The sequence below is a fragment of the Arvicanthis niloticus genome, chromosome 30 (assembly GCF_011762505.2).
Source record: "Arvicanthis niloticus isolate mArvNil1 chromosome 30, mArvNil1.pat.X, whole genome shotgun sequence".
In the NCBI taxonomy this organism is placed as follows: Eukaryota; Metazoa; Chordata; class Mammalia; order Rodentia; family Muridae; genus Arvicanthis; species Arvicanthis niloticus.
Window position 1 is genome coordinate 2,528,283 of NC_133438.1, and position 72,089 is coordinate 2,600,371.

General features: G+C 38.9%; 1 protein-coding gene and 1 pseudogene across 1 annotated transcript; one reads left to right on the forward strand and one right to left on the reverse strand.

The window, feature by feature from the left end:
* The first annotated feature begins 16,137 nt into the window (after positions 1 to 16,137).
* LOC143440559 (vomeronasal type-1 receptor 3-like) lies at positions 16,138 to 17,018 on the forward strand (annotated as a pseudogene).
* Positions 17,019 to 22,668: 5,650 nt separating this feature from the next.
* LOC143440560 (NACHT, LRR and PYD domains-containing protein 4C-like) lies at positions 22,669 to 56,793 on the reverse strand. Its single transcript, XM_076927389.1, has 10 exons — positions 54,907 to 56,793; positions 40,179 to 41,751; positions 37,357 to 37,512; positions 36,757 to 36,921; positions 33,464 to 33,631; positions 29,717 to 29,887; positions 28,347 to 28,517; positions 26,776 to 26,935; positions 26,013 to 26,023; positions 22,669 to 22,954 (listed from the first exon to the last, which is right to left on the reverse strand). Exons 1-10 carry the CDS (start codon positions 55,181 to 55,183, stop codon positions 22,801 to 22,803), a joined length of 3,006 nt encoding a protein of 1,001 aa, XP_076783504.1. The 5' UTR covers positions 55,184 to 56,793; the 3' UTR covers positions 22,669 to 22,800.
* Between the last annotated feature and the right edge of the window lie 15,296 nt (positions 56,794 to 72,089).

Genomic DNA, 72,089 nt, shown 5'->3' on the forward strand with positions numbered 1-72,089 from the left:
TGCTGTGAGATTCTAAAAGTTGCATCCTCTCTGACATGGTAATAGTCTCCTCAGTTAGCCATTTGTCCCGAATAATTTTGGGACTCAACAATCATGACATGTTGAAATTGTCTAGGATGCTGGGTATTAGGTAAAGGCTTTCCATGGGCAAGGTCATGCAACTTGCTTATACTTTATTACTACTGAAGATCTGTTTCTTCTGCATACACTTTGTGCCCCATGGACTGAAAAGACAGTTCTCATTCTGATTACTAATTGCTTCTTTGAGTTTCTTGAGTAGTTTTTCCTCCGTTTTTATATTGTTGTTTGCAGGAAAAAATCGTGAAGGGGGGGTGTCCAGTGGCGGGGACAAAGCCACGAGGGCCAGCGGCGGGGTACTGCAGCACTTCCAACACCATCAGCAGAGGGTCCCACATTCACACAGCCGCCGGCGGGTGTGCCAGCAGCTGCATCAGCAAGGTTCCAGAGTCCCAAAGGCTGACAATCTGGTGGCAGGTTCAGGAAGGCCCAGGTGACACATGGAGTCTGGTTTTCCAAAGCTTTTATTGTTCATGGAGTGGTGAGTTGGTGTAGATGGTGTGTGCTCCTCCCAAAAAGTCAGGGGGCCTGGCTTTTTATAGGGAGGGGGAAAAGGGGAGGAAATAACTTAATTAGCTATGCCCTCTGGCCTTTAGATTACTTATTAATATTTTAATCTCTGGAGATGGAGACCTGCTAATCACACCCTCTACCTGTGTGCTACATGACTGAAGGGCGCACGTTAAATGGAGTTACCTCGTCCAAGACCCAACATCCCACTCTCTTTTCTTTCATAAAAAGAGGGGTGACTCTGCATCATCTGTAGTCTGCAAGGTATAGGTTAAGGAGAGATGTGGACCACATATCCAGAGAGGTCTGGAACCCAGGAGCATAGGGAGATACTTGCCGTCCCTGACAGGCAATGTTCTGTCAGATCCCCGGCTACCTCAAACCCAGTGCTCTACTGGGGAGACCAAACTATCTCTTCATGTGGCCCAGCATCTTACTCTCTATTAATGAAAAATTTTGGATGAGGGGGTCAAAAGAAAACACTATGCAGGCCGGAGGGTGCAGCATAACTAATCCAAGGGTAATGGGAATTGAGGGTAGGGTTTGAAAAGCAGGGGATCATTGAAACAATTAAACACAGGTTGTACAGCTTGAGGATAATGACATCTGATTAATCTAAACAGACATTATGCTTTCCTCCCTAACATGTAAATTTAGCTATGTGACTTTGGCAAGAGAGTTCATATGCAGCTGGAAGGTCTGGATCTGTCTTCTGTAGTGAGCGTCTCTGGGGTTTGGTGTGCATCTCTGGATCTCAGGATGTCTCTGGGGTCTTCAGTCAGACGAGGTGGCTGGAAGAAGGCAGCTTGGCAGGTTCCAGGAGGTAGCACTGTCTCTAGATCTCAGTGTGTCTCTGGAGTCTGCAGTTAGATGAGGCAGCTGGGAGAAAGCAGCTTGGCATCTCAGGCAGGTTGCAGAGGATGGCGTGGACTCTGTTGTATCTGTTGGTATACCTATAGGATAATCACAGCAGGGAAGCAGCATCTCTGGCAGGGAGATGTCTGTAAAGGCTGGATATTGAGCATTAAATTATTTGGGAACAAGCACATTATGGTCTGTCATTAAGAATCTGGAAAGGCAAAGGTGTTTGAGGAAATTTTAGTCCTGGAAGGTATCTTTGAGTCTGTTTTTGGATGGCTGAGGGAGAAAAAACAATGTTAATTATGTATCTGGGATTGACAGCAACAGTTTGTCTGTAAAAGAAATTAGCTGTTAATTAAGACTCAAGAAATGGTGATCAGCATGTTGACTTAACCTGTGGAAGTAAATTAGATGGCTTTTGAAACTTGAAGAAATCATAAAGGTTGAAAAAAATATGTTGGACATATATCACAAGTGTCAGAGAGAAAAGGAAGCATTAAAACAAAAAATAACAAAATTTTTGGTTGAAAAGCACAAGCTTTGTTGTTTTAGGTGTTCCTGTTAGGGAGAAAAAAGAAATGTTTAAAATTTTTGGTTGAAAAACAGGAACATTTGTTGTTGTCGCAGGTCCTCCTGTTGGGGAGAAGAAGCAGTAATGGTGGGCTTAGAAGCAGTGGGGAAGGGGCCTTGCTCTGCCATGTAGCGTCTGGGTGCTCTGGCAGAGAGGTTCTGTATCCCCCCCCCCCGCCTTTGTTTTTTCTTAGCTGGTAAATTTTAAATGTAGAGAAGAAGAGGAAAGGCCAACTTTGAAGAAAAGTTTTAAGCAAGAAGCATTGGGGCTTGATAGGAGAGCTAAGAACCAGAACGAGTGAGAGTCTGTGTCTATGGGAAAGACACGTGGAAGTTGGATTGGAACCAGCCAACTTTTGCAAGAAATTGGCAGGTGGCACGGGGGCAAAGGGTGTAGGCAGGATTTTAGATCCGCTGCTTTAGGCAAGCTGGCTGAGCTAAGTAGCTTTAGTCAACTGTGAATGACTGAGGGTGAGGGGAAGCATAGGCTGGCTAAGGAACACAGGGCTGGATAGCAAGCAGGGTCCTGCCCTGTTGCTTCAGGCAAGCAGGCTAAGCCAAATAACTGTAGCCTGTCACATATGATGGGGTATCAGGGGAAGACGCTACCTGGAAGGGCACTAGGGACTAGAGTTTGGAGCTGGCAATCTTGAGAAAGAGAGAGAAGATGGTCTCAGCCATGAGAAGGAGTCTCTCAACCAAGGAAAACAGTCTTAGAAAGAGGGTTACAGCAGGTGCTGTGGCTTGAAGAACAGCTGTTAGCTGTGAAAGAGCCCTCTGTGGAGCTAGGGGTATGGGAAGAGTGGGGGGCTAGGAAGCCGCTGCCATCTTGCACTTGAGCTAGAGAACATGTGGGGAGAAAGACTTAGTCCTTTTGCACTAGGCAGGAGTTAGACTATAGCTAAGAATCAGAGAGAGAGAAAGAGGGGGTAGGGTGGACAGAGAGAGATGTTACTCACAGTTTTTGCAGGCACCAGCAGGGGGCGCTTGTGGAGCTGGCTCTGCACATGTTGTCCACCACCTGTGAGAAACAGTGTAGGCCAGTGCATGGGTGCACTGAGTGTGGATCTCTGTTGTGTCCTTTGTCAGGGGTGGGTGTCTCAGAGAGACTGGGTCTACTGCACAGGAGCAGAAGCTAACCAAACGGACTCAGTGGGGCTCGCACTTGGGCAGGGAGCAAACTCAGCTTGATTTTAGCAGGGCCTGGCTCAGGACTCTCAGTGAGAATCTCCGTTCTGGGCCCCAGCCGCCAAGGGTGGGCGCACAGCAGGACAGAGACTGTGGGGGTGCATGGGGACAGGTCCATGCACCGAGATTGGCCGTCATCTGGGGGCGCTGAGAGAGGACCAGGAGAGCTCTGGCACCACATCTTGCAGGAAGTATATTTGCTTAGCAGACTCAGCCAGGATGGTTCTTGTAGACGCGTGGGTGTTCCACCGCACATTGGTCACACCAGCTGTGGGAAAAAAACTCGCGGGGGGTGTCCAGCAGTGGGGGGAAAAAGCCACAAGGGCCAGCAACGTGGTTCCGCCGCACTTTCCACACTGCTGTCAGAGGGTCCCACATTCACACAGCCACCGGTGGGCGTGCCAGCAGCTGCATTGGCAAGGTTCCAGGGTTCCAAAGCCTGACAATCTGGTGGCAGGCACAAGAAGGCCCAGGCGACACATGGAGTCTGGTTTTCCAAAGCTTTTATTGTTCATGGCGTGGTGAATGGGTGTAGATGGTATGCACTCCCTCCAAAAAGTCAGGGAGCCTGGCTTTTTATAGGGAAGGAGAAAAAGGGGAGGAAATAATTAAATATGCCCTCCGGCCTTTAGATTACTCATTAATATTTTAATCTCTGGAGATGGAGACCTGCTAATCACGCCCTCTACCTGTGTGCTACATGACTGAAGGGCACAGGTTAAATGGAGTTACCTTGTCCAAGGCCCAACAGTTGTTGTTTTCTGACAGGAACTTAGGACCAGCATGTTTACATGATACTTCATTCCTTTGTCAAGATCCTGTCATCATGGTTCTAGAGATGAGTTTAAAATCACAAATCTTCTGGGAAAGAATACCAAGAGATCATGAACCTCTCTAAGTTAGGGAGAGTGTCTCATTACCATTTCAACAGAAAGTCATGCCTCATGAATAGTGGCCATAATGGTGTCATCACATACTGAAATGAGAGAACAAAGCATAGGGTAGTGTGAACTAAAGCCATTAGAAAGCAGATTTTAGAGAAGATACAACTTGTGACCTTCAATACTGATTGTGGTCCATACCCTACTGGCTTTTTTTCCAATGTCAGAAACCATGTCACACATTCCCTTGTTTGGCCAGTCAGACTCAGCAGTTTTATTTATTTTTCTCCTTTCTGTCACAAAATACCTGACAAAAGCGCCTCAAAGAAAGAAATGGCTTCTTTTACCCTGCAGTCTTTGGTTCTGTCCAACATGGTAACATAGGTGATGGATTTGTGGAGAAAGGAAAATATGATATATGGTAACATTGACTTCACAGTCAGGTAGTAGAGCTGTGAATTCCCGTGTTCAGTTTTTTTTTTTTTTTTTCCTTTTTAAAATTAAGATTTAAATCAGCCTATGGGATGGTGTCATCCAGATTCAACATGGGTCTTCTGCACTCAGTTGAACCTCTCTGAAACATTTGCACAGTCACATTGAAAAAGAAATCTGAGGACACATTTAAAGAGGAAGATGTGAGTGAAGAACAGAGAAAACTAGTATCTATTGACTAAGACAAAACCACTGTACTCATGAACTCCACAACAGCTGTAGTTTCTTGCATAAGACACACACAATATTAGGCCAGTCAACATTCTACCATGAGAGAGGGTGTTCATGAGATGCCATGACTAACTGAGGAGCTCTTGACAGTTCATGTCTACTGGGCTGGAAAAGACTGTTTTCCATAAAAGTGTAGCCTCAGCCTGATACCAGTAGAAACCTTACACATCTATGTATATATGTACAGTGGAAATTAAGTTGGTGGTTATAAAAGCATAAGGAATATGAGTTTGGGAGTAGTTGGGATTGCGAAAATGGATCTCAAATTTTAGAAGAATATGCAAAGGCATGAATATGATCAAAGTGCATTGCATACATATAAGTCACTGCCAAAGTATTAATAAAATACTCTAATTCAATAAAATAATCCAATAGTTAATCGGGCCCACACTTTAGATATTTTACCAGCGGTCATGGTCATTCTAGGTAGGTACTGACTGTCCTGGTAGCCTCCAAATTTAACACATTCCATAGCCTTCTTATGCCAGTACAGAGCTTTTTCAGAAGACTTGTGTTTACTGGAGGTCATGCCTTACTAGGAATCCCAGAGGCCACACAGGTATTTGGAACCAGAGGCAACACTGTCACACAACCCCAGAGATCACTCAGGCTCCAAAAACACAGCAAAGGCATTCTTCTAGTCTTGAAGATTCACTGGTCAACAAAACCACAGGCCAATCAAGCCATAGAAGAAACAGAAACCAACAAAAAAATTGAAAAATTGACCATCTAATAAAAATACAATCAAAATTTGGCACAAAAAACCTAATATAACCTCATACCCAAATATCTAGAGACCAGCTTAAGAATACAATCAACAACAGCCATGGAAATATAACACCACCAGAGTCCAATTGTCCTACTGCAGCAAACCCTGGCAATTCCAACAGAGCTGAAGCACAAGAAAATTACCTTAAATCTAATATAAATCTAATCATATAAAGATTATAGTGGCCTTGAAAGGGGAAATGACTAAGTCCCTTAAAGAAATAGAGGAAAAAAGATGAGGTGAAAGAAATCAATAAAACTGTTCAAGAACCAAAAATTAAATGCAAACAATAAATAAAACATAAACTTAATGAATCATGGACATGGAAAATCTAGGTAAGAGAATAGGAACTACAGACACAAGTATCACCAACAGAATACAAGAGATGGAAGAGAGAGAGTCAGGCTTAGAAGATATAATAAGACAGCTTTCCATATTTAAATCCCTCTGAGAGAGGGATGGTCTTCCAGAACTGCTGGCACACCTAAGATCACAGGTAAGACCACCAATGTTGCTTCAGCACATGGCCCAAATGGGACCCTTCCAGAGGCCACAGAACCTATGTTCTGTGGAGCAGCCTGGAACAGTATCCTTCCAGTTTCCATTTGCAACTGGAAGCTAACCTTGTGCCACAGCTGTCCTATTCAAATCACACCCTTAGAGAGCTTGTCTTTCAGCAGTGCTGACAAACCTAAGATCACAGGCTCACAGGTAGGATGAGCTACAGCCAGAGACAACAAGACCAAGTTACACCAGAGATAACCAGATGGAAAGAGACAAGTGCAAGAACATAAGCAATAGAAACTTGCAAGGTAATTGGCAACATTAGAACTCAGTTCTCCCACCACAGCAAGCACTGGATACCCCAACACATCTGAAAAGCAAGATTATGATTTAAAATTACATCTCATGATAACTATAGAGGACTTTAAAGACACAAATAAATACAGAAATACAGGAAAACACAGGTAAACAGGTAGACAGGTAGAAGCTCTTAAAGGAGAAACATATAAATCCCTTAAAGAAATACAGGAAACACAACCAAATAGGCGAAGGAATTGAACAAAACCATCCAGGTTCTAAAAATGAAAATAGAATCAACAAAGAAATTACAAAGGGAGACAACTCTGGAGATAGAAAACCTAGTAAAAAGATTGGGAGTCATAGATGCAAACATCACTAACAGAATACAAAAGATAGAAGAGAGACAGGTGTAGAAGATACCATACAAAACATTGACACAACAGTCAAAGAAAGTGCAAAATGCAATGAAATCCGGGACACAATGAAAAGACAAAACCTACGGATAATAAGTATAAAATAAAGTGAAGATTCCCAAACCAAAGGGCCAATAAATATATTCAACAAAATTATAGAAGAAAACTTTCCTAACCTAAAGAAAGAGATGCCCATAAATATACAAGTAGCCTACAGAACCTCAAATAAATTAGAACAGAAAAGAAATTCTTCCTAGTACATAATATTTAAAACACTAAATACATAAAACAAAGAAATAATACTAAAAGCAGTAAAAGAAAAAGGTCAAGTAACATATGAAGGCAGAACTATCAGAATTACAGCACAATTCTCAACACAGACTTTAAAAGTTAGAAGATACTGGGCAGATGTAATACAGACCCTAATTGAACAAAATTGCAAACTGAGGCTACAATACCCAGCAAAACTCTCAATTACCATACATGGAGAAACCAAGGTATTCCATGACAAAAACAAATTTAAACAATATCTATTCACAAATCCAGCCCTACTAATGATAATATATGTAAAACTCCACCAAAAGGAGGGAAACTACAACCAAGAAAAAGCAAGAAATTAATATTCTTTCAACAAACCCAAAAGAAGATAGCCACACAAACATGATTCCACCTCTAACAACAGAAATAACAGTAAGCAACTATAACTGGTCCTTACTCTATCTTAACATCAGTGGACTCAATTTCCCAATAAAAAGACATAGACTAACAGACTGGTTACATAAAAAAGGACCCAGCATTTTCCTGCAAACAGGAAATGCACCTCAGTGACAAAGACATACACTATCTCAGAGTGAAAGTATGGAAAAAAAATTTCCCAGCAAATGGTCTCAAGAAACAACCTGGAGTAGCCATCTAATATTGTTTAAAATCAAGTTTCAAGCAAAAGTTATAAAAAAAATAAGGAGGGACATTTCATACTCACCTAAGAACACATCTACCAATATGAACTATCAATTATGAACATCTATGCCCCAAATGCTACATCTACATTCATAAAAGACATTTGCTAAAGTTCAAAGCTTTGAGAACATTTTATCCTAAAAGAATATGCCTTCTTCTCAGCACCTTATAGTACCATCTCCAAAATTGACCATATAATCAGTCACAAAACAATCCTCAACTTATACAAGAAGATTGAAATAATCCATGCATGCTATAAGATCCTTTCAATCTACAAACTAAGGCTGGTCTTCAAAAACAACAAAAAAAAACCAGAAAGTCCACATACAAATGGAAAATAAGCAATCCTCTACTCAATGATTGTTTGGTCACAGAAGAAGTAAAGAAAGAAATTAAAGACTTTTTAGAATTTAATGAAAATGAAGATAAAACATACCCACATTTATGGGAAACAATGAAAGCAGTGCTAACAGAACTCAGCTCTGATTGTCTCCAAAAAGAAACTAAACACAGCACACATTAGCAGCTTAACATCACATCTGAAAGTTATAGAACAACAAGAAGCAAATAAACCCCGGAAGAGTAGACAGAAGGATATAATTAAATTGATGGCTGAAATCAACCAAGGAGAAACAAATATAACTATACAAAGAACCAACAAAGCCGGGAGCCAGTTCTTTGAGAAAATCAACAAGTTAGATAAAGCCCTAGACTAACCAGAGGGCACAGAGACGGTATGCAATTAATAAAATCAGAACTGAAAAGGGAGATATAACAACAGAAACCAAGGAAATTCAAAAAAAATCATCAGATCCTACTACAAAAGCTGATATTCAACAAAACTGGAAAATCTGGATGAAATGGATAATTTTCTAGACAGATGTCATCTACCAAAGTTAAATCACGGTCAGATAAACCATCTAAACAGTCCATAATACCCAAGGAAATAGAAGCTGTATTAGATGCCTCACAAGAAAAAAAAAAAAAAAATCCCAGGGCCAGATAGTTTTTGTGGAGAAGATCTAATACCAATACTTCTCAAACTATTCCATAAAATAGAAACAGAAGGAACATTGCCAATTCTTTCTATGAAGGCACAGTTACACTGATACCTAAGCCAGAAAAAAGATCCAACAAAGAAAGAGAACTACAGACCTATTTCCCATATGAACATCATTGCAAAAGTAGTCAATAAAATTCTCACAAACTAACTGGTTCCTTCTGGTCTGGACCCGAGCACTGAGCAGATCCTGGGCATCAGCTCTGCCCCAATCTCACAGAACCAAGAGGAAGCGGGACTTCCAGAAGCTCTAACCCAGGCAGTATCTTAGGTAAGGAGAAAGCAACAACAGCCCCAAACAGGGAGTAACTGGGACCCACTGGGACCCAGGAAGTCACTACTGGCCTGGAGCACAGGTTCCTTCTTGTCTGCGCCTGAGCACTGAGCAGATCTTGGGCCCCAGCTCTAACCCCAATAGGAACACCCACCCCACACAGTTCTGATACAACCAAGATAATAGGAAAGACAGGCTTCAGTCAGAGACAGAGCAGGGAGCACTAAGGAGATCCAGATGGTGAAAGGCAAGCGTAAGAACATAAGCATCAGCAACCCAGGGCACTTGGCATCATTAGAACCTAATTCTCTGACACAAGAAAGTCCTGAATTCCCCATATCACTAAAAAAGCAAGATTCAGATTTAAAATCACTTCTAATGAGGATGATAGAGGACTTTAAGAAGGACATAAAAAACACTCTTTAAGAATTTGAGGAGAACTGAAGACCCCCAAACTTGGGAGACCCTTACTCAATTCTCAGGAAGTCGTGACCACCTACAAACTTCAAAACAGCATACATGGATGCAACCAGCAGAGGTTTATTAGGGAAGAAAGCTGGCAGCCAGCAGTCAAACTGCCCACTCCTGCAGGAGTAGAGTTTGACAAAGCCAGTCAGTCTGAGGAGGGTTTTTAAAGGGGTAAACCACAAACCAGGAGAGTGGGAAGGGGGGTGAGGGGTTGCCAAGGATGCATAACATAAGAATAGCGAAACATTCCAGAGAAACCCACCCTGAATGGTTAATAGCCATGGAAATTACTCAGTACATTCATTCTTCTCAAAAATGTGGTTTTACCGTGTCACTGTGCCCTACCCTGTCATTTACCAACTATTTATTAACTATTTCTCACTTGTTATAGCCCCACCTAGATGACTTGTATCTTTTTCTGTGGTCAGGAATGTATCTTCTTGCTTTGGGACTTCCCCACCCTGAGGCTTGAGGAATGTTGCTCTTCCCTGAATATATCCTGGGGCAGTGGCAGTAAAGGCCTGAAATCTTACATCCAGTTCCACGTTCTGGAACCTGCACTCTTTCTGCCCAGGTATAAGGGCAAAGAAAAAGCCTGCATATATTTCACAAAATGGTCTTTATAATTCTTCACTCTACAGAACACAGGTAAACAGCTAGAAGCCCTTAAAGAGGAAGCACAAAAATCCCTTAAAGAATTACAAGGGAGCACAACCAAACAGCTGAAGAAATTGAACAAAACCATACAGGACATAAAAATGGAAGTAGAAACAGTAAAGAAATCTCAAGGGGAGACTACTCTGGAGATAGAAAACCTAGGAAGGAAATCAGGAGTCATAGATGCAAGCATCACTGACAGAATGCAAAAGATAGAAGAGAGAATCTCAGGTGCAGAAGATACCAAAGAAAATATTGACACAACTGTCAAGGAAAATGCAAAATGCAAAAAAGTTCTTAATATAAAACATCCAGGAAATCCAGGACACAGTCGGAAGACCAAACCTAAGGATAATAGGTATAGAAGAGAGTAAGATTCCCAACTTAAAGGGCCAGTAAATATCATCAACAAAATTATAGAAGAAAACTTCCCTAATTTAAAGAATGAGATGCCCATAAACATACAAGAAGCCTATAAAATGCCAAATAAACTAGACCAGAAAAGAAATACCTCCTGTCACATAATATTCAAAACACCAAGTGCACAAAACAAAGAAAGAATATTAAATGCAGTAAGGGAGAAAGGCCAAGTAACATATAAAGGCAGACCTATCAGAATTACAACAGATTTCTCACCAGATACTATAAAAACAAGAAGATGCTGGACAGATGTCATACAGACCCTAAGAGAACACAAATGCCAGCCCAGGCTACTATACCCAGCAAAACTCTCAATTACCATAGCTAGAGAAACCAAGATATCCCATGACAAAACCATATTTACACAATATCTTTCTACAAACCCAACATTACAAAGGATAATAGCAGGAAAGCTCCAATACAAGGAGGGAAATTATACCATAGAAAGAGCAAGAAAGTAATCCTTTTCTAACAAATCCAGAAGAAGATAGCCACACAAAGATAATTTCACTTCTAATAGCAAAAATAACAGGAAGCAACTATCACTGTTCCTTAATATTTCTTAACATTGATGGAGTAACTTCCCAATTAAAAGACATAGGATAACAGACTGGATGCTTAAACAGGACCCAGCATTTGGCTGCATACAGGAAACCCACCTCAGTGACAAAGACAGATTTTACCTTAGAGTAAAAGTCTAGAAAACAATTTTTTAAGCAAATTGTCTTAAGAAACAAGCTGGAGTAGCCATTCTAAAATCTCCAGCCTGAGAACACAAAGGGAGGGACTCATGGCTCCACCTGTATAGATAGTTGAGGGTGGTCTTGCCAGGCATCAGTGGAAGTGGATGGCCTTGGTGCCTAAAAATAGAAATTCCCTAGCAAACAGGAGGTTGTTAGGATGTGCCACTCTTAACTGAAGAACTATTGACCAGATGACCAGAGAATGTGTCCTTTTTAGTTTTAGGACCCTAAAATTGTGAGGATACCCATGCTTTCATAGATGCTCTGTACTAGACACACATTATTATCACAAAGTAGATTTAATGTATTTTTGGTGTTATTTTTAATACATTTATTTATTTATTATATCCCACATGTGCCCCTGCTCCTAGTCTCACCAATCCATATTCTCTTCTACCATCCCCATACTTACCTTTTCATCATCTTCATCTTCTTTGTCATTGTACTTGTCATAGTTGTCATCTTCCTCCTTTTCCTCTCTTCTTCATTGTCATCATTGTCTTCCTCCTCCTCCTCCTCCTCCTCCTCCTCCTCCTCCTCCTCCTCTTCTTCTTCTTCTTCTTCTTCTTCTTCTTCTTCCTCCATTTTTTTAGAATTCAAGGGGATAATAAAGGGTGGATTTGACTAAAACATATTTAGATATATGAAATACTCAGAGACATTTAAGTATTAATTGTTCTAAATTTTTTTAAAGAATTAAATTTATTTGGTTTGGAAGCAGTCAGAGAACCCTAAATTCAATGGGACTTACAGACTTTTCTAAACTTCTTATTAATTTAACCTCAAAGTTTCTAGAACCTTCTACAAGAGAGCTAGTCAGTCATCCTCCAAGGATCATAAAAACTTAGCATCTTTTCAAAGCACATTGTCCCTTAAGAGATATTCATGAGAAACTTTTAAGTGTCTTTTTAAATTAGCAACTGGGGAAAGTTTCATGATTGATATCATCTCCCTAAGCCAGTGCTCTTTTTTCATTTCACTGAAGGTGAAATGAAAATTGTCATTCTAGAGGGAGATAAGGTCACAGAGTCACAGACCTTTATCTCAGATTTAATCTGTCTACCTCTCCCATGGTGCTCAGTATTATGAAGTCAGGATATATACACTAAGTCCAACAGGCTACAGAGGCAAGAAGCCAGGTGAGTATTCTTTCATTCATTCAGAAAGAAAAGAAGCATGTGAAAGAACTCATGTCTAATAATAGCAACCTGAAATAAAAACACATCTTTGGAACAGACAGAGTAGGCACAAGAATAATTCAAAAGCTAACAGGTTAGTGAGAAAGATAGAAATGTTTCTAACCTTGTAAAAGTTCTTAGTTCTTACTGTAATATAAGCCTCCCACTGAGGGTGACTGTTGGTAACACCAGGGTAATGCAGCCTGTCTGTGAATATGTTGAAGGACTGTGGTAATACATCATTATGATAATTAAACTTATCTTATATGATGTGTAGAATAACATTGCAGATGTTATTATTATACATGAACCTACCCTGGTTTCACATCATAGTAAACATTGGAATGAAAATATAAGATACAGGACATGAATATGTTCTAGAGTAAAAAGCAGTTTTATGTGAATTTTTATGTCATTACCTTTATGAGTTATAGAGGCAATAACTGATTGTATTGTATGACCTTGATACAATTACTGCTTTAAAACCTCTTTCTTGAACTTGGGAAGAGATCACTGAAGGGAAGTTGTAGAGTTAGTATAACAGCAATGACACCAAATGTGTCTTGAGTTTAGTCATACTATAGTGTTAATCATAACCTGACATGTGGTTTCCATTACTGTTTTTGTTGTTGCTAATAAAACACAGGTCCATATGCATGCAAATTCAAGGCTCTACCCACAGCTATGTTTGTCTCCATACTTAGTTCTTTATGGGAAAAAGTCTATCCATTCACATTTTTCCAAGGTGTGTTTCTACATGCAATATGCACCTCCTCTATTTGGTTGCATTGTCATTTTTATTATAAGAGGTTCATTAATATAGGAAGTAGTTTGTATAGAATTTTAAATAAGATATTTTAGTAACAATTTAATCTAAAGCTATTTCAGCACACTTTATTTCACACTGTCCTTTGTACATAATAATGGTATTAGTAATTCAACTGTAATTAACATTAAAGCTTCTACTCCTAAATGATAACAGTGCATTTTTGTCTGGTGACATCATAAATACTGGGTCCTGTCAGATAAAACTTGGATGTAGGACAACTTTCTCTCAGGTCAGGCCATACTAAGAACGCTGTATTTTATTAATATCTCGAGAACTGTATTAGCACTCGTCATCTGCCTCTGAAATCAGCTCTTATGTGAAAATGTAAACTCATGTGAAAGATTGATTCATTACCTATTTTGATTTTATGTTCTTAAATGTTTAGCCTGCATGTAAATATAGGCACTACAAGAATCCAGTCCCTGGAGAGCACAGAAGATGGTGCAGGAGTGCCCCCTAACTTGAGTTACAGGCAGCTGTGAGCCACTACATAGGTACTGAAAACCAAACCCAGGTCCTCTGCATCAGCAACAAGGTTTCTTTACTACTGGATGATGCCTCTTGTCTCCCATAATGAAAATTTTCCAAAGCCAAAAGCATGTAATAAAATACCAAAAAGTGAAAAAAATGTCAAGTGAGGATTACAATTTGCATAAAAGGCTGGAGTATGGTTGAGAATACATGTCATGGCTTTGTGAGTATGGACAGTGCAGATTGTATTTGTACCACACTAGCCATTTTCAAGAACTTCTGGCCTCCATTCTGACAATAAGAGCTTTTAAATTTACAGAAACACTTACACTTTGTGTTTCTAGGTTCTGGCCTTGACAGTGGAAATAAAGCTACTTGCCACATCAGACAGTTATCAGCATCAAAGAAGGTATAAACCTGAGAGGATAACAGTGATCCACAAATTGTTACCACTGCTGTTCATTTATATACTTAGTTAATAAAAAAATCACACCTGTTATTTTTTATAGCATCCACAATGTATGAGGACAGAGTACAGAATAAGCAGAAGAAAACAACCACAAAGTCTAACCTGTTAAAAGTAGAAAGGGAACAAGCTAATATTGTGTGTTGATGTGTGTCTTTATTATTGCCACTTTCAGGGTACTGTAAAAATTAGGGAATACTGTATCTGAACTGTCTGCTTTGAGGATGCTTTACAACAAGAAAGAAATGTGTCTCTTATAATGAGGCTTATAAAGTCATTGAAAATCGGTCTAATATTGTCAGTGTAAGAACTTTGTATGCAAAAAAGTTAAATAATGCAAATTTACACATTGTCTAGAGAGGAAATTTACACATAATGAGCCAATATAAGATAAATACTTTCCTAACTGACTCTTAACCATTTCTAGGAACATGTTATTTTTGCTGGATATGCCAGTGAATATAAGGGATTGAAAGATGATAGAAGATGGTCAGGCATGATTGAGAGAACTGACTATAAGAGGCAGCTTTTGCTGTCTCATTCACTGAGTGGCATACAATTTTGTTTCCTATTAGGAGATGAATCAAATCATAAGATCCGCAGGACTAGTATATGTATTTTGGTTCCCTGTCAATCCACACTATTATCAGGTACAAAATGCCATAGAATTTGAATGATATACATATGCATTACATATACATACATATATACACATATATCATATACATATATACATAATGAAAATGAATCTTTTTAAAAATACATTTATAAGTACAGTTAGACATTTAACTATAAACAAAATAAAACAAGAGAATATTTACCAGTGATGATATTTTATCTCAGTGGATGTGACCACAGAATCCCATGGCTATGAAGATAAAGAAGCATTTATAGATTGAGCACAGTGATCTCATAGATCTGAATACAGGAGTGGTGTCATATACTGGGGGAAGCTGGTCATTGTTTCTCTCCATTAATATTGCTTCTTACCTCACTACATTAAATGCAGGTGGATAAACAAATTGTCAAGTCTCAAATACATTATACACATAGTTTTTAGTCATTATCAATTAAAGAGTCTCAAATGATATAGCAGCTGTTAGAATGCCAATAACTGTGAGTAAATTTTTGGAGCTACCTAGGTCTTGCAGGTCAGTTCCACTGAAATCATTCCTCTGGAAACGTACATGTTTTGTCATTAAGAAAAACTTGAGGTAGGTAAAACTTTAAAAAGTTTCTAAGATATAGGCATAATGTCTTTATGCAGTCAATAAATGTTTTCTTTGTGTTATACAATGCTTATTTTTCTGCTCTCAGATCTTGTTTCAATTTTGACTTGGCATTGAAATGCTTATGTGAAAAATATCCTGTCTAAATTCTTATCATTTATTCTTTGCCTTGTCAATATATGCTGATCATGCAATGGCTGAGTAGAAGAGAGAATAGAACTAGACTTCTACTAGCTAGGGGAATGAGACATCATAATCTCTCTCTCTCTCTCTCTCTCTCTCTCTCTCTCTCTCTCTCTCTCTCTTCCTCTCTCTCTGAGGTATTGAATAATCTTACAGTAACAAGCATGGAAAGTAATCACTCCTTTCAAATTTTTGGGATGAAGGTTTTTGGCTGTTGTTTTTAATGTTGTCTATGTTGACCTTATACTTCCAAGTATAAAGGATCCTCTATTTCAACCTTTTAGGAACTCCATGGATTTAAGGTGTCCTCATTCATCACAGGCTATGACCAGATGCCATTATTCATTTGACCCAAAAACATACAGGGGTTATATTGTAAAGGAAACTCTGATGAATCACAAAATGGACTTCTGGAATCTGGCAATCAGAATTATTTTCTTATCACAAACTGCAACTGGAATTCTGTCAAACTTTTTTCTTCTACTATCTATTCCTTTACTACACAGAATGCACATTAAAGCCCACAGATTTGATTCTGATGAGCCTAATGGCAACCAGTGTTGTGATAATTCTCTCTACAGGTGTGCCCCAAACAATGTCAATTTGGGGATTGAAGGAGTTGTTGGATCATTTAGAATGTGAGTTTGTATTGTGCCTTCAAGGATTTGCTTGAAGTGTGTCCAAATCCTGAACATCAGTCCAAAGAAATTTTGTTGAAAGTATAAATTCAAAGCTGCCAAGTATATTGGCTGTTGCACTTACTTCCTCTGGGTCTTGCATGTGTTGATTAATTTTTTTTCTGTACACATTTATTAAAAGGATTAACACAAATGTGACAAGAACATGAGATTTTGGGTACTGTTCCATTATGGGGAGTGCTGACATTAGTGACTCACTCTATGCAGTTTTGGTGGTGTGTCCTGAAGTGTTCTTTTCTATGCTCACTGCCCTGGCTAGTGTTTTCATGATTGTCATTCTGTACAGACACAAGAAGAGAGTTCAACATATCCATAGCACTCACTCATGGTTCCAGCCAAACTTCCCCAGAGTCCAGAGCCACTCAGAACATCCTCACAATGATGTCTACCTTTCTGGCCTTTTGTACTCTTACCTCCATCTTAAGAGGGTGTGTAGCTCTTTTTTATAGTCACAGTTGGTGGCTGATGAACATCAATCACCTCATTTCTCTGTGTTTTCCCACTTTTACCCACTTTGTTCTTACGAGTCATTACTCTATTGTATCTAGACTTAGTTTGGTTCAGTTGTTGATTCAGTGTCCATGAGTTCATATGAGCTTTTAATAGAGGGCCATTGTTTCCTGATATCCTTTTCCTTCATCTCCCCCTCTTCTTCATGCATTCTCTTCTGCTGAAATCCCTGACCTTTTAGCAGAGAGATTTGAAGGAGACATCTCATTTAAACCTGTATGTTCCAAGGACTCTCTCTCTCTCTCTCTCTCTCTCTCTCTCTCTCTCTCTCTCTCTCTCCCTCTGTGTGTGTGTGTGTGTGTGTGTGTGTGTGTACTGTCTGCCAATGGTTCTCTAGATTCACTCCTAACTATATCAGCATGAAGCTTCTCTGATCATGGATGAATAAGGTGCTGCTGTATGAATATAGCAGAATATCATTAGGTGTCAGTTATTTTTTTCTTCTTTTATATCAGTAGTATTTGAATTTACCCTAGGTCCCTGGGTTATGAACACCCTAAATTTTGTTCCGCGAAGCAATATCAGGTACGGATTGTAAATCATGTTGTTAGACTTTAAATTTGACATTGACTGTTTACTCCTACAAGGTTCATGTCACCATTGCCTAGCATAATTTGCAGCTAGATAGATCACAGGTTTTGTGCATAGGTTGATATTTAATTTTCTCTTTTGGTACCCTGCAGAATAACTTTCAGTGTCATAGACACCATTTTGATCTCACAATATTCAGTGACTTTGTGTGTGTGTGTGTGTGTGTGTGTGTGTGTGTGTGTGTGTGTGTGTGTGATGGCTAGATCAATCGGAGTAAAATCTATTTTCTCACAATAGCTTTGAATATTTGGGGATTTCCATGGGACCTTTTTGACAACCAACTCAATTGGGTGAAGCCCAGTATGAGTACTGGATATTTTGTTTGGGGCATGAGATGGTCAGTTGGGGTTCCTTCTCCCTTGTTATCTAAAGACTTCATTATGATTGCATTCTGATAATATACCAAATTTCCACAGAAATAGATTTGCATGCTGCCCATCAAAGTCCCTTAAGTTCTAGCTGTGATTCCTCTCATTCTTTCCCTCAAACCCATCTCCCATCCTATTTCACACCTGACCCTCCTAATCATGTTCCTCCCCTCCTCCTGGCTCCAGTCCACTCATTAAATCTACTCTATTTCCTTCTTTCAGTGACATATGTCTGCCCTAGTACTTTCCTCTATTCCCAACATCTCTGTTTCTGTGGTTTACAGCTTATACATTATTTATTTAAAACTGATATCCAGGTATATTTTAATATGCATTAGATTTATCTTTCTGGGTCTGAGTTACCTTATTTGGGATATTTTCTATTTCATCATTTGCCTGAAAAGTTCACAATCCCATTGTTTCAAGAGCTAAGTATTACTCTATTGTGTAAATATATGACATTTTATTTTTTCATCTCCTTGTTGAGGAACATTTAGGTATTTTTAATTGCTGACTATTTAGGATAGAGTAACAATGAACATATTTTGGCAAGTGTCCCTATGTTAGAATGAAGCAACCTTTGGGCGTATGCACTACAGTAGTATAGCTGGATTTTGAGGTAAATTGATTTACTGAGGTATATATGACATTGATATCATTCTCTATTTTTATTTGTATAATGCAGAAGTACTAAGTTTTGTGAGTTAATTTTCTGTCTATCTATTTGTACATAATTTTTATCAGAAATCTCTGGAAATATTTTGGGAGGTTTCTTTTTTATACTATCATATTTTCTACAAATATCAATATTTTGATTTTTTTCTTTTTAATTTTTACCTCCAGTTGTCTTATTGGTAGAGCTAAAACTGAGCAGTAGTAGATATGACAAGAGTGAACAACCTTGCTTTGTTCTTGATCTTCATGGAGTTGCTTTGTGGGTTTTTTTTCCCCACTTAAATTAATGTTGTTATGAGCTTGCTGCCACTGCCTTTGTTATGCATTTCTACGATCTTTGGTATTTTAAGCCTTGCAGGATTTTTATTTTATTATGAAAGGATGTTGTATTTTGTCAAATACCTTTTCTGCTCCTAATGAGATGATTATGCATTTTCTTTATTCTTTCATTTTTTATATGGTGAAATGTGTTTATTGATTTAGATGTATTGAACAATCCCTGCATCTCTGGGATGAAGCCTAACTGCTTCTGTTGATCATTCTTTTGGCAATTCAAATATTTAATAGAAAATATTTGTGTCTATGGTTATAAGAAAATCTGCTTTGTAATTTCGTTTTTCTTCTAGGTCTTTATAATGACTGGATATCAGTGCAAGCCGGTTTTGTAATATAAACTGACCAGTGTTCTTTTTCTTTTTAATTTGTTGAATAACTTGAAGATTATTAGCAGTAACTATTCTTTGAAAACCTGGTAGAATTCTGTGATAAAACCATCTGGCCCTTAGTTTTTTTGTTTGTTTGTTTGTTTGTTTTGTTTGTTTTGTTTTGTTTTGTTTTTGTTTTGTTGTTTGTTTGCCTGGTTGGGAGAACTTTAATTCCTGCTTATGTTTCTTTAAGGTTTATTGATATGTTGGTTTTGGGTTTTTTTTGGGGGGGTATTTTATCTCATCCTGATTTAAATTTGGTAAGTGGTATGTATTGAGCAAATTATCTATTTCTTTTAAATTTTTCATTAGGTAGCGTACAAGTTTTTAAACTATATGCTTATGATTCTCAGTTACTCAACTCTGGTATATCATTTTTGTAATTTCTAATTTTGTTAATTTGGATATTCTCTCTGTGTCTTTTTGATCATTTGCTAAGGTTTTTTTATCAATTTATTAATTTTTCTTAAAGAATCAACATTTCACTTCATTGATGGGAAAGCTAGAGATGACACAAAGTTGAGTGGAAAGAAGAGGATGGATCTGGGAAGAGTAGAGGGGGGGAGGGTGAATATGATCAAAATACATTCTATTAAATTCTCAAAGAAATAAATTTCTAAATGCCTTCATCCAGAACCAGAAGAGAATAACCTGTAGGGGAAAATATCTTGCAGGGGGAGAGGGAAGGGAGTCCAGCGGCGGCAGGGGTCCTAGGGTGGTCTGGCAGCGGGGTCCCGGGTGGGCTTCCCACACTGCTGTGGAAGTGTGGTCCCACATTCACACAGCCACAGTGGCTGGCTGGCTGGTGGCTGCAGTTCAAGGTTCCAAAGGCTGGGAACCTGGCAGCGGCAGATCAGGCGACACATGGAGTCCAGTTTTCCAAAGCTTTTATTGTTCATGGCGTGGTGAATGGATGTAGATGGTATGCACTTCTCCCCCCCCCCCAAAAAAAAAAGCCAGGCTCCCCTGACTTTTTATAGGGAGGGGGAAGAGGGGGGGAATAACTTAATTAGCTACACCCGGCCTTTAGATAACTAATATTTTAATATCTGGAGGTGGAGACTTGTTAATCACGCCCTCTACCTGTGTGCTACGTGACTGAAGGTAGCAGGTTAAATGGAGTTACCTAGTCCAAGGCCCAACAATAACCCTTAACTCAACTGCTAGTAGGAGTAAGAATCAAGTTAAATCAGCATTTCTTAGGACCTCAGGATTGCCATTATCTTTCTAAGGCAAATAGGCTAAAGGTTAAAGCAGTTAAGTTCATAGACTGTTCTTCTTTTGGGTTTTTTTGTTGTTATTTATATTTATTGAATATTTAACTTATTTACATTTCAGATGTTATCCCCTGAATAATTTCACCATCCCCCCCCCATTTCCCACCCCCCCAGAAACCTAACCCATCTACCCTCCTCCTGCTTCTATGAGGGTGTGCCTCCACTGACTCCCACCTTCCTGCCCTCGAATTTCCCCACATTGGAGCATCCAGCCTTAAAGGGAACAAGAACCTCCTCTCCCACCTATGCCTGACAAGGCCATCCTTCACTACATACACAGCCAAGAGCCTTGGGTCCCTCCCTATGTGCTGCCAGGCTGGTTTAGACCCTGAGAGCTCTGGTTGGTTTGTATTATTTCTCTCCTCCCCATGGGGCCACAAACCCCTTCATCTCCTTCAGTCTTCTTTCTAACTCCACCATTGGGAACCCCATGATCAGTTCAATGGTTAGCTGCAAGCATCTGCCTTTGTATATGTCAGGCTCTGGTGGAGTCTCTCAGGAGACAGCTATATCAAGCTCCTGTCAGCCCGAACTTCCTGTTATCCACAACAGCTTCTGCCTTTGGTGACTGTAAATTGGAGCAGTCTCCGGACGGACCCTCATTCAGTTTCTGTCCCATATTTTGTCTCCATATTTGCTCCCATGAGTATTTTGTTACTGCTTCTAAGAAGTATAACACCCACACTTCGGTCTTCTTTCATGAGCTGCATGTGGTCTGTGAGTTGTATCTTGGGTATTGTGAGCTTTTGAGCTAATATCCATGTTATCAGTGAGTGGATACCATGTATGTTCTTTTGTGATTGTGCTACTGAACTGAGGATGATATTTTCTAGTTTCCTCCATTTGCATAAGAATTTCATGAATTCATTGTTTTTAATAGCTGAGTAATACTCCATTGTGCTCTGGGATCAAGAATTGACAAATGGAACCTCATAAAATTGCAAAGCTAGCTTCTGTAAAGGAAAGGACATTGTCAATAGGACAAAACAGCAACCAACAGATTGGGAAAGGATCTTTACCAATCCTACATCTGTTAGAGGAATAATATCCAGTATATACAAAGAACTCAAGAAGTTAAACTTCAGACAATCGAATAACCCTATTAAAAATGGGGTACAGAGCTAAACAAAGAATTCTCAACTGAGGAAACTCAAATGGACAAGAATCACCTAAAGAAATGTTCAACATCCTTAGTTATCAGTGAAATACAATTCAAAACAACCCTGAGATTATACCTCACACCAGTCAGAATGGCTAAGATCAAAAACTCAGTTATAGCAGATGCTGGCAAGAATGTGGAGAAAGAAGAACACTCCTCCATTGTTGGTGGGATTACAAGCTGATACAACCACTCTGGAAATCACTCTGGCAGTTCCTCAGGAAATTGCACATAGTATTACCTGAGGACCCAGGTATACCATTCCCGGGCATATACCCAGAAGATGCTCCAACATATAACAAGGACACATGCTCCACTATGTTCATAGCAGCCTTATTTATATACTAGCCAGAAGCTGGAAAGAATCCAGATGTCCCTCAGCAGAGGAATGGATACAGAAAAATATGGTACATTTACAGAATGGAGTATTACTCATAGACTGTTCTTACAGGACATACGTTCACTTCCAAATACTTGTGACAGACAGCACATAACTGCCTGAAACTTTAAGTCCAAGAAATTTGAGTTCCATTTTTGGCCATTGCAGTTACCTATGCTCATATACTCCTACACACACACACACACACACACACCCCAAAAACTACGATGCATTAATATTTGAAATGAGAAGCGAGTAGATTTAGATAATGCGTAACTTACTCTTTAATACAAAACAAAACATTAACAATTTCCATTATCTGAGTATCTGGTCTCAGGTCTCTGTTAAGAGCTTCTCATGCATAGCCATGCCTGGACCAACAATAACACTCTGCTAATCCAACAAAAGGCAAAACTTCTGTTAAGAGATTACAAAGCACTACTTAAAGATACTTACTACTTTTATTAGGTACTTAAGAAACCAGTGTGGGGAAAATGTCATTTAAGGCATTCGTTTTAGCATGACTCTATGTGAATGGCTTAATCTGAAACTGTAGTGCAAACAAAAAGCCACATGTATCTTGTAAAGCACATCTAAATGGGGTAAAAGGAAATCATATCTCATTGAAATGTTTGTAACCTCTAATTTTTTTTATACAATGCAACAAAATAAAGATCCTCTCCTCTTCTGGAAGAAGTTTGAGGTTAGAATACACACGGTGTATGTTCTTGCTTCAGAATGTCCACCCTTGTTTTCTGCTTCTGCTTAAACACTGCTTCTGATGCATAAAAAGTATTTTTCTTTTTCTCAGAAACTGGAAATGCCTGGGATTCTTTATCAAGGTCAGAAATGCACATTCTAGAAAGATATAAAAAAAACACATTAATAAATGCACTTATCTTTTACAAATTAAATCTTTTATTTTTATGTTTGTGCGTGTGTGAGTTTATGTGTACCACATGTGAGCATGTGTCTGTAGTAGTCAGTAACCAGATCTCCTGGAAGCAAATTTATAGGAGTTGTGAGCTGCCATGTTGGGTGCTGGGAAGTAAAGCTGAGTCCTCTGTGAGAGAAGTACTCTTAACTGAGAAGCCATTTCTCTAGACCCTCACCCATACTTTTGTGCTCTCTAAATTCTCCCTCCATATTTTTTTCTAAGGCCAAGTTCAGGAGATGCTGATGTTCCCTCTAATAGTGTAACATATTCATGCTGTGAAATGGTATGCTGATACATGTTTAACATCCAGTCTCTTCCATAAAACCCTGACTTGGAGATTGGAGAGATCACTCAGTGCTTAAGAGCTAGTTACACAACTAGTTACACTAGTTACACTTGTAGAAGACCCAGGTTTAATTCCCCCAAATTCATCTTATAGCCATCTATAATTTCTGTTCCAAGGGATCTCTTACCACTTCTGGCCTCTAATCCAGAACATTCATGAAGGCAAATTCTGAATACACATAAGAATTTTAAAAATAATGTACAATTTTAATTTGTTGGTGTGGATGTGGATGTGTGTGTGTGTGTGTGTGTGTGTGTGTGTGTGTGTGCGCGTGCACGCGCGCGCGCGCGCGCGCCAAAGATTAATTTCAGAAGTCTTTAACTGTTTTTCACCTTGTATGTTGGAGACATTGTCTCACATTGAACCTGCCATTCATGGACTGGTTGGCCAGTTACCTTAAGGGAGCCTACTGGCTCCATCATTCTCCCTGGCCCTAAGGTTACAGACATATGAGACCACAATCAACATTTTTTTATGTGGATGCTAAAGATCTGAACTCATGTCCTTCTTCTTGCTGCAAAAAAACAAAAACAAAAACTTTATTTGACTGAGCTTCATTGTAGCTTCTACTTTGGCTATCTCTGTGCTATAAATTTTACACACCAACTTTAGCCTGTTTCAGTTCCATGTCAACATCCGGAATGATGATAGGATTCCACTGATTCCATCTAAGCCTAAGAGTTTTGCATAGAACACTTGAAAAAGGGTTGACAATATTTTTTTTCAAGACCCAAACAATAATTTCTCCCAAAATCTTAGTCTGATTTTAGCCCTTTGGCTAACTGTTCTCCTGCATGTACACACACACACACACACACACATTCCTGTTTCTGTTTTTTTTACTCTGTATTAATTACTTTCCTATTGTTGAAGTAAAACACCATTACCAAGGCAATTTACACTAGGAAGGGCATATTCGTATAAAACCCTAGGTTTCCAGCTGATAAGAGTCTATCAGTATGGGGACAATAATGAATGGCAGTAGGAACAGGAAGCTGAGCCACATCTTGAAACAAAAGCATGAAGCAGAGAAAGATTGCTTGGAATGGTACAGCAAGACCACACATCCAAATCTACCAAATAGCAATATCTACTGCAGATCAAATATTCAAATATCTGAGTGTCTGAGACATTTTCATTCAAACTATCACATTATGCATAATTTTTTACTTTAAGAAGCTTTGGCCTATATTAATGAACAATATTCCTAGTTCATATATTAAAAAGTCTTAACTTGTTTCATAAGATATAAAACATATGACACCTATATATTTTTTAATTTCTTATGTCAAATAATGACTCTTACTTTGCAGATCAAATCTAAGGAACTGATACCTTGTTCCAGGGTGCAGAGTAAACACAGATGTATTGGAAACAAACACAAAGCTGGAAGGCTTAGAAAATGACAGATAACTCATCTCTTTCTACTTTGTTATGCATCCTCTACAGCTTGGTACCCTCTCAACCTCTAACTAACACCAAGTAAGAAAGAAATCTTGAGTAGGCACTTAACATTTCCAAGAGCCAGGGAAATTTGCAAGAGTAAATCTTAAGGAAGTGAGCTTGTGTCTTCTTCCAAAAGAGGCAACTAGAGTTATATTATAACTCAATATTTAGTAGACATATTTTACCTGTGACTCATGAGCCACATGCAGAAGATTGCAGCTATGAAAAGGTCTAGAACAAAAGTTTACTCAGAACAATAAGATTTTTTGTAAACCAACAATAAGATTTTTTGTAAACCAACTGCAAAGTTTATTTGTGTGAATTGTGTGTGTGTGTGTGTGCGCGCGCGCTATATTATAATGCCAAAATTTTGGATACCCTGATAAGGCTTTCATTTCCTAGAAATGAGTAGCTGAATAACTACCTAAAATGACCCTGGTCTTTAGGGCCAGGGGAGATGAATCTCCCAGTGAAGTGAACAAGAATGAGGACCTGAGGCTAATTCCCAACATCCACATAAAAAGCTGGAAATAGTGGCATATGACTCTACTCCAGGAACCAATGAAGAAGAGACTGACAGGAACCTAGCACTTGATGTCTAATCAGCCTTAAAGAATTTGTTAGTCACAGTTTCCAGTGAGACACCCCATCTCAAAAGTCACAGATGGATGGCAGCTGATGATTGATGGTGATGTGAGGCTGTTCTCTGGCCTCCACACTTGTGTACACAATCCATACACACATGTGCTCTTGAACTCAATCACTTTCACAAAAATTCCCTTGATCTTGTATGTGTTTCAAGACCATAGTGGGAAAAAGGAACCACATGGAGAATGGTGAAGTTTTTTTTTTTTTTTTTTTAAATTACATATTGTATGTCATACTTATAAAATATCTTATGCTTATATAAAGTACTCTGGATCACATGCTTATATGACAAATGCATAACATAGACCTTAACCTACAAGTAGAACACCCTAGCTCACTTAGCCTAACTTAAATGTTCTCAGAGCACTCACTTAGGGCAAAAAAAAAAAAAAAAAATCAAATCACCTAACATAAAGACCATTTTATATTAAAATTTTGAAATGTTAAAATGAAATCTCAAGTAATTAACGACTACTGTTTTGGAAGAAAAGAGTGAATGACTGGGTATGCCTTCATATTGTAGATCCAAACAATCTTACATGAGGACTATCTGCATAAACAAAATTATGCTTACAATTGTATTTATCTTTTATTCTTATAATAGTATTGAGTATCACCAGTACATATTTACTTATCAGTCCCAGGGTAAAAAAAAAAAAAGGCTTATGTTTAATCTAATACACTGCAATGGACACTCCAATGCAGAAAGAAAATGTTACTTGAATTTATTTTTATTTTAAATTTTAAAAATCTTTTACCATTTTCCCTCTTCAAACACCAGTTAACTGCCCATAGGCCCTCAGTGAGAGGTGGAGTTTCTTGATATGATATGCTTACTGGTACGGCAGTTGCAGGATTATTATGGGTAATAGTCACTCAACTTACCAATCACCTTACTATTGAGTTACTTGCATTTTGGGTGTGTATATGTGTGTAAACAGGCAGAGGCCAGAGGCCAACCTCAGGTACCATTCTTGATTTTTAAAATGGGGTCACTGGTTTGTCCTGTAACTCACCAATTTGACTAGACTCACTGACCAGTGAACACTAAGATCCTCTTGTATTTACCTCTCCAGTACTGGGTTACAATTGCAAACCCCATGACTGGGTTTTTATGTAGTTTCTGGGCATGCAACTCTGATTCTTATGCTTGTATGACAAGCATTCTATGAACTAAGCCACCTCCTCAGTTCTTAGTACTATCTTCAATGAATATATTATTAGCTTCATATTTTAGATCTCAATTAATTCCTTCTTATTCCTAATGACTCAACATATCAAGGAGAACAGAGGCTAGCTCACAAAAAAGCATGAAGAGCACATTCCATCTTTATCCCTCAAAAAATATGAAGGAAGTTCCTTGGCATTCCTATGTATCTTGATTTCACGCAGGCTATAAACCTGTAAAAAAGCAGACCAAAGGTCCTCATAACCGGCACCAGTTATGTCACAGGCTTCCAACCTACAACAAAAAGGAATAGGTCTATATCAGGGTGAGAAGGAATATTTGTAGGAGGTTAGTCATTTATCCTATTCTCACTTCCTACCCTCTGAGGACAGTCTCTTAAAAGTTCACATTATCAAATTTTACTTTCATTGGCCAATGTGACCACAATTGGCCATTCTCACTATCCATGTCTATGGTGACATAGCACTAATAGTCTGCTGCTCAAGTCCTAGAACCTAGGATAAAATTGGACCTTTCACTGTGTAATACAGTGAAACAAGGGACAAGGGTTGGTGAGTTCTGAGCCAACACCTTGATGTCTTTTAATTTAAACTATTGAGACTCATTTTACACTTGACTAATTTCCCTTCAAAATTAATTTGTTGAAGTTCTAATCCACAAGGTCCCATGGGATTATATTTTGAGAAAGAATCTTTACAGAGGCAACTAGGTTAAACTGAGGACAATCTGTTGGGATCCAATGTTGTATAACTGTGAAGACTCAGGGAGAAGACAACCAATTTCATGTCAATGAAAAAAGCCTGGAATACACTCCTTTTCTTGGTTCTCTAAAGGAACCATCCCTGATGATAGCATAATCTCACTTCTACCATCTACTCCTGTGTTTAACAATAAATCCTTACTATATGAGCTATTCAATGTCTTTTGTCATGGCAGCCAAAGCAGTTGCCATATCATTTAAATAAGTCCACTGAAATTAAGTCAATGAGCTGTGGTCTAGTTATTCCTGTCATCTCTAGTGGACATACATCCATGTGTCCATCCACCCAATCATCTATGCATTTATCCAAGCAAATATGCATCCACCCATGTAATAATATTGCAATCAACTGTCAATCATCCTTCTATGTATTCCTTCATTCATCCTTCTTAGCATTCACCTGTATATCCATGCATCTTTTCAACCATCCACATACTACCTTCTTTTCCTGCAACCACTCCCAACAGTTAGATTGGTCCATATTATAGTTTCCTACATGATCAACTTTGTATGTATGCCCAGTCCAGATACATCATACCTGGTTAGACTAGCAATCAGCCAATAGTAAAGACGCACAGCTTCTAGGCTTGAGGTTGTGGAGTGGCTTATTAGTACAACCACAGTTAACTGCTACATTATCCCTATGGGATTTAATTTATTATTTACTTCATGTGTATTTGGTATTTTACCTACATATATGTATATATAAAGTTTATGGTTTCCCTGAAACTGGAGTCATAGACAGGTGTGAACTGCCATGTTGGTGTTGGGACTTGAACCTGGGTCCTCTGAAAGAGTAGCCAGTACTCTAAACTATTCAGTCACCTCTCCAGCCCTGTATGGATTTTTTATTTCTTTTTCTGCACATTAATTGACCACCTTTTGGTACCCTCAGAGACATAGATAAACCTTGATGACACCCACCCAAGGTATATTAAGCGGCAGTTGGGATGTTTTATAGCATCAGAAAGCAGCTTCACACCAGCATCTTCTAACTTATTTTCTGAAACGTTTAGGGCCCTCAGGTTATGGTTGTTTCTCAGTATTTCAGCCAGGTCCTGGCAGCCACTAGAAGTGATGAGACAAGATGTCATACTGAAAGAGAAAAATCACAGTACTCTGGTTACTCCCAGTTCTGAAGAGGAAGCACTTCACAAGGCTCAAGGATGCCTGAAACTAAAGACAACACAACAGCATTTTCTCAGTGGTCAACAGACAACAAAATCTGAGTACATCAGGTACAGTCAGATATTTAAAATTCCTGTAAGATAAATTATACTACATTGTAATGAAAGTTAACACAGGGGGCTGAAGAGGTGGTTCAAAGTTCAAGAGTCTTTTTTTTTTTTTTTTTTTTTTTTTTTTTTTACAGAAAACCCAGGTTTGATTGCTAGAATCTATGACAGGAAGCTCACAAGCACCTGTAATTCCAGTTCCAGGGGATCCAATTCCTTCTTGCAGCCTCCTTCAGGGACTTGCATTTACACTCAGAAGCACACATACATTAGTTGAAGCAAAAATGTTTAGAAAAGTTAACATAATATTATGTTAAATAATAATTTGTATCAATAAATGAATATAAGTAACTCATATGAAAATGGAGAGGGGCATTCAGGATAACCCAAACCATGTATAAAGTGGGGTAGGAGAGGCTACTGTTGAGCTTTCAGGGTTTATAATTTATAACAAGGGAATAAAAGGACATGGTATCTGATTCTAGCCTTGTTTGGTTAAACAAACCAACCAAATAAAGTGTAGAAAACAGAGTCTATTTTATTCCTGAGCCTACTATGATATACTAAATTTCATTCCATATGGCCCTCCCAGTGAATTTTAAAATACATAGTATTTTTAGAGTCTTCAAGTGATTTATACTTTTAAAATACTTTTCTTCATTCTTTATAGTGCTGGGGAAGCATAGTTTTAATGATTTTATAATACATCCTGTATGGCACCTTAGTGGATTTTAGAAAGACATCATTAGAAGGAAGACACATTCTCCATTTGGTTTGCACTTTGTTCCTTATCCCCTTTTCTAGAGAGAACAAACATGTTATGAATCTGAGATTTCACAACAGACCAGGTAACAGTATTCTCCCAAATAGCACACATCTGAATTTGTCATTTAAAGCCACTGCATACCAAAATCATGATACAGAGGTCAAGGCACAGATGTGTCCTAAGGAAAAGTTCTTCAGGAAAAAGAGGTGAGTGACTCTAACCTCCATATTCTCAAGTATATACACTAAAGATTCCTAAACAGGGCCTCCAAGACCAAGTTCAAAGAAACCTACCATATGTTTTCCAGGACACAGTGTGGTAGAGTTAGACCCTTACAGAGAATTTTCAGTCCTTTATCTCTCAGGTCATTACAGCTAATGTCTAGATGGCCCAGAGTTTTGTTCCACTGAAGAACATTAGAAAGGTATTCCCAACATTGCTCACTGAGGGAGCAGTTGGCCAATCTGTAGGAGGGAATAAAGGGTATATGAAGGAAAAGAATTAACAATCTCACAACTTTACAAACAATATCAGTAGTAAAATATTCAAGCAAGAGGAGAAACTTCTGGCTTATCAGAACGCATCCCCTTTCCTTTTTTCTGATACATAAGATCTAGCATTGAAACTGAGTAATTCATTGAAAATACTTTGGTAGACCTTACCCAAAGGTAACCTAAATCTTTTATATTAACAATGCCTCAATCACTGTCTCTAATGATGGTTTTAATGGCTACATGATTATTGTAATATAGGCAACCATATCAAAGTTGTCTTTTGTAATAAACTATGAAAAAAAATATTTTGGTAAACAATGTATATGTTGTTTAGTCTCAGTTCTGTTGCTGTGATGAAATTATACTAGCAAAAAATCAATTATGGATAGAGAGAAGCTAATTTATTTTTCTGTATATGTGTATATATGATGTTGGCAGGTACATATCATTGTATGCAAGTGGAAGTCAGAATAGCTTTGTGGAGTTGGTTCTCTCCTTCAAACATTACATGGCTGTTTGGAAGGTTGAACTTGAATTTGTAATACTCCTTTCTCAGGCTGCTGCACATTCGAAACTACAGGGATGTAAAATCAGCCATGACGTATATGCGCATGAATAAGTGTTTTAAAATTTTGTTTTTAACTATGTACATTTACGAATGTTATGTGTGAGTCTGTCCATGTGAGTGAGGGTTACTGTGGAGGTTGTTTGATTCTTCAAACCTAGAGCTACAAGTGCTTGTTAATTTGGGTGCTAGGAAACAAATGGATCATCTGGAAGAGCAATGTGCATTTTCTTAACTACTTAGCTACCTTTTCAGCTCCTTGCGCTTGTCTTTCTTTCTAAGGTTTGTGCTTTGAAACTTCTGCAATGGGACTGTATCAATAGGAAGAAATTAAAACTAATTAACTTTTCTTGGTGGTATTTTAGATAATGCCTTGGTATCTGGACAGGATTCCATAGAAGACCTTCCTTCAGTCGGCAGGTCAACAAAGAAACTATGAAAATTCAAGGAAAGAAAGAATCTAGTACTACCAAAACACACTTTGGCTGCATTCTAAACCCAAGGAATGAGAGACTGGGTAACTATCCTAGCACAGTGTAGATGTACACAATACTCTCACATCATCATTATGAAGAGTCACAGACAGGCATGCCTTTCCCACAGGAAACTTTCTGTTTTTCACTGTTGTGGAGTAAGGAGTCTGGTTTGTTGAGATTAAGTAGTCTTAGACTACCATTTGTGTCTTTATACTGCCTCAGAAATCTAAGTAATGACATGCTGCATATGTGCTCCTGTGTTAGGAGGTTGCAGGATGATGCAAATATTACCCTCAGTTTCTATCTATCATTTTTGAGATTGGAACTCATCAATAAAGCTAATCCTTTAGTTCTAGGACATACATGCTGAGGGGCAGCCCCAACAGGGTCTTCTTTGTTATTAGTACTCTTTGAGACAGCAGAGGGAGAAGAGTATTTGATGGAGGCTAAGAATTTTGTCTTATGAGATATGGGGTTAAGACTTGTCTTACTAGATATTTAGGGTTGCTGTATAATGATAAAATGTTTACTTATGTAAGTCTAAGTTACTTTGCTATTGTAGCTGACCTGCCTTCTGTGTTCCTCTGGAAACCAGAAACTGCAGTCTCTGATATTTAGCATCTCATCCTAAAACAACAGGAGATTAAGTAAAGAATTAACTGCTAAAGCATTTTCTATTTTATCCAGATGCCTCTTGTCAGGCATCTTGTCAGGCATCTTGTCAGGAAGTTAGGAGAAATAAATTTCTACTGAACCAGAAGAGAATCATGCTCACAGATGGAAAAAGGTTTACATAAGCAAATATGTATAAACTCTCATAAATTCATGTACAGATTCACAAATGAGTATTTATACATTTCCATTCAAGCCAGTTAGGCTAAGCTTGAATGCACCTTCATAATACTTACACACACACACACACACACACACACACACACACACACACACATATACTTACATATGCATTTGGAGAAAAAAAAACAAGGACCAGTATAGAAAGAGTGCACTCATTCTGAATGAAAAATAAGCTACAACCTTTATTCCATAGAGAAAGAAAATGTTTCTAAGCTTTTACTGTTAAATGAATTAAACTCGAATTTGTAAGAAGAAAGCTATGTTTCTTTTAATAAGACTAAGTCTGCCTTATTATTAAGAAAAGACCTGGTCTGTCTCATGGTAAAGAGAAGCCTGCCTGTTCCTTCTGCTCTCTCTATAGCTACTTCTTTCCTCCTTCCCTCTACATTCTGCATATTGCTGTTTTAGTTTTATTTTGTGCTATCTTATAATCTCTAAGTCAGTCTATCCTGCATTCTCCTTCTAATCTTACTTTCTCCTTCTGCTCTGATGTCAAAATAGTATTCTTACTGTCAATGCCTTTTGTCCCATTGCTATGCCTTTACTTCTAAATTCTTCCTGAGGTCAGTTCTGTCTAAGCAGTTTTATGCACTTACTAAAATAATTTTCCTGTTCTGTCCTTAAAATCCTGTTCAGATCTGACTAAAAAGTGTTCTGTTTAAAAAGTTCTTCTCAGCCCAGTTCTGTCTCTCTTTGTTCTCAGACACACTTTTCAGAATACCTGATTACATGCTAAAAAGTTCATCACAAGTTTACATATAAATTCATATTATAAATTGAAATAGAAGTTTAAAGAATATTTATATGCATACCCAGTAGAAGTCATTATCTGGCTAGACCTTCATCACCTGTCACAGTTCCTCGGGTTCATGGAAAGTTAAAAAACAAAAAAACCTAACTATGTTATTAGTGATATTTTGTATGGATAAACCCAGTCAACATTTTATCTTCTGTCCTACCACATATAATAAACCATAGTTCACTGTTTATGACCTTTGGTTAATGGTTTTATAACCTTTTAAAATATACTCTGTGTAGTAGAAGCAATTAACTGGTGACAGAGACTGGCAAAGTTTTCATTACAATTTCAACTATCAGAAAGGGCCTAATAGCAATCTCACTATAAAAGAGCTTAAAAAATACTGACATAATTTTAGGAATTTTTATAGGATTATAATTAAGAATTGAGAAGTCATATATTTGTCTACATAGCATCACTGCAAGACAGTACATCTTTGTAGATCTGCAGAGATCTGCTCAAAAGGGTAGACTAATACCTAGTGATTGTTACGTATGTTTAATTATAACAGGAAAAGCATATTAATAGCAGGAATCTCTCCTAAAATGATTTTCCTTTTGGCCTCATCTATGAGAGCAAATTGGTCATGGATTATTTTAATCCTAGGCAGATCATCTTAGAAAAATTACCTGATAGTTATTAGCTTGTCCTATGTTGGCTCCTGACATATATCTATCTTGAGCCCTTAGCTCTAGGATTATACACATCAAGTCCTGCTGTTGTCAGCATAGAAAGTACACCTACCCACTGAGGAATTTTCCCAGACACACCTGGCAGATTTTAGTAAACAGAGGCAAGTTGGAAAAGATTTCCACTGTTCTCCCTAGAGCGTACCTCCCAAGACCACTTACACTAAGTTCCTCAGAATACAGTCAGGGTGGCACAAAGCCTTACACAGTGAGTATATGCCTTGGTCCAAATTGTTGAATGCCAAATCAAGAGTCTTCAAGTTCTTGCTCCTCATCAGGACTAGGGCAATGTTCTTGCAGTCATCAGGTAAAAGTTCACAGTTTTGTAGGCTGCCGGAAAATGATAACAGCATATTCTTTTCTGTCTACATATTTTCTCTTGTTATTCCCATGAAGGTTTGGGACCTCTCAAACCTTGAAAATGTTAATTATTAAACAACAGAAAATATTTATTTTTAGTTTGTGAATGTTTCCCTATATGTACTTTTGTGCATCAAAATGTGTGGCTGATGCCTTGACAGACAAGATGGAGATATCATGTCCACTAGAATTAGAGTTACAACTGGTTGTAAGCTATGAGTGTAGAGTGTGAGTGCTGGGATGTTGGGAACCAACATCTAACAGAAAGCAGCTATCATCCTTTCAGCCATCTCAAGCCATATACCCTGATAAGAGACTTGTTTTCAACAGCCTACAAGAGCTAAGCACACTCTGATAAATATCTTGTTTATCCCACATATATTGTTTTGCTGATTAGTGCCCAGCTGCAAGGTTCACGTGATATCCATGCCTGCAAGGTTCACGTGATATCCATGCCTGCAAGGCATGTGGTATCCAGGCCTGCAAGGCATGTGATATCCAGGCACCTACAAGGCATGTGGCAAAAGTGTATAAATACCCAGGACTTCCCTTCAATGAGAGACAATAAATGAGACTTGAAACTTGATCAGAATCTCTGTCTTGTCTCTATTCTTCGAGTCTCTTCCCCCTTTATCCCCACTCTCTCTTGCTAGACCCTGACCCACAGATTGGAGCAGCAGAGCAGTCTGGGACACTGGGACAGAATTTAAACCTTCATTCTCTGCATGAGTAGCAAGTACTCTACCCTACCAGTCTTCTTTCCAGATGAGTTTAAAAATTACATTTATTTATTGGCATGTGTGTATGTGTATGAAGCCCTTGAGTTACCAGATGTAACATATAGTATATTGGTAAATTCTTATCTGCAGTTTAAACTTGCTGAAATTGAACTCTGAGAGTAAGGAGGTCTTTCCTGTCCCAGACTCCAATCCATTTATTGCAAATGTCCTCTAAGACTCTGTCCTGGAATGGACTAGCCCCCCTGGATCTATAAGAAAGAGTGGGGATAGCAGTCACAAAGCCTAAGAGTAAAACCACTGTGTTTCTGAGAATTGCTGTATGGTAATCCAGTATCAACCAAAGACACTATTATTTATGCCACAACATGATAACATCATACAGCATGAAATAGAAGGAAGGAAGGAATTCATAGGTAGAGATAATGCTCCACTCTGCCTGGAACTCTCCAAAGAGAATATGAGCAGGGCTGTATCCTGTATCAAGGCCTCCCCAATCATTTCTGTTGGATGAGCCAAAGCACCTGTCTTGCTCATATTATTTTTACTCAGTATCTGCTGTTATGTTTTTTTATTTGGGGCCCCAAAATGGACACCCTGTTCTGCATTCCAGGAGAGGGGATGAGGATTTTCCCCTGACTGATTCAGTAAGGTTCCTTCAGTCAATTTCTGCTGTATGTTTGTAGGCTTTGATATGTCATCTTTAGTTTTCTCTCTAATTGGGCTATCCTAGTCTTCTCTGATGATGTGTCAGATCTGATGATAGTTTGCTATCTGTGGCTACTTTCTACTTAATTATTCTACTTTCTACTTAATTTTTTTTTTGCTATATAACTCAATATACTTAAGTCATTCAAAAGTATAGTTATCATAGAAGCCTACAGAATAATAATACCCAAGGAAAAAAAAAAAAAAAAAACAGGTTAAAAGTGAATATATTAAGAATTGTAGTTCTCCATATTCATTTTCACCCCCATTTTCTGTCACTAGCCACAAACCAGGAACTATTATCCTTGCCTCTAATACCACATTCCTGCCCATCATTGAACTTTATATATGAAGCATACAACACTCTTTTGAATCAAATTCATGCCATTAACAATATCTGAGTTCCATCTATGTATAATCAATAACCATAGGTTTCTCACTCACCTTACTGTCAGTAAGAATTTCAAATTTTCAGGTTTGAACACATTCCAAAAGTGGTTCAGAAATCACCTATATTTCAGCAAATGGAGTTATATAATCATAGATTTTACACTCATCAGTAAGAGTTCTGAGTTCTGGGATAGTTCAGAAGCCATGAAATCTGAACCGAAGCCATGATTTTCAAAGTGGATATATCCATCTAGAAATTAACTTTCACATTCCATAATCAGTTCAAGTTAACTTTAAATTAGATGTACTCATTTTTTATTTCACATGTGAGTATTTTGCCTGTGTGTGTCTTTGTACTACATTCATAATTTGTGCCTGTGAGTTTTATAAGGGATAAGATCCTCTGGAACTAGAGTTACAGACTGTTGGGGCTGAAGCTGGGAAAGCAACAAATCACCAAAACAACCCAGCATTTTAAATTATTATAAATTACTCAAATGAAATTAATTTACTAATTTATTTCTTTACATTGTGTATACATGCTCAAGTATATATGCCATAGTATGCAAAAGATTGTGTGGGAAATGTGGAACAAACAAGGACAACTTGTGGAAGTTGGTTCTTTCCTTTCTCTGTATGGGTCCTAGGATAGAACTCAGATTGTAGAGTTGGCAGTAAGTGCCTTAACCAACTGATTCTTCTCATTGACTAGCTGTGATCAGATCTTAAAGTGAGGAAGTCTACACATGAACAATAGAAAAATTGGACACAAGTTCACAAATTACAAACTGTACTCCTGTGATGGTTTTAATGTCAAGTTGACACAATCTAGAATCACTTAGGAAGGGAGTCTCATTGAGGGGGTTCTCTAGATGGGGAAGACTTGTTTGGCATGTTTATGGGCACTTTTTTTGTAGAAGTTAACTGAGCTGGTAAGACCTGCCGACTGTGGGTGACACCATTCCTCAGGAAGCATAATCCTGACCTGTATAGGAATGGAGAAAATTAGATGAACAGAATCAAGTTTACATTAATCCACTGCTTGTTACTCTTAATAGTGCATATGATGTGACTATGTTTCAGGTTTTGCTACCCTGGCTTCACACAGTAATGGCCTATAAACTGAAATTTTTAATCAAATAAACCTTTTTTCTCTCTATTATTGCTTAGGTCAGGGCATTTATATCACAGCAAGATAGATCAAAATCAATATGCCTCTGTTGAGAGGAGTCCATGCTCTAGATAAACACAAAGACTTACTCCAGCTTTTCTATGTTGCATTCTGCCTTGGTCAAGACATCACATAATAGTTTAACATCAGTGTGGGAATGGTGTGTGAAACTGAGGTCCAAGTATCGCAAACAGCGCATTTGAATCAAATCAAAGAACCGGTGCTTTGAAGGTAAGAAGGACACATCATTTGCCCTGTAGAACAAAAAGAGGTATCCATCAGTTTTCATCCAGTCTGATCTCTCATCTGTGGCAAAATCCTATATCCAATAATGACTACAAAACTCTAATTTTGTAACCCAGTGATAAAGCTCACTGTTTCTCACACTGGGTGAATTTTCTCTTCAATATGGAACTATGCATAAACGTGTGGAAGTAAAATAGACTCTTATATTAAGAAGCTACTAGAATCTAAACAGCAGAGTCTCCCCACCCCCAGCCCACTCATAATCCTACAATTCATGAGACAGCCCTCATTAAAGAATAGTCAGCAACAGACATTATAGGTGTGAAGCTAGTAAGGTTCTACTTTAGACTGTGTAAGCCTGCTTTTATGCAGTTAGCTAAGAGATGGTAGGGAGGCTATTTTCTTCTGTGATATGAATAAATCAAAGTCAACCTTTAACTTACCTAAGTATAATGGTGCACGTGCTGTGATTCAAATGATTATACAAGACAGAAAAGGCTTGCTCACTGAAACTAATTTGTTTCATTTGGAGTTCCTCGATGTTCTTACTGCTTATGAATACAGAACATAGTTGATTCCAATAGGTTAGAAGTTTTTCCCTGTAACAGAGGAGAAAGAAATACATCCCACTGTTAGAAAGTCAACTCAAGGGGCTAGAAAGGTGATTCAATGTTTAAGAGTATTTGCTTATTTTGCAGAAGACATAATTTCAGTTTCCAACACTAATATGGTGGCTCACAACCATCCATAAATCCAATTTCAGGGTTATCTGACAACCTCTTTCTGTCTACCATGAGCCTATGTGGCCACCATGTATAGGCACACATGCAGGTAAAAGCACTCATACCCATAAAATATTAATAAACATGATAAAACTACCAGTGCTTTCAGATTCTACTCATTTAAAGAAAGTTAAGTCATTCACAGTATATGAATATACCAAACTGACTCCCCAAATAGAGTAAGCATAGCCAGCTAAGGTCATTCCAAGTTTGCAGTTCTTAGTCAGACATGTATCAAGGTCTGTGGGATTCTGGTAGTTATAGCTTGAAGTAGAGATGCTGTAATATCTATTGGAAAAACCTCAGAGAATTCTGAGAATCCTATACACTGGGAACCAGGCTTGCCTTGGGCTTTTCCCTACCCTCCTCACTTCCACAGCAAGATAAGACAACCCAGATAACTTGGCAGTACTGAAGATAAGAACCATGCCTTACAAATAACATTGGTAGTATTAGAATGAAAAGATGAGGCAGGGTTCCACAATCCCTGAGTCAGAACCTAGAACAAGAATGTCCTGACTCAAAATTCAAATTGGACAACTTACTCAGTATATATCTCGGATAATATAATTGACTTCTCTGACTACTTTTCTTACCTCTAATTGGATAATCAAATTTGCCTTGTGTCTGGAAAGAGTGAGAGAGAGAGAGAGAGAGAGAGAGAGAGAGAGAGAGAGAGAGAGAGAGAGCACATGCATGCACCACCTTATATGTATTGATGTCAAAGGACAACTTGCAGGAATCAGTTTTCCTAAGATGTGGTTCAAAGAATTGAACTTAGGTCATCAGACTTGAGGGTAAGCACCTTTTATCTGCTGAGCCATCTTTACAGCTCATCTTTTATGTATTATAATATGAAATGGGTCAATTAATACATACTTTTGTGTGTATATGTTTGTTAGTGTATGCACATGTGCATATGTGTATTTACATGTGCTTGCATATGAAAGCCATGTTTCTGCCTCCTTAGTGTTGGGATTATAGGCACATGCTGCTAAGTACAGCCTTTTATTTAAAAAATGTGGATCCATGGGATGATAGTGAAATTCTCATACTTGTCCAGAAATTGAACCCATATCCCCCGTAACAGTTAACCTTTAAAAATTTGTTTGCAGCTAGGTGATCAAGAGAAAGTTTGACTGTGAAGCTCATATCTCAGAAGGGCAGAAAACACACATGACATAGACCATCACACTCCATCCTCACAGTACAGTATGGTGTGTTAATATCATTGCTGCTTTAATAATAAGGACACTATAACTAAGAAAAGGAAAGTGTTTTCCAGGGCTCCACTACAATCAGCATAACTTATTCTATTCTTTCAAAAAGATCAGAAGTGTGAGGCCAGCCTTGATTACAGAATGAATAGAAAGCAAAACCATGGCTCAAAAAACAAAACAAACAAACAAACAAACAAAAAGAGCCAGTGATGCTGTTCCTGGTAAAGTGCTAGCTCTGGATTCTATTCTCAGGATGGAAAAAAGAGAATCAAGAGATCAAAAATTATACACATGTATTTTTGTTATTTGATATTTTTTGGAGATAGAATCTCACTCTTTAGACCATACTGACCTCAACCCCTGTATTGTATGTAGCCTAGACTACTTTAAAATGCTGAGAGAATCCCTTGGATCAGTTTCCTGGGAGCTGTGGTTACAGGCATTAGACCCTCAGACCTGGCTAAGTGTGATTCATGTTGTATTCCTTACATATACTGTCTTATATGTTACAGGCCTGACCTAATGCTTGGATTACAGGCATGTACCCTTATACTTGGAAACACTTCAGTGGTTAATTTAAGAGTGTTTCCCTTTCTTCAGAGAATAAGAATTTGGATCTCAGAACCAACAACTGGCATTTAGCTATAAGGCCAGGGGATATGTAATGAATACTTCTGGCCATTGTGGCAGTCTCCACATGTATGTATACTAACATGCAGCTATATAAAAATGAATGAAAAATGAATCTTATAAAAAAGAAACTTGTCAAAACAGGTGAATTTCCTTTTTTGACTTAAAAACTTTATGTTATTTTAATTTATTTTTAAAACCATTTAATTGAAATTCTATTCTATCACTTTCTCCCTCCTGTATCTATTGTGTACCACCAACTCTCAAGCAACAGGTTTTATATTGTTATATATATATATATATATATATATATATATATATATATATATGGATATATGTTTATGTACATGCATACACACATATGCAGACATGAATACACAGATACATACACATATACATACATATTCATGTGTACATATCTTTACATATATGCATACATATACATAAAACATATACATACACCCAACCTGTTGAGGCTGTTTCTGTTGTTTGTGGTTGTTTATGTCATTTCTAGGCTGACCATTAGCCACTGGACAATCAGTAAGATTGAGTTTTGAATATGTCTATATAAATCATCAATATACAGGGGACAGATTCTGAATACTGGACAGAAAAGATATTGAATAGACTCACATATAGCTGTGTTCCTGTTCCTCTTTCAGAACAGTTTGGGTTGAAAAGGATAGTTTCTTCAGGGTAGAACAGTGTTTTAAGCAGTAAGCAGCAACAATAATATCAGAATAATTTTTAGCCACAAAGTCAATCTGTTCCATACAGTTCATTGCCTGTATTGAAAAAGCTTCATCCTCCATTTCATAAAGACAATAAAACAACTTCATACAATCTATCCCTTTTTGAAGCGTTTCGTCAATACTTATGATTTCCAGGCACCGATACAACTGATGCTTTACTTCCTGGGACAACTGGTGGCCAAAAAATGCCAATAGTTTTTCTTGTTCCAATTCATGTAAAAGGCCAAAGATGAAACTGCCTGAAAAGATCCACTGTGTTCTGACATTATTTAGAAACATAATGAAGAGTATGTCTACACGGCGCACATGTTCACAAGGGTGGTCCTCATGGCTCTTTAGCAGATAAAAGATGGCAGCACAGACCTCCTGGATGGATGGGTGAAGGAATATGTAAGAATTTTCAGATTCCCTGATCTTTCTAAGTATTCCAATGTCCAGCAGTGTGGGGATATCAGAGTCCATGATCCCATTTCTCCTGAGAGCCTCTTCACTAAACACAAATGTGTCAGTCCACACGCCCTCAGCAGCTAGAGAACACAAGCCCTGCAGCTGCTCTTGGCTTTTCTTACTTGGATATTGAGCATTTTGGGGAATGAACAAATTGAAGATATGAGTGGTATACAGGGAGGTGGTACGTCGGCAGATGGAGACTAGATCTCTTCCCTTCTCTATCTCCTCTTTTAGACAAGTAGCCACCATGCAGCAGAGCACAGGGACATGACATACAGTGAACAGCTGCTCATTTTCTCTCACCAACCTGAAGGCCTCCTCTGCTCTGTTCGTATCTTGTAAAAAGTTCTGGAAATACAACTTAATATTGCTCTCTGTGAATCCTGATATTGTTGTCACATTTGTTTCCTCAAACATGTCCTCTATTGTCTCAAATGTCTCTGGGGTAGTAGAGATGATGAGAGAGGATTCAGGGAGCATCTTTCTTTTCAGCAAACTGCTTATCAGTATATTCACTGGTTGCTTTTCCATGCAGTTATCACACAGCTCAGATTCCTGCTTATCCATATCACATCCCATCACTTCCAAGCTGTCGATAATAAATAAGAGTTTCTCAGGTTGGGATAGGATCTCCGCTATGGGAGCTGAGGCCCTGGGCCACTCTCTGGAGATCAGTTCAGCAAGGCTAGCTCTCTGCAACTGCTTCACATCTTGACAGCAGAAGTAGAAGATGTAGGAGAATTTGTTTTTAAACAACAGGCCATCTGACCAGGTAAGCATTAACTTTTTCAATATAAATGTCTTACCAATTCCAGCCACTCCTTTTATGAACAACATGTGTGGCTTCATTTCAGTTGTATTTGATAGGAAAAGGTTCTCAAAATTATCAAAGATATCTTGGGTAAATGTCTGATTTAATAAGACCTGAATACTGGTGTTGAATACTCTGGAATTGTCATCGGTCAGTTTCATCTTCAAATGAGCTCGATATAACTTTGGGTGTCCTGAGTCAGTAAGCATAAGGAAAAAAATTCAACAACATGTCAACAAGTTAAATATTTATCCATATATATGACCATAACATTTTAATTATCAGATTATATCATTTAAAATATTTCTTTTTAATAATGTGTGTGTTAGTGGGTTCCCATAGAGGTCAAAGGTGTTAAATACAACTCCAACTCTCAGCTGGATTTACAGTTGTCTATGAGTAGCCCCACATGGGTGCTGGGAGTTGAACTCAGGTACTCTGTAGGAATAGAATATGCTCCTAGCCACTGAAATCATTTCTTCACCCTGTTTATGATGTCTGATGTTAGGAGTTCATTAGCTGTGGGCCCAGAACAACTCTAATTAATGTGAGAAGATTTCACTGGCCCTGGAGCACAGTTGCATTGCTGCGTGTGTCAGGAATATTATACCATTAAACTGTCACATGCTGTTTCATAAGCTGGCACCTGAAGTAGGGTTATCCCTTTTCCCCATTTCAGACCAAAGCATGTTTAAGTGCAGTGCCTTCTTGGGTTCTTGCCTGTCAATGGGCTGACCCATAACTCTGGAACAGAAAGTGAAGAGACTAAAAGAGCTCAAGAGTAAAAGTATCATGCTCTTCAGATCAGCTAAATCATGAACCATTTCAAGCAGACTTTATGATTGTTTACCCCATGATATAAAAGTGCCTGCAGTGGAAAAAAGAAGCCTGTACTAGAACAATGGGAACCTCAGCCATGAAGAAACAGCTTCATTTGAAGCTCCAACTCATTCCAACTTACTTATCTGATTTTTGCTGCATGTTGTGAGAACACAATTTGATGATGTTAAGAGAGCCCGATTTGCTGATGTAACCTTCCTACCATTATTCGTTTTTTTTTTTAATTGAGACTATCACTTGAGAGGATACTCTCTGCTCTTAATGGGAACTCCACTTGACTTTCATTAAGAGGCTTCGCCAGTCAACTTCTATTGAAGGTTTTAAGGGTCCAATTTGATGATGTTTTGCTCTCTCTCTCTCTCTCTGTCTGTCTGTCTCTCTGTCTGTCTCTCTCTCTCTCTCCCTATTGGCCAATTTTTCAACCTATCTACCCACCTGTCATTTATCTTGATCATTTGCTATTTATTATTTTACTTTAATTTGCAATGTAGTTAATGATTGTATTCATTTAAAACCAAAAGCATGGCTTTCGTAGATAATACTCTGGACCATATGGAACCCTGTGCTGTGTGCAACTGCTCTACAGGAACAGCAAAAACACCAACCAGGAGTGGCAGACTACATGGCTCCCAAAATTCAAATATCAGTGTCGATTCAACCCTGCCACATACACAGATAAACACACCTAAGAGAGGGTAGTTAAACATGGTTGTCATGACAGCCCAAAACTGAAAAAATGGTATCACTATCAACATAAGATTGACTAAATGATAAGGAAAACAGGTATTGTCATTTTGACTTTAAAAGTATACAGGAGGTGTGGACCTCGGATTCTGCCCGACACATTCTGGAGGCTCCACGGACCCCACAGTCAGCCTTAGGTAGGAAGACCCACACACTGCTCTAAGCCCATAGCTGTGTGCTGGGAGCCCTCAGAATCCAGCAGGAACCCCCCCCCCCCGCTCCTGAGGACTAGCATTCCCCTTCTGCTCATCTCCCAGATCTGAGGCCTGGACCAGACTTCTGCCCAGTCTGCTGTTGTGTGGACCCCAGATTCCACCCGAGACATTCTGGAAGGTCCACTCAACCCAGAGCCACAGAGGAACAACTGAACTCAGAGCGTCAGACAACATATCCTGAGATATCCTAGAGGAGCCACTGCACTCAGATCAGTGGGCACCTTATCCTGAGACATCCTAGAGGAGACACTGCACCCAGAACAGCAGACACCTAGCTGGACTGCTACCTTGGAGGCACCATATCCTGAGGCATCCTAGAGGTACCACTGTACTCAGTGCAGCTGGAGAAGATAACAGAGACATCTGGACCCCGAGAAGATCAGACACAAGCAAGATAAAGGGAAAGGCAGGCTTCAGTCAGAGACAGCAAGTACAGGCAGCACTAGATTTAACCAGATGGCAAAAGGCAAGCGCAAGAACGTAAGCAACAGAAACCACAAAGTTACATGGCATCATCAGAACCCAGTTCCCCCATCATAGCAAGTCCTGAACACCCTATCACACAAGAAAAGCAGGATTCAGAATTAAAATCACTTCTCATGACAATGATAGAGGACTTTAAGAAAGACATAAATAACACTCTCAAAGAACTTAAGGAGAACACTGGTAGACAAATAGAAACCCTTAAAGAGGAAACACAAAAATCCCTTAAGGAATTGCAAGAAAACACAACCAAACAGGAGAAGGAATAAAACAAAACCATTCAGGATCTAAAAATGGAAGTAGAAACAATAAAGAAATCAGAAAGGGAGACTACCCTGGAGATAGAAAACCTAAAAAAAGATCAGGAGTCATAGACACAAGTATCACCAACAGAATACAAGAGATAGAGAGAATCTCATGTGCAGAAGATACCATGGAAAACATTGACACAACTGTAAAAGAAAATGCAAAATACAAAAAGCTACTAACCCAAAATATACAGGAAATCTAAGACACAATGAGAAGGCCAAACCTAAGGATAATAGGTATAGATGAGGGGGAAGACTCCCAATTTAAAGGACCAGTAAATATCCTCAACAAAATTATAGAGGAAAACTTCCCTAACCTAAAGAAAGAGATGTCCATAAATATACAAGAAGCCTACAGAACTCCAAATAGTTTAGACCAGAAAAGAAATACTTCCCGCCACATAATAGTCAAAACATCAAATGAAACAAAGAACAAATAAAAAACAAAACAAAGAAAAAATACTAAAAGCAGTAAGGGAAAAGGTAAAGTAACATATAAAGGCAGACCTATAAGAATTACACCAGACTTCTCACCAGAGACCATAAAAGCCAGAAGATCTGGGACCAATATCATACAGTCCCTAAGAAAACACAAATGCCAGCCCAGACTACTATACCCAGCAAAACTCTCAATCAATATTGATGGAGAAACCAAAATATACCATGACAAATCGAAATTTACACAATATCTCACCACACATCCAGGACTTCAAAGGATAATTAGTGGAAAACTCCAACACAAGGAGGAAAACTACAACCTAGAAAAAGCAAGAAAGTAATCTTCCAAAAACCCCAAAAGAGGGTAGCTATACAAACATATCTCCACTGCCAATAACAAAAATAACAGGAAACAACACCCATTTTTCCTTAATATCTCTTAATATCAATGGACTCAATTCTCCAGTAAAAATACATAGACTATCAGACTGGATACATAAACAGGACCTAACATTTTGCTGCATTTAGGAAAGGCACCTTTGTGAAAAAGACAGACACTACCTCAGAGGAAAAGATTGGAAAACAATCTTCCAAGCAAATGGCCCCAAGAAACAAGCTGGAGTAGCAATTCTAATATCAAATAAAATCATTTTTCAACAAAAAGTAATAAACATAAAGGACACTTCATATTCAAAGGAAAACTGTACCAAGAGGGACTCACAATTCTGAACATCTATGCCCCAAATGTAAGGGCACCCACATACATAAAAGAAACTTTACTAAAGCTTAAAGCATACATTGCACCCTACACAATAATAGTGGGAGATTTCAACACCCCACTCTCAGCTATGGACAGATAATGGAAACAGAAACTAAACTGAGACACAATGAAACTAACAGAAGTTATGAACCAATTGGACTTAACTGACATCTATAGAACATTTCATCCTAAAACAAAAGAATATACCTTCTTCTCAGCACCTCATTGTTCCATCTCCAAAATAGATCATATAATTGGTCACAAAACAGGCCTCAACAGATACAAAAAGATTGAAATAATCCCTTGTACCTTATCAGACCACCATGGACTAAGACTCATCTTTGACATTGACAAAAACAAGGGAAAGCCCACATACACTTGGAAACTGAACAATGCTCTACTCAATGATAACTTGGTCAAGGAAGAAATAAAGAAAGAAATTAACGACTTTTTAGAACTAAACGAAAATCTGGACACATCATATCAAAACTTGTGGGAATCCCTGAAAGCAGTACTAAGAGGAAAAGTCATAGCTCTATGTGCACACAAAAAGAAAATGGAAGGAATGTACATTAATAAACTGACAGCACACCTGAAAGAGTTAGAACAAAACGAAGCTAATATACACAACAGGAGTAGACAGCAGGAAATAATCAAACTCAGGGCTGAAATCAACTATGTTGAAACAGAAAGAAGTATACAAAATATCAACAAAACCAGAAGCTGGTTCTTTGAGAAAATCAACAAGATAGACAAACCCTTAGCCAGACTAACCAAAGGGCGCACAGACAGTATACAAATTAGTAAAATCAGAACTGAAAAGACAGACATAACAGAAACAGAGGAAATTAAAAAAAAATCATCAGATCTTACTGCAAAGGCCTATACTCAACAAAATTGGAAAATCTGGATGAAATGGACAATTTTCTAGACAGATAACAGGTACCAAAGTTAAAGGAGGAGCAGATAAACCATCTAAACAGTCGAATAACTACTGAAGAAATAGAAACAGTCATTAAAAATCCCCCCACCAAAAAATGCCCGGGGCCAGATGGTTTCAGTGCAGAATTCTATCAGACCTTCAAGGAAGACCTAATACCAATCCTCTTCAAGCTATTCCATCTAATAGAAACAGAAGGAACACTACCCAATTAGTTCTATGAAGCTACCATTACACTCATACCTACAACACAAAAAGACATAACAAAGAAAGAACTACAGACCAATGTCTCTTTTGAATATTGATGCAAGAATACTCAATAAAATACTTGCAAACCGAATCCAACAACACACCAAAACAATTATCTATCAAGATCAAGTAGGCTTTATCCCAGGAATGCAGGGATGGTTCAATATTCAGAAATCCATCAATGTAATCAACTAAATATATAAACTCAAAGAACAACATGATCTAGATGCTGAGAAAACATTTGACAAAATTCAACACCCCTTCATGTTAAAAGTCTTAGAAAGATCAGGAATTCAAGGCCCATACCTAAACATAGTAAAAGCAATATACAGCAAGCCAGTAGCCAACATCAAACTAAATGGAGAGAAACTTGAAGCAATCCCACTAAGATCAGAAACTAGACAAGGCTGCCCACTCTCACCTTACCTATTCAATATAGTACTGGAAGTCCTAGCTAGAGCAATTAGACAACAAAAGGAAGTTAAAGGGATACAGATAGGAAAGGAAGAAGTCAAAATTTCACTATTTGCAGATGATATGATAGTATACTTAAGTGAACCTAAAACTTCCACCAGAGAACTCCTAAACCTGATAAACAACTTTAGCAATGTGGCTGGATATAAAATCAACTCAAACAAATCAGTAGCCTTCCTCTATTCAAAGGATAAACAGGCTGAGAAAGAAATTAGGGAAATGACACCCTTCACAATAGCCACAAATAAAACAAATTATCTTGGAGTGAATCTAACCAAGCAAGTGAAAGATCTGTATGACAAGAACTTCTAGTCTCTGAAGAAAGAAATCAAAGAAGATCTCAGAAGATGGAAAGATCTCCCATGCTCCTGGATTGGCAGGATTAACTTAGTAAAAATGGCCATCCTGCCAAAAGCAATCTACAGATTTAATGCAATACCCATCATAATTCCAAATCAATTCTTCATAGAGATAGAAAGAGCAATTTACAAATTCACTTGGAATAACAATAAACCTAGGATAGCGAGAACTATTCTTAACAATAAAAGAACCTCTGGGGGAATCACCATCCCTGACCTCAAACTGTACTACAGAGCAATAGTGATAAAAAACTGCATGGTATTGTTACAGAGACAGACAGGATGATCAATGGAATAGAATTGAAGACCCAGAAATGAACCCGCACACCTATGGTCACTTGATCTTTGACAAGGGAGCTAAAACCATCCAGTGGAAAAAGGACAGCATTTTCAACAAATGGTGCTGGCTCAACTGGAGGTCAACATGTGGAAGAATGCAAATTAACCCTTGTACAAAGCTCAACTCCAAGTGGATAAAGGACCTTCACATAAAGCCAGATAGACTGAAACTAATAGAAGTTGGGGAAGACCCTCAAATACCTAGGCACAGGGGAAAAGTTCCTGACCAGAACACCAATGGCTTATGGTCTAAGATCAAGAATCAACAAATGGGACCTCATCAAATTGCAAAGGTTCTTTAAGGCAAAGGACACTGTCAACAAGACAAAACAGCAACCAACAGATTGGGGAAAGATCATTACCAATCCTACATCTGATAGAGGGCTAATATCAAATATATACAAAGAACTCAAGAAATTAGATGCCAAACAACAAAATAACCCCATTAAAAATGGAGTACAGAGCTAAACAAATTATTCTCAACTGAGGAAACACGAATGTCCGAGAAGCACCTTAAGAAATGCTCAACATCCTTAGTCATCAGGGAAATGCAAATCAAAACAACACTGAGATACCACCTGACACCAGTCAGAATGGCTAAGATCAAAAATTCAGGTGATAGTAGATGCTGGCGAGGATGTGAAGAAACAGGAACACTCCTTCATTGTTGGTTGTGTTGCAAGCTGATACAACCACTCTGGAAGTCAGTCTGGCAGTTCCTCGGAACTATACCACTCCTGGGCATATACCCGGAAAATGCCCCAACATCTAACAAAGACATATGCTCCACTATGTTCATAGCAGCCCTATTTATAATAGCCAGAAGCTGGAAAGAACCCAGATGCCCTTCAACAGAGGAATGGATACAAAAAATATGGTACATTTACACAATGAAATATTACTCAGCTATTAAAAATAATGAATTCAAGAAATTCTTAGGTAAATGGATGGAACTAGAAAATATCATCCTGAGTGAGGTAACCCAATCACAAAAGAACACACATGGTATTTACTCACTGATAAGTGGAGATTAGCTCAAAAGTTTGAAACAACAAAGATTCAACTAACAGGCCACATGAAGCTAATGAAGAAGGAAGAACAAGTGTGGATGCCTAGGTCTTTCTTAGAAGGAGTAACTAAATACCCAAGGGAGCAAATATGGAGACAAAGTGTGGGACAGAATCTGAAGGAGAGGTTGTATGGAGACCATTCCACCTGGGTATTCATTCCATGTGCAGTCACCAAAAATAGACTCTGATATGGATGACAGGAAGGGAAAGATGACAACAGCCCGATAAGGCTGTCTCCTTAAAGGTCCCCCAGAGTCTGACATACCCAAAGGCAGATACTCACAGCTAACCATTAATCTGATCAAAGGTCCCCAATGGAGAAGTTAGAGAGTAAACTGAAGGAGCCTAAAGAGTTGGTGGCCCCATGAGGAGAGAAACAATACCAACCAGCCAGAGCTCCCCAGGGTCTAAACCACCAGCCTAGGAGCACATATGGAGGGAAACATGACTCCAGTTGTATATGTAGGGGAGGATGGCCTTGATGGACATAGGTGGGAGAGGAGATCTTTGGTCCCATGAAGGCTGAACACTTAGTGGGGGGGGGGGATCTTAGGGTAGGGAGGGGGAGTGGGGTGTAGGTGGGTGCACACCCTCATAGAAGCAATAGGAGGGGAGATGGGATAAGGGGTTCCTGGGTGGTGGGAGAAATGCAGTAAGGGGATAAAATTTGAAATATAAATATTATATCCAATAAAAGAGGGGGAAAAAAGAAAAGCAGCTAGAACCAACATCCTTAATAAAATGTCAGCCCTCTTAAAAAATTATCTTGATACTAAAATTTGTTTTGAGAATTGTATATTGCAGAATGATCAGCCTTGGTGTATCTACTCATCAAGCAAGTTGGGCAGACCTGCTCAAACCTCTGAGGTCCTGGAATTCCATCTGGATGCAGTGAAGATACAGCATCAGAGGCTTATCAATTTACTCTTCCCCCCAACTCCTCTTCTAATATCTCAATGCCCATAATCAGCTTAAAGAAGCTAATGAAAAGTCAGTACCCCTATTCCCTGGGCTTTGGGACTAAGGTGGTAAATGTTGGGCTGTCTTTCTAGGGAAAAGTAGTGGTTTTCTGGGAATAGAGAGGATTAGCTAGGATTTATTGCATAGCCATAACCTATTAGTAGAAATCTGTACAATTATTATCAAGATGAATATATAATTTCTTAAATGGCCCCAATTTACTTTGATTACAAATTTTAAGGTTTTCATTGGTATGAGCTTCTTATTGATATAAAAGTGAGATGAATATTGTTATTCTTAGAGGCATTGTACCAGTATAACACATTTAGGAATACAAGGCTTAGACCCAGTCCTTCTTTAACTTTAACAGATTTGAGATGGTTAGCCTGTGAGTTAAGGGACTATAGCAAATTCATGGCTTGGAGTTTATTGTTAGGGTGTTTTCTATGTTTTATTTAGAAATAGCTGAGTGGAGTTGACAGACAACAGTCCAGATTACCTTACATGGATAGTTGGTTTTCAAAACATCAGAAGTCCACAGATTGAGGTGATAAACATTTCTGTATTAATGCTCATTTTCATTAGAGACCTGTCTGCTCCTGACAGCTTCCTATATTGAATTCTAAGAAGAAATTGAGCATCCTTGGAGTTACTCCAGTTGTGGTGAGACAGCCACTAGGCAAGAATTGTCTCTTGTCATCTACAGACAAATTACTGTCCAGAAAAGGACACACTTGCAGAATAGTTGACTGATTATATCTGCCTAGACAGAGTAATCAGCCCTTAATAATTCTGCAGCACTAAGATCTGTCAGATGATCCTAGGCCAGAAGGCGGAAGAACAATGCTCCTGTGTTTTGTAGTAGAGGGAGGGTCCAGGTGTTCAGAGGTCTCTATAAATTGGCTAAGTTTTAGAAGCTATGCTTTGTGCTTCCCACAATTATAGTTAACTCAGTCATTCTGGATTTCTGACGGGGTTGAAAACTTATAGTCTCATAGCCAATCCTGGCTCTTTACCTTGAGAGAAAAGGTTTGAGTGGATGGTCTTCAGCTGACATTCATTCTAAAGCCAAGGAAAAAGCCAGGTACAGAACCCAGTGTTTTAGTTAGGATAGATGACAGTGGTTCTGGTTAATCAACAAAATGATGGACTGGGTATTAAGACTATCTTGTACCTCACTGGTAAAATTGGCATAATTATGCTCTAATTGTATTTTGAGAGAAAAGTTTTATTTTAACAGGAAGGGTGGTATGTAGGAGGAGCTAAGGTGGGAGGAGTACTGAGAGGAAGAGAAGGAGTGAGGAAAGAAGGAGAAGAAAGAGAGGAGAAGCTGGGTGATGAGAGAGACAAAGAGGGGGGAGACAGGGAGGCAGATGTTTACATATCTCCACCAGTCAAAGATAGTTGATATATCTAGGTTGGGTAGTGGGTTACACCTCTGATTGAGCATTACCAAACTTATAAAGCCTTTGATTAACATTTTTTAAAAAATGTATAAGTGCAAAACGGAAAAGGGGGCATGGTATAGGGGTTTTCTAAGGCGGGGGGAATGGGGAAAGGGGATGGCATCTGAAGTGTAAATAAAATATCCAATAAAAAATGAAAAAAAATATATAGAGGAATGGGGCTAGAGAGATGGATCAGTAGTTAAGGGCACTGGCTTATCTGGAAGAGGTCTTGTGAATGAATTCTTTCCCGCACACATCAGGTGGCTCACAACAGCCTATGACACACCTCCAAGAGTGTCTAGATTCTCTGCAGCCACTGCACTCACAAACATAATCCCACATACATGCTTGAATATGTGAAAATTTTGAGAAGTTACTTTAAAAGTTTTTCAACATTCACAACCTCCCATATATGTGTATGTGTATGTGTATGTGTATGTGTATGTGTATGTGTATGTGTATGTGTATGTGTATGTGTATGTGGCATAAAAGAAAAAGGGATACAATTACAGGGGCCAGAGGGTACTAGTGAGAAAGAGAGAAAGGAGAGTCATAGTGGGTGAGTACTGTGTGAAAAGCACAGTCACACACACACACACACACACACAAATTTATACTGAAACACTTTGCATGCCAAGTACACTGCTTAATTCTTAAAAGGTGCTCAATAGAAATAAAAGTCAGTTTGGGCAATCAGTGAAAACTGAGGAAATCAAGGCAAATTGTGTACACAAAAAGTTCTTAACTAAAATTAAAAATCAAGAGATAGGTTGGTGAGATGTTTTAGAGACATTTGTCATCAAGCCTGAGGACCTTATTTTGTTCCAGGTGACCCAAAGGGCAATAGCAGAAGTAACTCTTAGAAGTTGTCTCTGATCTCCACTTGTGTACCATTGTGTACAAGTGCATATGCATATGCACAAATTATACATATAAGAAAAGTTAAAAGAAGCCAACAGGTGGATTATTTTATTGATGAGAAGTAGCTGAACAGGGAATGAAGGACATGAGGATGTTTAGAAACAAATGCCAGCCTAAAGCACAGAGGAAAAATAAAAACTGATACACACAGGACATTGTATGAAGATCTAACATGTAGGGCTCAAGAGATGGCTCAGTAGTTAGAAGCACCCAGGAGAGCTGGGTTTAGTTACATGCATACACATGGTAGCATCTACATCCTGTAGGGCCAGATCTGATGTACAAGCCTGGCCTTCAAGGGCAGTGTCCCTAAATAGTGCATATACATATATGCAGGCACTCTCACATATACATAATATAGTTTCTAACTGATCACATGTATTTTAATCGTAAATTGAAGATCTTTATATGCAAGTGGATTTCAAGAAGAAGGTGGAAAAGAACAGAAGAGCAAAAATTTTTAAACAATTTTTTTTAAAAAAAATCACATGCATGTTATGTACTCACTTATAAGTGGATATTAGCCATAACCTACAGGGTTATAAAGTACAATCCACATACCTAAAGAAGCCAAACAACAGGGAGGTCCCAATGGAGGATGTTTGAATAATTTTTTAGAAAAGGAAACAAAGTAGATTTCAGAAATGCATGGAGAGAGGGAACTAGGTGGGAGAGGAAATGGGGAGAGGAATGGGGTTGGGGTATCAGATTTAGGAAGAGCAGGTAAGAGAGAACAGAATTCAGTGGGGGCTCATCTCTAAAACAAGCCAGAGGCCTGGAATGGGAGGAAACCCCAGGGTATCTATGGGGGGTGACTCTAGCTGATGCTGCTGATAGTTAGAGTATGAATCCTGAAGAGTCCAATTTCTGTCGGACTCCCAATGGATGAATAAAGACAACTCACCCATAAAACTGTCAATTCCAAAATGTGCCCTGCCTACCTACAAGATGTTCAGGAAAAATGATAGAGCAGAGAGTGAGAGAATGGCCAAGGAATGACTGCCCCAAATTGAATTCTATCCCATGGGCAAAAAACAAACTCTGATACTAATAAAGGATACTCTGTTTTCAGAAAGGAGCCTAGCATAGCTGTCCTCTGAGAGGTTCCACCCAGCAACCAATAAAAAGAGATACAGAGACCGCCCCCCCCCCCCCAAATCAAACATTAAGTGGAGCTTTGAAAGCCTTGCAGAAGAATTGGGGGAAACACTGAGGGACCTCAAGAGAACACAGGAAGACCAAAAGTGTCAACTAATCTGGACCTGTTCCTTGGAGAGTACCAAAGACTGAACCACCAAACAAGAGTGAGCATGGGCTGGACCTAGCTCCCCTGCTCCAATACATATATAGCATATGGTCAGCTTGGCCTCCATGTGGGTCCCACAACAACTGGAATAGAAGGTGTTACTGAATCTGTTGCCTGCCTGTGGATCCACTAATGGTTCTGCCTTGTCTGGTCTCAGCAGGTGATGATGCTTCTAAATTTTCAGTGACATAATGCACCAGCATGGAAGGTGGTGAAACCTAGGGGTTTTATTCTTCTCAGATAAAAGGGGAAGGATTTATATGAGGAGGTATTGGGAGGGGCACTGATATTAGGATATAAAGTGAATTTTAAAACGAGGAGGAAGAACAGCACAGAGACAACTTTTAAACAAATAAAGGCTGTAGAGACTATTTTACAGCCACAGATCTAAGATTATCAATGAATCCCAAGCAGAATGAGCTTAGAAAAAAAAAATCCATCTCAGCTTTTCATAGTAAGACACTGGAATATCAAAGACAAAGAAATGAATTAAATCTTAAAGTATCCATCATAACTTATACCAGCATAAACATAAGTGTGACTCTTAAAATTATAGTGTTTTGAAACATGGCTTTTCTTTTATAAGCTTGTGCTTGGTAAAGATCAAACCAGCCACAACAAAGACTAAGAAATCATGTTCCACACTATATTACCTAGATGTTTTAAATGCATATATGGTCTATATGTTGGAGGGGAATGGGGGGGGGGGGGAGGTGTAGGGAGGTTGCAATACACATGCATGTGGAGATGATAGGTTGACATTGAGTGTCTTCAACTCCTCTCTGCTTTAAAAAATAGATTTGTTTTTTTTATTTGGATGAATGGGTGCTTTTGTCTGCATGTATACCTGATGTATTCAGTGGCCCCAGAGGAGAGAAGATGACATTAGATTCCCTGAAACTGGAGTTACAGCTTGTTGTGAAGCACCATGTAGGATCTGAAAACAGAGCTGAGGTCCTCTGTAAGGACAGGTGTTCTTAACCACCAAGTTATCTCTCTAGACCCCCCTGTCTCATTTTTGAGACATTTTTAGCTGAGTTAGACAGTGCCAAGTTTACTGGCCAAGTAGCTACCATGCCTGACTTGTATGTGGTTGCTGAGATATAAAGTCAGATTATCATATTTATAAAGCAAGTACCTTACAGACTCAGACACCTTCCTAGACTTCACAGATATGATCTACTGGAGGTGCTTTTTTTTTTGTTGCTGCTGGCCTAAATCCAGCACTGTAGAGTTTCACTGTAGAATTAAGACTCTAGTTTTAATTAGAGGGAATATTACTAATATCCTGGGTAGAAGTTTAACCACCTAGGTTAGATCACTCATACATTTGATCACGCACACTAGACCTCATGTGTGTACATGAAGATGTCTCCTTCAAGGAGAAAAAAAATCCCAGGATACCTGTTGGGCATATGATAGATGGGCATGAAAAACAGTATCAAAATTATGACATGATCCCCATTCACTGTAAAGAAGCTTTCACCAACTTACCATGAATCTCTCTTTTGGCTCTCTTTATGAGATCCTTCCTATTGAGCTTGTGGAAGATTTTAAAGGTCACATCCCAGGCTTGCTTCTCTTCAAAATGTTTAAGCAGTAAGTTGGCAAGCTCTTCCCGAGATGCCTTCTTCAAATTTGTCCAAGAGACTTGTGTCTGCCCCAATTGCAAAATCTCCTGGTTGAGAAACTCCTTAAACATCACTAATTCCTTCTTGTTTAGCTCTTCCAAGTACCATATAAGGCCAAAATCAGAAAACAAAGATGCCATCTTCTCTTAATGAAGATATGCTAGTCTTCAGAAAGATGAGTACCAGGATTAAAATACAGACAGGATCTTAGGGAAAATCAGGTAAGCAGTAGAGTTACAAAGTTAATTTATTAATTAATTAAAAATTAAAAGGGGTCAAAGGGCTAGGAAATGGTTGAGTTCATAAAGTCTTTGCTGCATGAGTGTAGGAACATAAGCTGAGTCCTCAGCACACATGTAAGAAGCAGGGTGTGCAGCCACCAAACCTTCAACCTACTATATATCTTGTCTGTAAGATATGCTGGAGTCATTGTAATTCAGAATTTGTGAGTGGCTAACAAATTACTAGTCCAACTTGAGGCTTACAACATAAGAAGAAGCCCACACCTGCCACTACATGGATGGGCTGGAACCACTCACTGGCTGGTCAGCCCAGTGATACATATAGAACCAACCACAATTGTCCAAAAAAGTCAATGAAATGATTCCTAATGGTTTTCTACTATATCACATAGATTAGTGTCTGTCTCAATAATTATCAGTGCATCATCCATCAACGAGAGAATCAGGTAGAGTGACCATAGCCAAACAGTAGATGAAGCCAGGGTAACCCCAAAGAAAAGGCACAAGAAGGATTACAAAAACAAGAGGGATGGAGGACACCATAAGAACACAACCCACGGAATCAACTAAGCTGGGATCATAGGGGTTCACAGAGACTGAAGAGACAATCATGGAGCATGCATGGGTCTGCACTAAGTCCTCTGAATATATGTTATGGTTGTATAGCTTGGTGTTTTTGTGGGACCTCTCATAGTGGAAGCTGTCTCTGACTCTTTTGCCTGCACATAACCCTTTTCCTCCTACAAGGTTGCCTCATCCAGCCTTTATGAGGGTTTGTGCCTAGTTTTATTGCACTTGTTATGCTGTATTCCACTGTTATTCCTGGGAGATGTGCTCTTTTGCTGAGAGTGAACAAAAGAAAAATGTATCTAGGAGATGGGGAAGGTATGTGTGAGGGGGACTTGGATGCATGCAAGTAGGGGAAACTACCTTGGGATCTAATTGTGTAAAGGAATAAAAAGACACATGGTGTGACGGCACAACCTGTGGGCCTACTTTTCTAGTCAAAATTCCTGAGCCCCATGTTTACTGAGAAATCCTGTCTCAAAAAAAAGCAGGTAGAAAGTAATTGAGGAATATCCTTGCTGTTGATATCTGACTTCCACAAGAAAACCCCACTCCTCATCTTCACACATACATGTGGCCAATTACTTATCACATATTACACTGTTCATTTTCACTGATAAATAATGGCACAGATTTTTCCCATATGGGATCATATTAGCTATCATCCCATTAAAAGGCTCATTAAAACAGTAACATGGTGGTTCTCAACATTCTTAATGCTATAACCCTTTAATACAGTTCCTCATATTTTGGTGACCTCCAATTGTAAAGTTACTTTTGCTGCGTCTTCATAACTGTAATTTGGCTACTTTAAGAATAGTGATATAAATATCTGTGTTTTCCTATGGTCTTAGGTGACTCCTTAGAAACAGTGGTTCAACCCTACAAAAGAATCATCACTTACAGGTTGAGAACCACTGCAGCCACACTGGGAAAACAACAAAAGGAGATTATTCTTAAGAATTACTGATGGGGTTGGAATGATGGCTCAGCATTTAAAGGCATTTGGTGCTCTTGCTGAAGACCTAGGTTCAGCTTGCAGTATCCATACTGGGGGACACACAATTGTCTGTAACTTTAGATCTACAAGATTTGACACCCTCTTATGGACTCACTCCATAGGTAGGGTATGCATGTTGTGTACCTACATACACTCAGGCACACATATAAGCATGAATAAATGTTAAAATAGTTACTAGTACCACCATCTCTGGTAACACTTGGTGGAATGATAATACAGAACAGTGTTAAATGTTATTATGATAACAGTATAGTATATGCCACAAAACCACTGTAAATATAAACAGATAGCTGAGTCCAGTGACGTGAGCCAAGTAATGCCAGCTACTTCACAGGGAAGAGGATGACAACCTCATGGTCTGCCTTCAAACATAGTGAAATCAAGACAAGCTCAGGTGACTTTGTGAAACCCTATCTCAAAAAAAAAAAAAAAATTAAAAAAAGTGAGGCTGTAGAGATGTGTCCATGGCTAGAAGTACTGCCTTTTCTTCCAGAAAACCTGTGTTTATATTCCAGCACCTATATGGTGGTTTGCAATGGTGATGACTCAGGGGTTAAACATACCTGCTGATAATGCAAAGGACCTAAGTTCAGGTAACAGCATACATATCAGATGGCTCACAGCCACCTGTAGCTCCACTTCAAGGGCATTTGATACTTTCTTGTCTTCCTTAGAACCACACATGCATGTGGTGAACTGACAAAACTCTCATGCACATGATAAGTAAATAAATAAATAAGATATTATCCTTGAAGTATATAATACCAAAAAAAAAAAAAAATACAGGAAAAGAGGACTGGTTTATGGATCTGTGATTTAGTGCTTGTTTAGTGTGTGCACTGCACTAGATTCTGTTTTTAGTACTGTAAAAACAAAACAATTGAATATGACAAAACCATCCAACCATCCAAAGGAAGGCTTAATATAAATACAATGTCCCAAAATTTTAACTCTAAGACAAAAACACAGAAAGGAAAACCCTCACCAGATCAGATGTCAATGAGAAAATATGAAAATCTTAACCTATATCCATCTAGCACATCTACAATTTAAAGTTAATAGACTCATGTGTACGGAGTGGGACTGTATATGAAGGAGTGTCCTTTCAACAAATCTTACTAAAACAACACAGTCTATGTGCAAAGTAAAACAAACTGGCTCCTTCAGAATGACACAGGAGGCTGTCTTCTGGTCCCCATATACACCCATGTACAACATGCATTCACACTTATGAAAAGATATTAAACATTATTCATCACTAATATGAAAATGAAAACAGTGAGATATTCTTATATATCTAAGGAAATGGAGCAAGGGACTATGGCTGGGGTTCAGATGGAAGAATGTTTGTCTAGCAAGCAGGCATTTCTGGTTATGTTCTAGTATCACACACAGGAAGGAAGGAAGGAAGGAAGGAAGGAAGGAAGGAAGGAAGGAAGGAATGGAGGGAGGGAGGGAGGGAGGGAGGAAGGAAAGGAGGGAGGAAGAAAGAGACCTACTCTTGTGTGGCCTTAGGATTCAGATGTGAGTACACAATGAAAAGAGAAAATTAACTCTTATAACCAAGCCTCTGACACCATAGACACTCTTAGGCATATGTACATCCTTATGTATATAAGCCTCCCACACACAAATAGAATAAGTGTAATAAAAATTACAAGTACATATGTATGCTCAAGCTACACTTGGTTTATTGAGATGCAACTTCAATGTAAGGTCAGAAATTCATGTTATCTGGAAAGATCACTACTGAACTCTTTGAAACAACTGATGAAATTGTCAATCTACTATGTCAAGAAGCCCAAGGAGAAACATTACCAAGATATAGACTTTTTAAAGGGCAACTAGTAAATCAAGACACAAAAAAATTTGAGACAATTCTAGAGTGCTAGGTAGGGCATGTGGATGGCAGGCATTTCTCTGTTGGACAGCCTGAAGCAGGATAGGAAGATACTGAATTGTGGTGATATGAGGAAAGACAGGCTTGGGGATGAAAAATGCTATGCTCTAGAGATCTGGTCTCCTGTGGTAACTGTTGAAAAGGTCAGAACTCACACCCCAATGAAAAGGACCTAAGGGTCCACTGACACTTTCTGTGTTCTTCAAAGGACATCATATCTAAGGAAAAAATGAGCTGTCATCACTTAGGACCAGGTGATGTCTTCTTAAAGACATCCCAACCAAATATAACAAAACACACAAGAAATTGTCTATGTTCACTTGTAGCTAAAACAGAGATTCTCAACCTATGGTCATAAGTACTTAAAAATTGAGTGACACTTTCAATGGGATCACATATCAGAACTTCTGCATATTAGATGTTATCATTCATAACAGTAGCAAAATTACAGAACAAAGTAGCAGTAAAATAATTTTATGGTTGAGGGCCACCACAACATGAGGAAGGGTCACAGGATCAGGAAGAATGAGAACCACTGGTGTAAAATAACATACAACCTTGGCTTTCTAGTACTCTTTTCTCTTATCCTAGAGAATAACCCTCATAAAGCCACCTTAAATCTTCGTGTGATCAGAAAAATTTAATCTTAATACAAATAGCATTCTTGTTTAAGGTATTTTGAAATCGTTTTTGTATTTGTGTGTGTGTGTGTGTGTGTGTGTGTGTGCATGTGCATGTGTGTGAAGAGGCCAAAGAAGGCGTCAAATAGCCTGGAGCTGGAGTTATAGGCTGTTGTGGGCCACTCATGTGCAAACTAAACATGGGTCCTTAGGAAGAGCAAACATTCTTAACCACTGCGCTGTCTCTCCAGCACTACAAAGTACACTCTTTGGACAATGTTAGACGTGTGTGTGTTTGAGGGTGGTATTTCCTAGAAACCTTCAAAGGTGTAACTTGCAAGCCACCAAGATCCAATGTACGCTCAGTGCAAAGAAACTGTGAGTCTACCTTGAGAAGCCCATTTCCTATCTGGCGTGTTCTATTCTTTCTTCTCCAGCAGTTTTCTATTTTATGATAAATCCAACTTGGCTTCACATCTATCTTGTTCTGAATTTACTTTCTTAGTTGAAGACAAAACATCCTGGTTTTGTGTGAAGTAAGGGGAGGCAGGTCTGAAAAGAATTTCCTAAGCAGCTCCCAGTGTGGTGTGTGACTGTGTTCCTATCATTAGCGTCAACCCAAGTAGATCAGACACTGTAGGAAGAGGGAAACTTTTAGAACCCAGACTAGACTTCTGCTCGGGCCGCTGTACCTGCAGTAGTACCTCCTATCTCATGGTCACGGTAAGAAATAAACTGCTGTGGTTCATTTTCAGTGTGTTGATGTCAAAACAAAAAAAAACACAGATTGAAACCAGGAGGGACCAGTGTATGCTCTCCTCTCACAGGTGGTTGGCAGTTTTCAGAGCTGCAACGTTACAGGCAGTCTTCCTTGTGACTGAAGCTACAAACAGAAAAGGGGGCTGTCTCAACCATGAATGTTTCTTAGATGAGGCTTTGCTTCCTGAAATAATCTGATGGAGGAATTTGGGCAAGAATTTAAATGTCATAATATGGGAAGGAGAACTGTGAAAATCTGTCTCCTGGACATGCTGCCTTTGTTGCACACACAAACTCACAGTGGCTGCCATTGTCTGAACAAGATCAAGCCAGTCAACATTCTAGCATGGATGGAAGAGTGGGTGATAAGGCCACACTCCTAACTGAGGAGCTAATGGCACTTGATAGCTATTTAGATGGAGAACCATTCTTCCATGAGGAGAGGACACCCCTGGTAGTTGCCAGTGTTCAAGTGAGTGACCACACAACTGTGCATGTATACTCACTGGACTATACTTAACATGAAATTTCATGAGCAGGGTATATGCTTTAAGTGAGAAAAAATAAAAAGGGGAACCCAAATCAGAAGAAAATAAGTGAAATAGAGTGAATGAGAAGAAAGAAAAAGGAAGAGATGGGAAGAGGGCCAGAAATCAAGAGAGAGAGAGTGGGGAGGAGAGGGGGGAAGATGGGGAGAGAGAGAAAGAAAGAGGAAGAGAGAGAGAGAGAGAGAGAGAGAGAGAGAGAGAGAGAGAGAGAGAGACTCAAAATCAGAAGATTCTTTGAGGACACAACAGGTCTAATTAAATATATATATATATATATGCATGCCAGGCAGTGGTGACAGATAACTCAGGAGGTATAGGCAGGAGGAAGATCTCTGTGTGAAGTTGGCCTGGTCTATAAAGTAAGATCCAGTTCAGCCAGGTCTAAAGAGAAAATCTCTTTCTTAAAAAGAAAAAAAAATAAAAAAGGAAGGAAGAAAAAGAAAAAAAAAGGCACCAGGTGCAATCAGATGGCAAAGACAGGTATATCTCTGAGTTTGAAGTAGGCCAGTGCTACAAAATGAGACATTGTGTCAAAGGGAAAATGAGAAAAAAAAGCAGGAAAGAAAATGAAATATAGAATAACAAATAAATAAGAATCATCAGCTAGCATCCAAGAAACCTAGCCTGCAGGTATTAAAATCAGAGATAGTCACAAGTTCAACCCACCAAAGTGATGATCTTGTTCATATATACAGGTTATTGGAAAAGAAATTCTTCATCTTCCATTTTTGTTTATTTAAAGAGTTTTTGGTTCCAGGTTGGAGATCAAACTCAGGGCCTCAGGTTAAGCAAGTACTTACCACCAAGCTAAATCTTCAACTTCAAAGGGAGAGGTTGAAGGTTAATTTTACAAGGTGAAAAATTTCCTATCCAAGACTTCAGGTTCCAACATCTTTATCAGAAAGTTGAGTCAAAACAAAGTCATTTTGTCCCACCTGAAATTCTCTCTCTCCCTCTCTCTCCCTCTCTCTCCCTCTTTCTCTCTGTCCCCTCTCTCTTGCTCTCTCCCTTTCTCTTCCCCTCTCTCCCTCTCTCTCCCTCTTTCTCTCCTTCTGTCTCTCCCTCTCTCCTTTTCTTTCTTTGTTTCCCTCTCTTTCTCTTCCTCTCCTCCTCTCTCTCTTCTCCTCTCCTCCTCTCCCTCTTCTCCTCTCCTCCCCTCCTCCTCTCCCTCTTCCTCTCCTCCCCTCCTCCTCTCCCTCTTCCTCTCCTCCCCTCCTCCTCTCCCTCTTCCTCTCCTCCCCTCCTCCTCTCCTTCTTCCTCTCCTCCCCTCCTCCTCTCCCTCTTCCTCTCCTCCCCTCCTCCTCTCCCTCTTCCTCTCCTCCCCTCCTCCTCTCCCTCTTCCTCTCCTCCCCTCCTCCTCTCCCTCTTCCTCTCCTCCCCTCCTCCTCTCCCTCTTCCTCTCCTCCCCTCCTCCTCTCCCTCTTCCTCTCCTCCCCTCCTCCTCTCCCTCCTCCTCTCCTCCCCTCCTCCTCTCTCTCCTCCTCTCTCTCCTCCTCTCTCTCCTCCTCTCTCTCCTCCTCTCTCCCCTCCTCTCTCCCCTCCTCTCTCCCCTCCTCTCTCCCCTCCTCTCTCCCCTCCTCTCTCCCCTCCTCTCTCTCCTCCTCTCTCTCCTCCTCTCTCTCCTCCTCTCTCTCCTCCTCTCTCTCCTTCCTCTCTCTTCTTCCTCTCTTCTTCCTCTCCTCCTCTCCTCCTCTCTTCTTTCTCTCCTCCTCTCCTCCTCTCTTCTTCCCCTCCCCCTCCTCTCTTCTTCCCCTCCCCCTCCGCTCTTCTTCCCCTCCCCCTCCGCTCTTCTTCCCCTCCCCCTCCTCTCTTCTTCCCCTCCCCCTCCTCTCTTCTTCCCCTCCCCCTCCTCTCTTCTTCCCCTCCCCCTCCTCTCTTCTTCTCCTCCCCCTCCTCTCTTCTTCTCCTCCCCCTCCTCTCTTCTTCTCCTCCCTCCTCTCCCCCTCTCCCCCTCTCCCCCCCTCTCTCACACACACATACAGCTCACAGAGTATGCATGAACACACACATTTGTGCCAGAATCCCAAGTGTTTGAGGCACAGGCTTCATACTGGAAGTGGTAAAAAAAAAAAATAATAATAATAATAGGAAAACAGAGCCCGCCATTAAAAAAAAATACCCTATATACATTGAATGAATTTTGTTTTCCTTTTCTTTTCCGTATTTTCTTTTTTTAAGAAAGGCCTTTTCTCTATAGCCTTGGCTGTTCTGGAACTCATTCTGTAGACCAGGCTAACCTCAAACTCAGAGATTCCCTTGCCTCTACTTCCCATGTGCAGAGATTAAAGGCGTGTTGTACAACCCCTAGGCTTCTTTAGCTTTATGTTGTTCTGTTCTGTTTGAGACAGGGTTTATTTGTGTTGTCCTGGCTGTCCTGGAACTTGTTCTTTACACCAGGCTGGCCTCAAACTCACAGAGCCTGGTCCTGTCTCCTGAGTGCTGAGATGGTTTTTGCTGTTTTTTGTTTTTGTTTTCATTTATTTATATTTCTTTTAAATTAGATCTTTTGGAGCTTCTCACAGAATTTACTAATTTTGACTCTCTTTTTTTCATTATTATATTATTTTACCTAATTTTGGTGCTGGGATTAAGGGCATGAGTCATCAACCAGAATAAGCATTAAAGTTTTTGTGTTGCTCAACAGTATTCTACTACTCTTAATTTTCCTGACATTTTGATATACTATGGTTCTGAAAAACAGCATTTTTACTTTCAGAACACAAACCCTTAATTATTTGTGGTAAAGATTACAGGTAAATTTGCAGGGGGCTCTGTTATAAAATGATATAATGTAAGTGGTTTAAAATGGCAAAAAAAAAAAAAAAAAAAAATCAGCTAAGGCTGTGGGTTGACCAGTAGCATGCTTGCTTAGCATGTACAGAGCCCTGGGTTCCATCCTAGCATCACAGAAAATCAGATCTGGTGGTGCACTCCTACAGTACCAGAACCTGGTCTGACCCTTCTGAGAACCTGCTTTGCTGAAAATCTTGTCTTTTCCTTGCAGCTACTTAACTCCAGTCATCTGCCTTGATTACCACATTGGATTTTCCTGGTGTTCCAGTCTCCACATGGTTACCCTTAGAAAGACTGATTAAATCTATAATCTCTTTTTACCATCTTTTGAGGTGTTCAGGACTTTTGATATATTTGTTTAGCCAAGGACCCACAACTCAACCCTTCAGCCAACAGTAACTACCAGTTCTTATTGCTATGCAAGCAACTTTGTCCATGTATTTACCTAATAGCCAAGGGGGAAAATACTGTGAGTCTTTAAAGGGTATATTCAGGTGAAGGGCTTAGACCAAATACTGTGTGTCCATACCTGCCTGCTTCTCTGTGGGTTCTTCTGGTTCTCTGCCTCACACCCATGGATATAAATATATAAATATAACTCTACTCCCTCTATATCCCCAAATATCCAACCCTTATGCCTACATGCCTTATTAATAATACCTATATGCATTATTAATTTTCTCACTGTATCTGGGAAGCCTCAGGAGTATCCACTTCTCCGGGGTCTCCAGGCCAGCTAACAATCTCTTGTGGTCAGTATACTTACGTCAAAGTCAAGAAAAGCCAGATAAAGTTGAAGGGATTGTCTGTAGATCCAGACAGAGCAAGTTTTGGAGGAGTTGAGCAAGTAATGATCTTGTTTTTCACCTTTAAAAACAACAACAACAACAAAAAATTAAATAGTTAAAGTACTGCAAGGTGTCTTGGATACCCTGCTCAAGTAAGTTCAAATAACCATGACAGAGGATACAAACTGGTTCTAGTGGGTGTAGATGTGAGGGAGGCAAAAGGGAAGACAAATGAAGGACACACATGCCCTTCTCAGATAACAAAGAACATAAATACATACAAAAGAAAAAGAAAGCTGAAGACAGGATTTGCTGAGTCAATGCTCTAGGACTTCCAGGTTAGTCCTTAAAATATGGCAGCTGGAACTGGGTAGAAAATGTCTACAGTGCCTTGTGATTGGCCAGTGTGTCACTTCCTCTCATTGGTGGAGAGGAGGGAAGGTTAATTAGCAAAAAAAAAAAAAAAAAAAAAAAAAAAAAACTACATGATTGATGCTGGAGGTAGGGTGTGTGAAAGTAATTCTACAAATTACTGATGTTGCAGTGAATCTGGATATATGCTTCCTGATGAAGTCCAAATAAAACTGTATGGATGGATCCTTTCTTCGTTTTTGTGTATTATTATTTTATATGCGCCATCGCTATCTAGCATGTATAAGGAGGGTATAAACGAGGGTAGGCAGTCTTTCTGTCTCTGACCCCGCCCCCTGCCCCCACTATGTAGTCCAGGATGATTTAGAACTCCTGCTCTTCCTGTCTCAGTCTCCTGAGTGCCAGGACTAAAGGTGTGTACAACAGTTGTGGCTAAATTTCAAGTTCTAACTATGATTACCAAGGCTCTTCCTTTCCCTGGCTTAGGCTGCCCATTGTCAACTGTGGTTTGAAAGTATTAAGTGGAGCCAGCAGTGAGAAGGCCCAGCTGGTTGTACTTGATTGACATCAAGCCTTGAAGATCTGCAAGGAGAAATTTACTCCTGCAAGATGTCCTCTGATCTACTCTCATATGCACAATTTTTAAAGGAATAAATAAATGTAGTAGATATCTTAAAAGTTAGGTGGCAAATCCCAGAAATAAAGAACTCAAGATTGTTAAATGACTTGTAGTGTGAATAATTGATGTTGTTCTATTTTATTATAATATATTGTTACTAATAATTTGTTATGCCTAATGAATAGATTAAACTTTTGCAGGTGAATTTATAAAAAAAAATGTAAAGGGATTTATTCTATCTTAGCTTCACACATCTACTGCATCCACTGGGCAACTTTGATATATATATATATATATATATATATATATGTCAGATATATATATATCAGATATATATATATATATACAAATATATATTTATATATACAAATATATATTTTAAATATATATACAAATAAATATATATATATTTGTATATATTATAGGAAGATGGTCAGGTTTTTCTATTAACTTTATATTCATCAAACCTGTCTTATATCTTGTATATTTTTTTTGTAATCATGGCTGGCTCTGTGTGGAACACAAGCATGGACTTTGAGTATGTCAGACAAGTACTCCACAACCTAAAAAGAGCTGCACCCAGTCTCCTGTCCAGTGTGGTCCAGTGTTGTCAGTGTAGTGCTACTCCCCCCACCCCTGACCCAAAAAATAAAAAAATAAAAAATAAAACATGCTACTTTGAAATCTGAGAACCTGAGTATGATCCTGGGGACACATTTTGTGGGAGAACTGGCTCTCCTAAATTTACCTCTGACCTCCAAACATACACATGGATACACACACACACTTAAAAATGAAACTATCATATTAAAGGATCTTTTCTTTCATCATGAGATTTTTGGTGCTCTGGTTTTGGATCTCATTTTTTGGGTTATTTTCTAGTTTATAAAGACCTGGAGATATAGAGAGATAATACATCTTTTGTATTTTCCTCTTTTAATTCTACTGAGAGGACCATCATATGTCCTTTATGGTGCATCATAGTGATGATGTCACTGTGGTGGCATCACAGAACACATGGCTGATTTCAGCAGACAGCTGCAGCTCTCCAGAGACGGTTAGAGATGCCAGGTGATTCTTAGAATGCTGAATCCTGTGTTAAAAATCTTGACCAGTGTTCTTAACCTTCCTGATGCTATCTTGCTGGCCATCTACAAACATTTGTAACATTTTTCAGATTTACATAGAACCTTGTCATGTAATGACATAGCTTATTCCCCAAAGTAGTTTATGGCATCTTTAGTTATTTGAAATTGATATTGTGTGTGGAGAAGCTCCTTGTCTTATGTGCCTGCCAGATCTCTGGCTTGAGGTTTGTGCCTGATGCCCCAGGAGTTCCGATATTATCAGCCAGTGTGGGCCGTTTTTCAATCAGGAGGTGCTGTGAAAACTGTAATGAGACTTCTGGGGTGGCCAGTCTAGCTCAGAAATGCACAGGTGAGACAGTGTTTTTCTTATTATGTTCTCTTTGAGGAGATACTGTGGCTTTGTGGGGGTGTCAAGCCTGTGTCTTAAAGACCATTTGCATCTAGAGACTGTTGTGAATGTGATTCATTATAAAATGGTGAACTTAGAACTCCTGACATACACACAAACACATACGATACCATGAAAGCACACTCAGTGACTCACACACATGCACACACATTTAAAAATTTTTAATGGAATACAGAGGAAAACCTATGAACTAATGAAGTACAGTCTAAAAACTTTCTGATATTATGAAAATTTTATCCAAATAATTATCAAACTAGGAACCTTTAATGGTCAAAAATGAAAATAACACTCATATCACGCTAATAGACTTCAAATGGAAAGGAAAAATTGTGAGTATCATATAAGAAAATGGCATGAGTATTACAAAATATCAGAATTCTTGAAGTGGATGATATTGACTTTGAGGAATAAAATACTTTTTTGCTGTTTTCATTTAGTTGTAGAGAGTAAAACATTAAAAGTAAAAAATTAAAAATCCCCAAATGACACTGGCAAAAGGGACTATGGCTTTAGAGGGGTGAACCTATGTCTTCAATGGAAATTTAACTCCCCTCCTTAACTTTGTAATTCTTTAATGTTAAAAATGACTTACTTGTTTTTGTGTGTGTGCATTGGTGTTTTGCTTACATGTATGTCTGTGAGAGAGCATTGGGTCACTCAGAACTGGAGCTACAGATAGTTGTGAGCTGTACTGTGGATGCTGGGAATTGAAGCCAGATCTTCTGGAAGAATATCAGTGCTCTTATCTCCTGATTTGTTTGTTCATTTTCTAAACTACTACCTTAAAAATTATTTCAAGAAAGTTTCTCATGTGGATCTGGTTGGTCTTGATCTCTCTGCATAGCTGAAGATGATTTTGTACTCCTGATTCCCCTTCCTCTCATTAAGTGCTGGGATTGCAGGTGTATAGCACCATCCCTGGGATTGCAGATCCACTGCTCCTGGATTATGCAACACTTGGAACTTGAACTCAGGACCTCTTGAATGTTGGGTAAACACTCTACCGAGCTGTACCCCAATTGCTCAGTTTTTTATTTTACTTACTATTACATGTAAGTATATAATACATTAAACATATTCTCTCCCATACCACCTTACCATCACCTTTGTTGCCTCTCCCCTATTTTTATTGTCTCTTAAAATTTTTTGAGTTTTCAAGTGTTTATGTGAATGCGTATTTTGCTGGTTTGTATGTCAATGTACTACATACATACATAAAGGCTGCAGAGATGAGAAAATGTTGATTGATCCCATGGGATTATGGGGATATGGTTGTGAGCTGCCATGTGGAAGCTAGGAATCAAATCTTGGTTCTATGCTAGAACAGCAAGTGCTCTTAATTACTGAGCTATCTCTCCCAGATTTTTTATCTTTTTCATTAATTAATTTATTCTCTTTTTATCTCAATCACAGCTCCCCGGTGCTCTCCTCTCCTCCAAGTCCCGTCAAAGCCCTCACTTCACATCTGAGAAAGGAGACTTCCTGGATATGAGCCCAATCAGGCACCTGAAGTCACTGTAGCACTAGGCACAGCCTCTCCTAATGAGGCCAGACAAGGCAGACTGGTTAAGGGAACAGAATCAACAGTCAGGCAATAGAGTCAGAGTAAGTCCCCACTCCAGTTGTTCGTGGGCCTTCATGAAGACCAAGTTGCATATATGCTATATATATGAGGAGGGGCAGGAGAGGGTTAGTTCTAGGCCTTGTATGCTCTTTGGTTGGTGGTTCAGTCTCTGGAGAGGATAATTAACTCTTATGGTCTTCTGTGGACTCCTTATGACCTCCCCTCTGAGTTCCTCAATCTTTCCCCTAACTCTTTCATAAAACTTCCTGAGCTTGGTTTAATGTTTGACTATGTGTCTCTGCATCTCTTTTGGTCAGCTGCTAGGTGGAGCCTCTGCAGAGGACAGTTATTCTAGGCTCCTGTCTGAGTATCCAGGCTTCCAGATTCAAACAAAGCCTGAGGCTCCAAGATAGGGTGGTAGGCCTGCAGTGTGTCCTATTGATCCTCTGAGGACAGCTCAGCACACCCAGTACCATGCCCCCTCCACATTGGCAGAGTTGCTACTGCACCCTGTATATCCAGGGCATCTGTGTACCCAGGCCAGAATTGAACAATATAGCTGTCAATACTGTCTTCACATGTTGTATCATTGTGGACAAGGCCTTGACCAACAATGAGTTGTTAAAGCCTCACAGTGTGTTCCTGTGTGTCCACTACCTGTGCAGTCACAGTAGTAGCTGCTTCCTCCATCCACACATGGATCTCCATGGAGATGTGGCTGTGGCTGACTGTCACAGAAGGGTTTGTGCCTGACTTGGTGTTTTTCTTTTAGTAGCATACAGAGCACCTTCCTGTACCAAACACAACAGAACATAGGGTTAAAGGCTCTGTGTAGGCACCAGCTTGACTTCTTCATGTTCATTGAGTTGTATAGTTCATTTTTGAAATGGTCCCTGCCATCAGCAAGCTAAAATTCTGAAAACAGCATAGCTTGTTTGGGGATTCCCACAGGAGAGCTTTGAACAAATCAATTAGATATAACCTAATCCCAGAACTGATAACTACATTTGATGACAAGAAATGTCCATGGGGCTTAGTCTCTTCCATTATTTGGCACTTTCATTTAGATAATATTACATATTTACACATGTATATGTTTTTGGATTCTTCTACTATACAGGTTTTCATACTACCCCTCAAATGCTCTTTATGTTAGCTGTTTCTTCCCTCGAGTTCCCCATCTGATCTTCCCATTCCAGTCACTCTTCAATAATAACTATCTATTCTATTTCTCTTTCCTAACAAGATCTACCTGTACCCCTAGCTAGAAGCTCGTTTAACATTAACTTAATAGCTACTATCCACATATAATAAAAAATATATCATATTTGTCTAAGAGGAATAACCCACTCAGGATCATTTTTGTTTTGTTTTGTTTTGTTTTAGTTCCACCCATTGACCTGTTAGTCTCATGATGACACCTTTTAAAAAAAATATATTGATTTTTTCCCCATCTGCTGCCTGAAGAAGCCTCTCTGATGATGACTGGACAAGGTAGTGATCTATGACTATTCTAGAATACAATTATGAATCATTTCATTACTTTTTGGTGCCTGTTGTGTTTGGGACTATTGTAGGTTTCTAGCTGTCTAAGCAGTATAGGCTATAGGATCCATCTCAAGATGTAGGCCTCAAATAAAACCAAGCATTGGTTGGCATTACCCACAAGGTCTAGGCCATCATTGACCCAGGACATCTTGCAGGGTGTCACTTGTTTTTAGTGGGTAAGTAACACCACATTGTGTAAATTTAACCTTTTTTTAATCCATTCTTTTGTTGAGGGACAACTAGGTTGTTTCCAATTTCTGGAGGTTATGAACAGAGAGAGCACTGATGAACATTGTTTAGCAAGTGTCTCTGGGGTAGGATGCAGCATCCATTGGGCATATGCCTAAGGTTTCTATAGCTGCATCTTGAGGGATACTCTTATATCTTCTGTTCTTATCTTACTAAGGAACTGCCACACTGATTTCCTGGGTGACTAAACAAATTTTCATCCTCACCAGCAATGGATAAATGTTTCCCTTTCTCTACAGCCTTGCCAGGATGAGCAGTCAATAATTTTATTGATCCTAGCCACTCTGACAAGTGTAAGATCAAATATTAAAATAGCTTTGATTTGCTTTTCCCTAATGGCTAAGAATGTCGAAAAATTTTGTAAAGTGTTTCTAAGCTACTTTAGGTTCCTTCTTGAAAAAAACTGTTTAGGTCTATAGCCCATTTTTTTTTAACACTGTGTTGTTTGGGTTTTTTTTTTTTTTAATTCTTTATATATTTTGGGTATCAGCACAATATTGGATGTGAAGTACATAAAAATCTTTTTCTGTTTGTGGACTGATGCTTTATCCGAATGATGGCATTTGCTGTACAGAAGCTTTTCAGTTTCATGAGGTTCCATTTATCAACTCTTTGTCTTAATACCTGAGCCAACTGTGGGCTTCTTTTAGAAAATCTTTCCCTGTGCCTATGCATTCAAGGCTATTTCCCTCTTTTCCTTCTATAAGATTCAGTGTATCTTGTTTTATGTCATGGCTCTGCATCCATTTGGGGTCACACTTTGTGCACAGTAATAAATATGCATCTATTTTTATTTTTTTACATGTAACCATTAAGTATGACCAGCGCGATTTGTTGAAGATCTGGCCGTTTTCCCATTGTGTATTTTTATTTTTGATTTGGTTTGGTTTTAATGAAAAGCCAGGTGTCCATATGTGTGTATATTTATGACAGGGTTTTCAATTTGATTCTCTCAATTAACCTGTCTGGTTTTTGCCAGTACCATGTTTTTTTCCTAAGTAATTACAGATTTGTAGTATAACTTAGAACTAGGGAGAGCGATCCTTCCAGCAGTTCTTTCTATTCCAGGAAGGTATCCTGTGTATCTTGTTTCCAGATGGTGAAGAGCTCATCTTTGCAAACTCTGCTTTGCTTTCAGACTCCATTTTAGGATTAACTTGCTCTCTGAATGAACTCAGCTACAGGAAAAACCCCAACTCATTCCAAGAACCATGACAAACGGATAACAATCACAATTCCCCTGAGCAAATAGCCACTCAACTCATAGCAATAACCAATCAATTCTTAAGGAGAAAGGACCTAATATTTAAAGTAAATTGATTAAACTAGCAACCATTGTTCATACCAAGCTGAAATCATCACTAGCCAACAGACTTGAGCCAAGCAAACGTCAATCAATCATGAAATTGCCAAGTTGGAAAGTCCCTCACCCTGCTACCATGATAAATTGGCAAGGCTTGAACCAGCTTCTGACCTTCCATACTTTCCTTTGTGCTGGAGAGGTTGGAGGGTCCATGCTCAAGCTTGAATAAAGATTCTTTGATTTTGCATACTTGTTGGAATGCTGGTGTTCTCTGGTGGTCTGTGAGGGAACCTCTCTATCTGGCTATAACACCATGCACACTAAGAGTAAATATTAAAAGTTCAAAATGAAGGTCTGGAGGCCGAGGCCTGACAGACTACCTGATAACTTCCTCTTTTACAAACCATGAGTAAGGAAAAACTGGTGACTTCCCAGACTCACATGGCTTTCGGGGACCTAATCACACTAGGTGAACTGGTTTCTAATTCTAAGCTTCTGCCTGGGAAGGACTTGACCTGCATCCTAGGCCATGGATTTCTGGAAAGCCTTTTTAGATCTTGGGATCTCTCTCTGCTTGGTGAGGCCTTAGTTCCCTGGAGAATCAGTTCCTCCCACACCAAAATGCCAGATTCTCTCTCTCTCTCTCTCTCTCTCT

Excerpts from the sequence above, each read along its gene's own strand:
- LOC143440560 (XM_076927389.1), bottom strand. The coding sequence starts at position 55,183 with ATGGCATCTTTGTTTTCTGATTTTGGCCTTATATGGTACTTGGAAGAG. Across the intron at positions 41,752-54,906 it reads AGCCAAAAGAGAGATTCATG|GACACCCAAAGTTATATCGA; the intron begins GTAAGTTGGTGA and ends TTACTGACTCAG. Across the intron at positions 26,936-28,346 it reads TGCCGCTTAATATACCTTGG|GTTGGAAGCCTGTGACATAA; the intron begins GTGGGTGTCATC and ends TTTTTGTTGTAG.